The 60,948-nt window shown below is 42.3% G+C and overlaps 2 protein-coding genes across 2 annotated transcripts; one reads left to right on the top strand and one right to left on the bottom strand.

Annotated features, from left to right (window-relative positions):
• Positions 1 to 981: 981 nt before the first annotated feature.
• psph (phosphoserine phosphatase) lies at positions 982 to 21,586 on the top strand. The gene is made up of 6 exons (XM_060905717.1): positions 982 to 1,026; positions 1,408 to 1,560; positions 13,335 to 13,469; positions 13,633 to 13,778; positions 18,691 to 18,839; positions 20,981 to 21,586. The coding sequence occupies exons 2-6, from the start codon at positions 1,421 to 1,423 to the stop codon at positions 21,089 to 21,091; spliced, it is 681 nt and encodes a 226-aa protein (XP_060761700.1). The 5' UTR covers positions 982 to 1,026; positions 1,408 to 1,420; the 3' UTR covers positions 21,092 to 21,586.
• Positions 21,587 to 21,655: 69 nt separating this feature from the next.
• LOC132871509 (protein NipSnap homolog 2-like) lies at positions 21,656 to 37,657 on the bottom strand. The gene is made up of 11 exons (XM_060905716.1): positions 37,539 to 37,657; positions 34,691 to 34,830; positions 33,536 to 33,581; positions 32,994 to 33,088; positions 26,259 to 26,329; positions 25,754 to 25,894; positions 23,060 to 23,091; positions 22,635 to 22,729; positions 22,470 to 22,553; positions 22,289 to 22,368; positions 21,656 to 21,833 (listed from the first exon to the last, which is right to left on the bottom strand). The coding sequence occupies exons 1-10, from the start codon at positions 37,625 to 37,627 to the stop codon at positions 22,304 to 22,306; spliced, it is 858 nt and encodes a 285-aa protein (XP_060761699.1). The 5' UTR covers positions 37,628 to 37,657; the 3' UTR covers positions 21,656 to 21,833; positions 22,289 to 22,303.
• Between the last annotated feature and the right edge of the window lie 23,291 nt (positions 37,658 to 60,948).

The raw sequence follows: 60,948 nt of genomic DNA, 5'->3' as shown, positions 1-60,948 counted from the left end.
ACTACTGGAGCAAATTCACTCATCATATGCAATAAAATGGCATCTTCTTTAGGGTGGGGTGGGTTGGGTGGCTGTGTTTCTGAAACATTTTTTGTCGTCTTTCATCTGTATCACAGATTGTCTTGACTTGTTTGATGCTGTTGTCAACTCAGGGTTCACGTTTTCAAAATAGTTAATAGCCGACACTGGTTAAGATTAAACAGAGGCATTTTGGGTAAAGGTTCGGAGGTGACAACGATTAGGCTCATGCGCTCATTCCTGTTACAATGCATAGCCTATTGTTTTAAAAAAAAAGTTCATCGCATAAAATGATGTTAATATGCAAGCAATGCATTTTCATGGCGTTTTCACAAAGGTGAAATAAATCAGTCGAAATTTAGGCTATTGGCCTATTCCCCATCATCACATCTGTTGTCTGATTTTCTTACTTTAACTGAAGTACATGTAGATAAGAAGAAATACTTGATTATTCTCTGAAATGTTGATAAAAGCACCTGTCTGAGCCGGCGCATGTTTACGTCAAAACGCGTGTGCGTGCACGAGTATCACGGTCACGCGCAAAGTGTCCCGGGAAATCTGGTCACCCTAACACTACACCACTTCGGGCCAGACGTCTCAGAGTTGGAACGGTGTCTCTATCTCGAACGCCCTAGGAGGAGTAGTGGATCCAAAAAAAGTGTCAGAATAAGTAAACTTAAGAAGAACAATAGTGTGCTTGCCAAATAAAAAGTCAGGAAAGGCTTTTCTTGGGGCAGATTTGATCGGATATGATGATTTAACACGCGATGTGCGTGGTAAAATGGCGGCTTCACTCGTCTCTACAGCGCGTATTGGCCAATGAGCTATCCAGATTTTTTTACGTAGCGATCAATCTAAAGAAACGTCATGAACGCTAAGAGACTGACCAATCATTGTGGCTGGTCAATCTGGAGGGCGGAGCCTTGTGAGCCAGAGCTCCTCCCTCTGATTCATTGTGGAGAAAAAGCCCTGTGTGAGTTTGGCTGCAGCGACGGTTGAGCTTCTCCGGTACCGGTTTTTTCTTCTCTAACGTAGTGTACGATAGCCTGTAGTTAAAATTTGCAGTGTATAGGTAAGGAATTTCACAGATATGATAAAAAAAAGTATTAACAGTGCGTTGTAGGATTTATTTGAACTTTATGCCAAATTGCCGGTTAGCTGGCTGAGTGTTCAGAGGCCCCCTGAGATGAGAGAGGGTGATGCAATCATGTGATCAGCAGATAACTGCTCGAGTTTGGTGCAGATTTGAGTTTATTTATCTTCTCAACCGGTTTGCATTGTGGCTGGGTGTCTGCCTCATGTGAAAACCCGCCCGGTTGTGTTCATGTTCGTTTACAAACCCAATCACGAGCGCATAAACAATCAGCCTGCTTCTGTGCCGTTTTGCAGGACCTGGTGCGCGATGACGTCATTGGCGCAGACGAAGGAGGCGTTCCGCGTGGCTGAGGCGGTGTGCTTTGATGTGGACAGCACTGTGATTCGGGAGGAAGGCATCGATGAGCTCGCCAAGTTCTGCGGGGTTGGAGATGCTGTCACTGAAATGTGAGTTGTTTTGCACACACCAGAAGACAAAACGTCGACATTTCAGAAGTGAAGTCACATCATAGCAAGAAGATTCTGCGTTTCCTCCAGGTGCTCTGGTCTTTACCCCTAGTCCACTCTGGTGCTTGAAAGTTTGTGTTGTGAACCCTTTAGAATTTTCTATATTTCTGCATAAATGACCAAAAACATCATCATATTTTCACACAAGTCCTAAAAGTAAATAAAGAGAACTCGGTTAAACAAATGAGACAAATGTTATACTTGGTCATTTATTTATTGAGGAAAATGATCCAATATTACATATCTGTGAGTGGCGAAAGTATGTTGCTTTCAGTATCTGGTGCAGTAATAACTGCAACTAAACGTTGATCAGTCCTGCTTGGAGGAATTTTAGCCCATTCCTCCGTACAGAACAGCTTCAACTCTGGGATGTTGGTGGGTTTCCTCACATGAACTGCTCGCTTCAGGTCCTTCCACAACATTCCGATTGGGTTAAGGTCAAGACTTTGACTTGGCCATTCCAAACCATTAACGTTATTCTTCTTTAACCGTTCTTTGGTAGAACGACTTGTGTGTTTAGGGTCGTTGTCTTGCTGCATGACCCACCTTCTCTTGAGATTCAGTTCATGGACAGATGTCCTGACATTTTCCTTTAGAATTCACTGGTATAATTCAGAATTCATTGTTCCATCAATGATGGCAAGCCATCCTGGCCCAGATGCAGCAAAACGGGCCCAATCCATGATACTACCACCACCATGTTTCACAGATGGGATAAGGTGCTTATGCTGGAATGCAGTGTTTTCCTTTCTCCAAACATAACGCTTCTTGTTTAAGCCAAAAAGTTCTATTTTGGTCTCATCTGTCCACAAAATATTTTTCCAATAGCCTTCTGGCTTGTCCACATGATCTTTAGCAAACTGCAGACGAGCAGCAATGTTCTTTTTGGAGAGCAGTGGCTTTTTCCTTGCAAACCTGCCATGCACACCATTGTTGTTCAGTGTTCTCCTGATGGTGGACTCATGAACATTAGCCAATGTGAGAGACGCCTTCAGTTGCTTAGAAGTTACCCTGGGGTCCTTTGTGACCTCGCCGACTATTACACGCCTTGCTCTCGGAGTGATCTTTGTTGGTCGACCACTCCTGGGGAGGGTAACAATGGTCTTGAATTTCCTCCACTTGTACACAATCTGTCTGACTGTGGATTGTTGGAGTCCAAACTCTTTAGAGATGGTTTTGTAACCTTTTCCAGCCTGATGAGCATCAACAACGCTTTTTCTGAGGTCCTCAGAAATCTCCTTTGTTCGTGCCATGATACACTTCCACAAACATGTGTTGTGAAGATCAGACTTAGATAGATCCCTGTTCTTTAAATAAAACAGGGTGCCCACTCACACCTGATTGAAAACACCTGACTCTAATTTCACCTTCAAATTAACTGCTAATCCGAGAGGTTCACATACTTTTGCCACTCACAGATGTGTAATATTGGATCATTTTCCTCAATAAATAAATGCCCAAGTATAATATTTTTCTCATTTGTTTAACTGGGTTCTCTTTATCTACTTTTAGGACTTGTGTGAAACTCTGATGTTTTGTGTCACATTTATGCAGAAATACATAAAATTCTAAAGGGTTCACAAACTTTCAAGCACCACTGTAGGTGTGAATGGCTGTGTCTGTCTCTGTGTTAGCCCTACAACAGAAAAGCGGTGTAGGATGAATGGGCAAATATTAAATGAGGACACTCGGTAGAGTGCATACCTCCGCCAAGCCACGTATTAGAATATCCAGATGTTTACTATGTTTTTACATGCATATGAGTTTGCATCCAAATCATTCACACAGTGAATTCACTACAGTGGTGCTTGAAAGTTTGTGAACCCTTTAGAATTGTCTATATTTCTGCATAAATATGACCTAAAATATCATCAGATTTTCACACAATTATTCCTTGGCCCATGGCCCACCTTTCCTGCAAACTTCATCAAAATCTGTTCTCTACTTTTTGAGTTACATCGGGAACAGAGAAGAAAACATAACCTCCTCTAACAAAGTTGGATATGTAGTGCAATGATAGTCAAATTTATAACCTGAGGTTCAGTATAAAGCACATAGATTGCATAAACACTCATGACAGCTGAAGAAATCCAGGCATTTTTGCAGAAGTCACCCACTGATGGTACATCTGGCTAGGCTAATTTATCGGAACAAGCATTAAAGCCAACTTACAAAAATCGCTACTCATCCATGTGGATCGGATTTAGATCAAACTCACATACAGTGTTCCTCAGGTAAGTGTGCATAAAAGTTGTCAAGATGGTGGCACCACCTGTCATATTTACGATTTTATGGGCGTCTTGGCCGGTATGAGCTACAGCCTCATTGAGGCTATTTTTATTATGTATTTATTAGTTCAACACACGGAAAGTGGTTAACAAAGTTTGGTTAGCATTTGGTTGTCCCAGACAGTCGGACTACCATTAATGTCGAGCCTTGAATGTAAAATACGTTGTGCAAAACTTCTGTATTGGAATGTCAAGATTTAATTTAAACACGTATTACCACTGTATACAGTCAAATAACTTTTATTAACCCAACGAAACTTGGTGCTCGCAATGCTGCTTTCTGCATGCCAGGTTTACATTTAAAATGAAAGTGGAGCCAGTTACAATGCTTCAGTGGGCTTTTCCTTAACATTTTACTTATTTTAAACACTACGTTGTCCTCGCATGTACACTCATGCAGTATATATTCACTTTTATTTACTTAAATCAATATTTATCTAGGATCATCCAATTTAGCATTGCTGGTTAAAATGGAGTCTTGCACGGGCGATTGCTCTAAGACAGCGAGGGAGGCTCAGCCTCCTCTAAAAATGACGAACATCGTGTAGGATGAATTGCGCTAGGCTTATGTTATAGCCGACCTTATAACATTGCTATTTCAGATCCAGAATCATAGAAATATATGTGCTCAACCCACTACAGTGCGAAATCATTCCCTTATAACTTTAATGTGTGCGTGAGTTTTTCCCCCTCGTGACAGCGCGATGCAGCGCGGCCTCAGTGCACTTCAATGGCATTTGGGAGCTCTGCGCTTTTCAATCTCAAAATGCAAGACGATTATTGGACAAATACTGCGAAAACGCCCGCCCACCGGACTCCCAGCCTCAGTGGACTTCAGTGGCATTTGGGAGCTATGCGCTTTTCAATCTCAAAATGCAAGACGGTTATTGGACAAATACTGCGAAAATGCCCGCCTACGGACTCCCAGCCTCACATGGGAGGGACATGGCAGTTTCCGTGAGGAGACTGGTGATTGGTGAAAGCGGCCGGATATTTTCTTTGACAGCTCGTTTCAACTATAGACAGGCAGCGGTGAATTTCAGTTCAGTCCCATGCGGATTCGCAAGAGATCATTGTAAGAGATGTATTGTAAGAGATCAGCTTACATTTCGATTTCATTCATTACATACGGTTTCTACCAGCTTTTTTAGTTTGTATATATTTTCATTGTAAATAAAGTGTAAATATAGTGTTAAGTTTGCTATCTTAGTTCCAGAAATTTCGTTTATTTGAGTGACTGAACTTGAGGGGGCTAGTCAGCTAGCAAGAAAGCTGCGCACGGATGCCAAGCATTGCTGATTTAATTTTGGCGAAGCCATTTGCCAGTCTTCCTTTCGAGGAAAAAATTAAAATTAAAGAGCAGGGTAGACCAACGCCTCAAATTGACTTGGTGAAAAAGGTAGGGAATAATACTCGTTCCTTTCAGCTCTCCTGGTATGAGAAAGTGAATTGGCTAACAGCAAGTGACCCACATCAACAACAGTAAATAGGCTACTTTAGTAATATGTCATGGATGGACCAAAATACAGAATCTATTTAAAATGTTTATGCTGAGTATATTATATTGGAATATATATTTTTCTGGATATGAATTAAACACAGCTACAATTTGGAAAACATTTTTAAACAAAAACACAGCCGAGAACATTTCACACTACAGACCTGGATTAAAAGTGAAGGGTTATCAAAATTGTCAATAAAACATTTCTCAGTCAAAATAAGTAAAATATAGGGAAAGTGTCATTGAATGAAATGTGTGGCACCCAGCTCTACTGCTGAGGTTCCTGACAAAGAGCTGCTTTCAATAATGATCAATTTTTAAACAACATGCCACAATTTTAAAATATAAAATGTTAAAATATACCCCCCCCCAACACCACCACCATGTATATTGGACAGTAGGCTAATGGGCCAAAAGAACCAGTTATTTCACAGTTTGTGACGCTGCCAACAATCAGCCAGATCAGAGGCAAGAGTATGGGCAAAATTGATGTTTTTTCTTTTAAAATCTGGAAATATCGTAACCGACCAGCCTCCCCTGTTTGAAAGACTACCAGCCGCCACTGGAGTCTTGGTATAATGAATGTAAATATAACCAAAAAACAAGTAAAGACTAGCAAGCCTAATGGCCCATTCCACACACAGTGGTCTTGAGTTGCAAAAAATGAAGTGATTTGTTTGGGGCAAAAAATACTTATTTCTGATATTCTCAGCTTCAGAAAAAACACATTTGCATTGCTTGTGGTGCTGCTGTGCTCTGTCACCAGCTGCTGAAATTGACTACTCCAACCATGAAAAAATTCTCTAAAAACCACCACCACCACCACATGTATTTCAATAAAAAAATCAGTTTATTTTATAAAACTTATTTCTTATTATTCTGATACAGTGTAAACATAATGATAATCTTTTACAGTCTTGGTGACCCTCATGTACCAAGAAATTAAAAAAAAGCAGAGTCCATGTGACACACGTAACACATCACTTAATTTTTTTCATAGAAGGGCACTGAAATCAGATTATTCATATTCAATATTTAAAGCTAGAAAACAGTTATAAACAAAGTTTAAATATAACTGATGCCAAAAGCTTCCAACTTTCAGCGTATTCCATAACTCAAATCCTGTGACGCACGTAACGTTACGTATGTCACAAGGTGTTGTTACGTATGTCACAATTTTTTTTTTTTTTTTTAGGGTAAATCAGCTATAACTGCTGCATTTTATTGACACATTTTCTTCTAAATGCATCCAAGGTTAAATCCGCACAATTCTACTATGGTTTCATTCTAGCCTTTTGGTTGAACATCTTTTAATTTATCGAATCTTCATGTCAAATTCATAGAGGACATTTTCTCCTTCTGCAACACCAAGAAGCTCTACAGGCACAGGTGGATTTATCTGATCAACAGTGGATTCTGGTTTGTAATCAATTGCATCCTCATGAGCAGGCCAATACCATTTGCCTTTTCTGGCACTATTCATGACCGACACTCTCACATCTTCACCTACTACTTGAATTACCTCCCCAGGGAACTTCAAATCATCATACACCACAAGCACCCAGTCACCAACATTCAGATTTACCTTCTTGGGGACAGATTCATACATGTCATAGATCACTCTCTACCCAATGGCTCTGAATCTATTTCTGTGTGCAGAAGCTGACAGGTACCACGAGAACACCTCACCACATGCACTTTGCTTATACCAGGTGCATCTTTGACCCCACTCCAAGGTTTATCCCTTTCTATAACTTCAGAAATTTCAGCCTGTGTCACATGCAGAACGTTCACTTCTTTTAAACACTTTTGCTACCCTAGCAAAATCGGATGAACTCTGGCCTGTTTTTGCTGTAGCACCTTTGCTCATTACCTGTCTTCTAACATTTGATTTTGCAGCTCCACCGATTCCATCAACAACACCTTTACCATGTGAGGTGGCAAAATATTTCCACGGTACTCGACAGTGCTACCTTGCAGCCAGATCAGAGACAAGTTTCACCATGTACTTGTTTTTGAATTCGGATGAAGGCCCATCAGTAAAGATAAGCTCATCACCTTCCTCAATTTTGATACAGTGGAGAAAATAATTATTTGATCCCTTGCTGATTTTGTAAGTTTGTCCACTGACAAAGAAATGAACATTCTATAATTTTAATGGTAGGTTTATTTTAACTGAGAGAGACAAAACATCAAAAAGAAAATCCAGAAAATAACTTCATATAAAAGATATAAACTGATTTGCATTTCTTTGAGTGAAATAAGTATTTGAACCCTCTCGCAAACAAGACTTAGTATTTGGTGGTAAAACCCTTGTTGGTAAGCACAGCGGTCAGACGTTTCTTGTAGTTGATGACCAGGTTTGCGCACGTCAGGAGGAATTTTGGTCCACTCCTCTTTGCAGATCATCTCTAGATCATTAAGGTTTTGAGGCTGTCGCTTCACAACTCAGAGCTTCAGCTCCCTCCATAGGTTTTCTATGGGATTAAGGGCCGGAGACTGGCTAGGCCACTCCATGACCTTCATGTGCTTCTTCTTGAGCCACTCCTTTGTTGCCTTGGCTGTATGTTTTGGGTAATTGTCATGCTGGAAGACCCATCCACGACCCATTTTCAGTGTCCTGGCAGAGGGAAGGAGGTTGTCACTCAGGATTTTACGGTACATGGCCGCGTCCATTCTTCCGTTGATGTGGTGAAGTAGTCCTGTGCCCTTAGCAGAGAAACACCCCCAAAGCATAATGTTTCCACCTCCATGCTTGACAGTGGGGATGGTGTTCTTCGGGTCATAGTCAGCATTTTTCTTCCTCCAAACACGGCGAGTTGAGTTAATGCCAAAGAGCTCAATTTTGGTCTCATCTAACCACAGCACCTTCTCCCAATCACTCTCAGAATCATTCAAGTGTTCATTGGCAAACTTCAGATGGGCCTGCACATGTGCCTTCTTGAGAAGGGGGACCTTGCGGGCACTGCAGGATTTTAATCCATTACGGCGTAATGTGTTACCAATGGTTTTCTTGGTGACTGTGGTCCCAGCTGCCTTAAGATCATTAACAAGCTCCTCCCGTGTAGTTCTAGGTTGATCGCTCACCTTTCTCATGATCATTGATACCCCACGAGGTGAGATCTTGTGTGGGGCCCCAGACCGAGGTCGACTGATGGTCATTTTGTATTTCTTCCATTTTCGAACTACTGCACCAACAGTTGTCTCCTTCTCACCAAGCTTCTTGCTTATGGTTTTGTAGCCCAGTCCAGCCTTGTGCAGCTCTACAATCTTGTCCCTGACATCCTTAGACAGCTCTTTGGTCTTGCCCATGTTGGAGAGGTTGGAGTCTGATTGATCGATTGATTCTGTGGACAGGTGTCTTTATACAGGTGTCAATTTAAGACAGCTGTCTTTAATGCAGGTAACGAGTTGATTCGGAGTGTCTTAACTGGCCTGTGGGAGCCAGAACTCTTAATGGTTGGTAGGGGATCAAATACTTATTTCACTCAACGAAATGCAAATCAATTTATATATTTTATAAAATGTGATTTTCTGGATTTTCTTTTTGATATTCTCTCACTGTTAAAATAAACCTACCCTTAAAATTATCAACTGTTCATATCTTTGCCAGTGGGCAAACTTACAAAATCAGCAAGGGATCAAATAATTATTTCCTCCACTGTAAGTCTGACCAACTGCAGTAGAAATGAGTATACAGCATCTTTTCCTTTGTCCTGGCTGTCAGTGACTATAAGAAAAGATTCGCATGGTTTGAGTTTACTGTAGAGAGCTGCTGTGGATAAATTTACAGATGTGCGCGACCAAAGGGCCGACTGAACCTCATTTTGGTATTCACAACTATATGCCATTGCAAAATCGCATTGGAGAACACGTGCATTTGGGCTGGACTCGGCCCGTTCAGAAGACTCAAACGGAATTGTTTTTACTCCTGAAAGTCAGGCCATGCCTCAAACAATTCTTCCTTGAGTTGACCTACACAACCAGATTTCTGTTCAATTCTCAACCTGCCTGTTTCTGACTTCCCCCACTGTTTCCAGCTCACCAACTTGTCATGTGCCTGATTCAAGACCAAACGACAACCTGGTTTACAGGCATCACAAGTACCTAACCAACATGAAGAGTCCAATTCATCTTCATTACAACAAAGTACAGATGGCCAAAACTGTTCATCATATTTGATATTCAAACCACTGAGTTTCAGTGTGAACTTCTCATCCATTTTACACTTGCACTGGTCAGGACTTTGGTCTTTCAAAAGCAACACGTTTACAGGGCACAAAGAGGCAAACTTGCTAAAACCAACTTTAACATCGGGATAAACATGTTTGAACAGTTCAAATGTTTCTCTTAAATACATGACCAGATAACGCTTTCTGAGTTTCAGCTTCTTCCCACACAGTCATCTCCTGTTTGAGACCCAGAGCTGTATAAACAATGTCTGTTCTAAAGTAAAAGTCTCTGATCAGAACTTTACTCGATCCAGAATTGTAGAAGAAACTGGGCCAACTAATAATCTACAGAAATGATATCATCTCTAGCCGCTTTATCCTTCTACAGGGTCGCAGGCAAGCTGGAGCCTATCCCAGCTGACTACGGGCGAAAGGCGGGGTACACCCTGGACAAGTCGCCAGGTCATCACAGGGCTGACACATAGACACAGACAACCATTCACACTCGCGTTCACACCTACGGTCAATTTAGAGTCACTAGTTAACCTAACCTGCATGTCTTTGGACTGTGGGGGAAACCGGAGCACCCGGAGGAAACCCACGCAGACACGGGGAGAACATGCAAACTCCACACAGAAAGGCCCTCGCCGGCCACGGGGCTCGAACCCGGACCTTCTTGCTGTGAGGCAACAGCGCTAACCACTACACCACCGCGCCGCCCACATACAACATAATGTAAAAATTGCAAAATAATGAAGTGTACATTGCCTGTTTCAGATTTGTGACACACGTAACAATTTTTTGTGACCCACGTAGTGTTACGTTACCACTGAAAGTTGTAAGAGTTTCTGAATAATCTTTTTTTTCGCCGATAATTAGACTCCATATGAACCAAAAAGATCAAATATACAATGACACACTTCACAGAATTTTCACATTTTCTATTATTCTGTCATTTTCATGTTTCGTCTGAATGTGACACACGTAATGCTACTTAACACCGCCCTGTAAATAAATAAGGGTTATGAAATTTTTTTTTTTTCAGTGATCAGTTTGATTAGTACTGAGGTAGCTACATTTCACTACAAAAAAAAAAAAGTGAGAAACCTCTCCGGAGCAAAACTACTGAGAAATAAATTTCAAAAACTGAGTCCCAACTGTGACATGCGTAACGTGGAATGGGCCTAATTCATTCTAAAAGGAAACAAAGTACAGTATCAAAATAGTTTAAAACAGTGTTATATTGCTTAAGATGGCGTTTTAATTTCATCTTAAACTCACATAGCTCCTGTGCATTTCTGATATCGTGAGACAGGGAATTAAATGCCGGTGCGCCATTGCATCTAAAACTACCCTGGTATTTAGTGGTTTTACAAAGAGGTACGTGCGGCAGATCGCGACCCCAGGTATTATAGGTATGAATTTGATGTGCATGCTTAAATTCTGAGAGGAGGTATGATGGTGCCATACTGTGGAAAGATTAGTAAGCTAGCACACATTTGAGATATTCACGGCATGCCTGTCGACTGGGCCAGCCAAGTATTGACTTCAGCTCATCAGGATCAACAAATTGGCCTTTGATGATGCAAGCAGCTCGTCTGTTCAGTTTGTCCAGATAAGCCTTGCTTTCAATACTGCAGCTGTCCCGTACAGGCGAGCAATAGTCAAATAACGGTAAAACCGTGTTGTAGAGGGTTAAACAAACAGCTTTAGGAAGGAACAACGTAACATGCCTAGTCTAGATGATATCTCTTTTTACCAATATAGATAATCAACATGATCTTTCCAGGATAAAGTAAGATCAATGAGGATATAGATGTGAAAGACACACAGTTTGTGTTACAGAACTGTCCAAGACTTTCTGGCATTTGAATTTTGTTGAGCTCACAAATACAACAGGTTTTTAATCGACTCTTCCATTTTATCTGGGAAGTCCAACCCCAATTTAAAAAAAAAAACTGGGACGCTGTGTAAACTATCACATTCTGTTTTTATTTTGCAAATCCCGGAAACCCTGTATTTTAATTGAAAATAGTACAAAGACGACATATCAAATGTTGAAACAAATTTTGTTTTTTGAAAAATATACGCTCATTTTGAATTTGATGTTAGTAACATTTCAAAAAAAGTTGGGACAGGGGCATGTTTACCACTCTGTTGCATCACCTCTACTTTTAACAACATTATGTAAACGTTGGGGAACTGAGGAGACCAATTGCTGTAGTTTTGAAAGAGAAATGTTGTCCCATTCTTGCCTGATATTCAATTTCATTTGCTCAACAATTCGGGGTCTCCTTTGTTGTATTTTGTGCTTCATAATGCGCCAAATGTTTTAAATGGGAGACAGGTCTGGACTGCAGGCAGGCCAGTTTAGCACCCGGACTCTCTTACTACAGAGCCATGCAGTTTTAATATGTGCAGAAAGCAGTTTGGCATTGTCTTGCTGAAAGAAGGAAGGCCTTCCCTGAAAAAGATTTTGTCTGGATGGCAGCATATTGCTCTGAAATGTGTAAATATCATTCAGCATTAATGATGCCTTCCCAGATATACAAGCTACCCATGGCATGTGCACTAATGCATCCTCATACCATCACAGACGCTGGCTTTTGAACTGTGCACTGATAAGCCGGATGGTCCTTCTCCTCTTTAGCCTGGAGGACGTGGTGTCCATGATTTCTAAAAAGAATTTCTAATTTTGATTCGTCAGACCTTGGGACAATTTTCCACTTTGCCTCAGTCCATCGTAAAAGCGTTCGGACCCAGAGAAGGTGGTGGTGTTTCCGGATATTGTTTATATCTGGTTTTAACTTGCATTTGTGGATGCAGTAATGAACTGTTTTCACAGACGATAGTTTTCTGAAGTGTTCCTGAGCCCATATAGTGATTTCCACTACAGACACCTGTCTGCTTTTAATGCAGTGTCTCCTGAGGGCCTGAAGATCACCGGCATCCAGTGTCAGTTTTCAGCCTTGTCTCTTGTATACAGAGATTTCTCCAGATTCTCTGAATCTTTTAATGATCTGTACCATAGATGATGTGATGCCCAAATTATTTGCAATTTTACATTAAGGAACGTTATGCTTAAATTGTTGCACTGTTTGCCCACGCAATCTTTCACAGAGCGGTGAACCCCTCCCCATCTTTACTTCTGAGAGACTCCGCCTCGCCGGGATGCTCTTTTTTTTATACACAATCATGTTACTGATCTGTTGCCGATTTAACCAAATTAGTGTGTGGTGTTTTTAAATAACTTATTTTTTTAAGCATTTACGCAACTTTTTTTCAGTCTTTTATTGCCCCCTCCCAACTTTTCTGAAACATGTTGCTGACATCAAATTCAAAATGAGCATATTTAAAAAAAAAAAAGTCAAATGTTGAAACTGAGAAATATTGTCTTTGTACTATTTTCAATGAAATATAGGGTTTGCATGATTGGCAAATCTTCACATTTCTGTTTTTAATTTCTCACAGTGCCCCAACTTTTTTTTTTTTTTTTTGTAATTGGGGCTGTGTTATCAGTGTAATGCTACTAAATTTGTATATGAAGGTTACAATGGAACTTCTTGTGTTTTATTAGTCATGACTGACTAGCTAATTGTTAGTTCCATGAATGTGTATTTACAGTATTTTTAAAAGCAAATCATACCTGGATTTGCGTATAGTATGTACGGTATGTATTTAATGTAATATTCATTTGCAGACCATGTGGTCAGACATGTGAGTGGCTGCTGATCAGATAATCTTTGTTCCCAGGACTCGCAAGGCCATGGGAGGATCAGTAACATTCAAAACAGCTCTGACGGAACGCCTGTCTATTATCAAGTGCTCACGGGAGCAAGTAAACAAACTGATAACGGACCACCCACCTCAGCTGACTCCAGGTATTAAGTAAGTTGGTGCTGATTTCAGTTTCCTAACATGGCCGCCTTGTTGGACAAATATGTTGGACAACATCGTCTGCATCAAGGATTTCAAACGAAACATTTTTCAACCTGAATAACTGATTGATTTTTATCTGAGCATACTTGGGTGTAAATGTTGCTTTGTACAGGGAACTTGTGGAGAGGTTACATCAGCGCAATGTGAAGGTCTTCCTCATTTCTGGAGGGTTTCGCTGCATTGTGGAGCATGTAGCCACTCAGCTTGGCATTCCTCTTGACCATGTCTATGCCAACCGCTTGAAATTTTACTTCAACGGTAAGAAAAGCACAGCTGTTTTAGAGACAGTCATTACCATCCACTAAATTGCCAGTTTGTAGGTGTAGAATTACTGACCGTCGTCCATATGACATCATGTTGGTCTTGGGTTAAGAAAATCTCCAACCAACAGCAGTTTTGTGGTCAGAAACTGACACTGATGAAAGCGTATGATCAGGATGATTAACACGGTGTACAAGGAAAAAGGTGATATCCCTGTATAAACTGTACACCAACAAGGTAGGTGTAGTAAAAGCGTTTAAAAACCTCAACAATGCTGATGTGTCTTGCACACTCATTCTGCACTACCATGTCAGGGTCACTGTGGTGCAGAGACTGTTCTACCACCCAGTGCACACAATACCTTATAAATTAGTATTCCTATGGTGGTGCCTTTCAGCTGATGAGAAGGGTAGAGTAGGGCTGCCAGATTTTACATGACAATTGTTTTATCCACATTCACTGGATATGAGCAATTGTGTGCTCCGATACTCTAGTAGTAGAGTAGCCAATCAGCTCCTATACCGTGAGCAGAGAAAAACAATGGCAACACGCATTGCTGAATCAACTGAGGACAAAATAAAAACTTTACTCAAACAAAAATACAAAAAAAGCAACAAAATATGGAAAAAGTAATTGGTGGTAAGAACGTATCTTTTAAAAATTTTTTTCAAGAATTATAGCATTTTTTACAATTATTTACTGTCATTTTGCCAGTTTGTTTACATTCTAAACGGAAATTGTTTTGTCTGACGTTTTGTATAAAAAGTTTGTATTTACCAAATTTGCAAAGAATAAAAATGCTCAGTTTTTCAAAATCCAGTGAATGCAGATATATGTATGTTATTTACCAGCTGGGAGGTCCGTATCGTGAAATACCGTGACCGAGGTCTTGAAAGTACTGACTGAGGTCACAGTATTTCGTCATATGGACCGACCTTAAGCTGGTAAATAATATTTATTTTTTTCTTTACCAAATTCTAACAGAAAACAAGAGTGCCCAAAAGGGAAAACCAAGCCGCCATTTTGAATCCTTATTCATGGCTGTAATGCAAATTGCTTCCTCCTCGGTATACAAGTGCACTTCCATGGCAGGAAAAAAAAAAAAACCTACATTTTGCTGCCTATGTAGTCCCCTATTTATACAAATAGGAGTCATTCAGGGTTCAGCCATGTTTTTGCTCGGCTTTAGCAAGTTAGAGGTTTTTAGCTTTCTCCTGAAATGTTTTCTTTTATTTCTTCTTCCTCAGGGTAGTAAAACTCGCTTTCACTGTGAAGACTGTCATTATCACTATCCATGATGTAAAATTAATGCTATTATGCTGAGAAATGCTAGCAAAAATTAAAGATTTTTTATATAAATCTTATAAATGTTGACAAAAAAATGCTACTATGTTTGTCGTTGTGAACGAGCGAGTTGCCAGAGGTCCGTAACTGGGGTCCGTACCGTAGGATACAGACACACTCGCCAGCCAATCAGAGCGCAGGATTTGATGGAAACTGGACCACGAAAAAAATGTTATTCCAATCTCGTTGTACATGGTTTATAGCCGACTTGGTGCTATCAGCTCATGCACAGCTCAATTATCATATGACCTGTACGAACCCCCGTGGGAGAACCGTTGGGAAAAGTCACGTGACTGGGCAGATATGGATTTTTGAATCCGATCCGGAAAAAGCTGTATGCAGCCCCGGAACCATTTCCCTCACTTCCGCCGTTTTCATTTTGCTCGGAATTGTTAGTTTGAAAAATGAGCAACACAACTGAGCACAGTAAAAGTGAATTTTATTATCCAGATGATTTATCAGACACAGACCAACAAGCTGAAACTGTCAAAGAAAATGGGGGAGAAAAAAAAAAAAGTTACTTTCAAATGAAATTCGCTTGCTTATACAAGGACAACAGTAAAGTCCGTTGTATTTTATAGAATTTAAGCTGTTATTTCAAACTTGTGCAAAGGTGATTCAGCAGATAAATGGCTTGCTGTCAATCAAATGAAAATTGGTTTGTTTTTTTACACAGCATTGTTCATTGTTTTCCACTGCGTATGTTAGTTTTAAAAAGGCTATACGGTAAAATGTTTACTGAAGGAGTTAGGTTGGGCCTCGCTGTGCTTGGTCCATACAGCATGAATATTTTCAAGCCAAATGTTTTCCCATCCGGCCTTCCCACTCAGTCAGTAAGTACATATAAACCAGTAATTATATACAGTAGATTTACCTGATAAAATGAACAATTGGTATTAGCACATTAAATTGGTAACTGCATATACCTGGATATATTAAACATTGCCATAGAACAGTGATGCGCCTGATTTGAGACAAACACGAGCACAAGGAAAAATCTCTGAGCACAAATTTGATGAACACATTCATTTGGGCAGTTGTCGGGAAACGTTACTTAGGAAACTTTTTTTTTTTTTTTTTTTTTTAATGGAATAAAAAGCTCATCCCAGCTTGGTTTGACCAGCTGATAAAACACCTTGAGCTGGTTAGTTGGACAGCTGGTATTTTTTCCATTTACTATTACTTGAATAAATTGAGAATAATGGGTCAGATTTTCTAATTCCCTTTTTTTTTTTTTTAAATTCATCTACAAATGTTGCATAATAGGAATAATTCATTACTTTTTTTACAGCATTTTCACAAGTATTAATCTGTTCGATTACATTTAAAACCCCCAATCACCCCATGCGTTGAATAATGCAAAACCTGCTACCTAGTCAGAATCTCACAACTTTATAAAGCATGGTGTGTGTGCTCGCATAGCCATGTAACCATGGTTCTATGAATACTGGATAAAATCATCTGTACAGTGTCTTGCAAAAGTATTTTGTCGCATTACAAGCTGGAATTAAAATGGATTAGCACCATTTGATTTACACAACATGCCTACAACTTTTAAAGGTGCAAATTGTTTTATTGTGTGACAAACAAAGATGGGAAAAAAAACCCACAAATCTGGAGTGTGCATACCGTAGGTATTCAATGCCAATGCACACTCCATAGGCCAAGGGTGCCAAATCGCTTCTTGCATTTATGACTAACATGGGCAGAATTAGTGGGAGAGGTTGAAATATGTATAGTAGATGGTGAAGCCAGTCACTGCCCACTGTGCTTTGTTCCAGCTAAATGTGTGGCTCCACCAGGCAGAAATGGTCAACAGGGAATCAATTTGGTATTCATGAAGAGGTCCACTGGCGCCTTGCCAAACCCTTCCCAGATCTGGGACACCACTGAAGACCATTCTGGGTTTATGCAGTGGCATGATAATGTGTCTGCTGCACCACTGTGCCATCCTAGTATTAGACTAACTGTGGGAAGGGAGGAGCCTTCATACAAGATGGAGAGCACCACTTCACTTTGTACCATATTGGGGATTGATGGACTTAACTCAACATGACACTCACTGATCAATGTATAGATAGTTTTCACTGACGTCACGGCATTCCGGGGAACGCCCTCCAGCCGCCATCTTGTGGGGCTAACAAAACGGACCATCGCTATTACCGGCTACGTTATCTCGGACGAATTTATAAAGTTTTATATAGTCAGTTTTCTAAAATAAAGATCAATGTCGGCAAAATCAAGCAAACGGAAGTATATGGATACATTGGACGACATCTCACGACAACGGTATGCAGCCAAACCGGCCTTAATTGGGGGAAATGACCCCTACGAAGTGGACAAAGATGCATTTTCAAGTGACTATGCAGGGCTGCCATCCATATCGTACCCTGATATTGTGAACTATTTCGTGAATAATAAAAAAGTGCCTACACACTTGATGACCTCAAAGCATACAAGTCGCTGGAGTCATACAATTATTTTGTCTGTGGCTGGGTCCGTGAAGTCCACCATATAAAACCAAGTGACAGTCGTGTCGTAATTACAGCCAAGGTATGTAAACATTGGAATTTTAGAGCTCTCAACACTGCATATAAATGTGTGTGTATAATATCGAGTTGATTTAAGACAAACTTTACATCCATTAGTGGTATTACAGTTAGGCATCCTCCAGAGATTGTTTACACGATGTTTTGGTTTCCAAAAACAAACAAACGATTGTTTAAACAACTTACCACTTATAAAATGATCGGAGCAGACTTTGCGGTGTTTGGAAGGCTGATAATCCTTGCGGTTGATTCTTGCAAGCCATAGATTTCTCCTTTGTATGCTGAGTTTCTTTGTTTGCTCACCTTCGTGCTCCCGTACAGTGGGAATTCCATAAAAGCTCCGCTTGACGTCATCATCTGACCTATTACGACAGCCGTGAATACAACAGGTGTGCACCATTGCTAGCTTTAAATAGCCTGCTTGGGTTCTTTTGAAGACTTTGTACTCGCGCGTTACAACGTGTGCTCAGTCACCCGTACGGTAAGCTTGACCCGCAAGATGGCCGCCACTAGGGAATCCCTGACTCTGTGACGTCATGTGAAAACTATCTAAAGGCATTAACAGGGAAGGAGAATCATTACCAGAATCATCACCATTGTCAATATACCTGAGCACCCCATCCATGTCCCAGCTATAAGGGAAATACTAGATGTTTGTGTATCAAGTGTCACAGATTTTAATAACATGATTTGGCAAATTTTTTTTTGTTACTTAACTTTTTTAATAACTAGTATGACAACAGTTTCCTGTGTTTTAAATGCTTCAAGCCCGTTCATATCTTCTGAAGAGTTTTTGGATTCTCTGACTTATTAATTCATGCCCTGATTCTTCTGGCTTTATTTGTACTAACTTGCCCATAAAACTGATGTGACACTCCCCCCAACTCTTTTCTGCTTAGTTTTTAATGGTCGTCTCGTCTGACACCTTCTTGTTTTTAACATTAAACTATTTTAAACACTTTTTTGCACTGCAAATGCTATCGAGTGATCTCCAACTCGCTATTTAAATTTTGTAGGAGAGTATGCAGGGTTTGATGAGACTCAACCCACAGCGGAATCAGGAGGCAAAGGCAAAGTGATAAGTTTGCTAAAGGAGAAGTACGGCTTCAAAAAAATAGTAATGATTGGAGATGGTGCCACTGACCTAGAATCCTGCCCTCCTGCTGTAAGTGCACATCATATCTTTCCAAAACCTTGGAACTAAAAGGCAGAAGTGTGTTTTCTCTCCCCCAAAATATTAGCTAATATAATAAATGGTATTTACAAGTTACTGAATGCATGTGGTGATTCACACCAGGATATTACTCAGTATCTTACACACACTCTTAACTCCAAGGTATTTAAATATAAAATAAACTTTAAAATGCAGGGTACCTTTGTTTTAGTTGTTAGCAATGCATGGCATATGGAACTGAACACAATTCCTTCTCACACTTGGGGACCCTTCGAGTACCCTACCAGTCAAAAGTTTGGACACTTTTTCTAATTGTGTTTTTTCTTTATTATTGTAAGCAAAATGTTTGAAGAATCGAATATAAAAGTAGCCACGTTTTGCTTTGATGACACTTTGCATGCTATTGGCTTTCTCTCAACACCTGGAATGGCTTTCCAATAGTCTTGGAAGGAATTCCCATATGTTTTGTTGACTGCTTTTCTATCACTCTGCGGTCCAATTCATCCCAAACCATCTCATTTGGGTTTAGGTCGGCTGATTGTAAAGCCCCGGTCATCTGATGCAGCACTCTTTCACTCTCCTCCTTGGTTAAATAACACTTACATAACCTGGAGGTGTGTTTGGGTCCTTGTCCTGTTGAAAAACAAATGATGGTCCCACTAAGTATAAAACAGATGGGATGGCATGTTGTGGTCGTGATGCTGGTTAACTGTGCCTTCAGTTTTGAATAATTTGCTAACCGTGTCACCAGCAAAGCACCCCATACCTCCTCCTCCTTGATTCACGGTGGGAACCACACATGCAGATACCATCCTTTCTGATTTGCCACATCTCACAAAGCCGGGCTGGTAGGAACTAAAAATCTCAAATTGGGACTCCTCAGGCTCTAAAGTACAGATTTCCACTGGTCGGAGTCCATGCCTTGTGTTTCTTGGCCCAAGTCGAGAAAGAAGCAGCACTTCTTATTGGCCTCCCTCAGTCGTGGTTTCTTGGCAGCAATTCAACCGTGAAGGCCTGATTTCATATAATCGCCTCCAAATCAGCTCTTATCAGAGATGCTGTTAATTGGTAATTTCGGAGGCTGGTAACTCGTACACTTTATTCCCTGCAGCAGAGGTAAGTCTTGGGCTTCCTTTCCTGGGACGGTCCTCAGATCCAGTTTCATCCGGTTTGGAGTTCAGCAGTCTGGTGAGCTGGGGGGAAAAGCTGTTACAGAACCTGGTGGTCCTGCATCTAATGCTGCAGAGCCTCTGGAAGGAGGTTCCACAGCATTACGTGCAGGACCACCAGGTTCTGTAACAGCTTTTTCCCCCAGCTCACCAGACTGCTGAACTCCAAACTTCTATTTATAACTTGAACATTCCTAATTCCATTGGTCACTTTATACGATTGCACTTTATAATCTTTTTGCTGCTGTATAATTTAATTTAATACACTTCATATTTATTTCTGTGCTGAGCCAAATTGCAACGAAATTTCGTTCGGCATACACTTGTTGCATACTGAATGACTGAGTCTAATCAGAGCGTTTTAATGGCTTTTGCAACTCCACTTGAAGATGCATCGAGTTCCTGGAGTCATCTGACTAATCAACCTTCACATCTTAAAGTAGTGATGGTCTGTCATTTCCTTTTACTTTAGTTGAGCATAATATGGATTACTACAGTTGTCAAATAGGGCTATTTACTGTTTGATCTCAAACACATTTAAGAAGGCAAGAAATTGCACTAATTTTGACGAGGCCTCACATGTTAACTGAAAAAAACACTCCAGGTGACTACCTCATGAAGCTGGTTAAAATAATGTCAAGTGTGCAAAGTGTCAAGGTATAAAATTTTAGATTCTATTTTACAGAATCCAAAATATTTATTTAAACTTATGTTTATCACAATTCTGTATACGTTCCATACGTTATTTCATAGTGATGTCTTCAGTATTTTTCTATGATGTAGAAAATGATCAAAATACAGGGGGGAAAAAAAAAAACACAAAACTGAGTGTCCAAACTTCTGACTGGTATTGTATATAAATAAAAGAAGAAATGAGTTGTGTTCCACAATTAAAAAAAAAAATGTATTTGCAGAGATTATGTTCATACTTCTGAATGACTATGTACTGCTGTAACATTTCAGAGTGCTTTCATCGGATTCGGTGGCAACGTGGTGCGGCAGCAAGTAAAAGAGAAGTGTTCTTGGTACGTCACAAGTTTCGGAGAGCTGTTAAAAGAGCTCGAGAAGATTTAGTGTTTTTGGATACTGTAGTCTCCCCATTGCCTGCTTTGTGTGCGCCTTTGTGCTGACGCACTTGCACTTTTTTTAATTTTAATGTTTGGATTTTAACATTTCATCATATGAAGCTTTTTAATACACTACAGTGTTTACAAGGTGTAGCAGGCATGTGTTAAAATGCTAATCTTGTGGAAAAACTGATCAAAGCTGTGATGTAGTTTTAATTGCTTAGCATTTTTGATGGTGATGCTTTAGTAGATCTTTAAATTTTTTTTTTTTATAATAATATATACAATGTGTATCTCTCAAGGATACTTTCATTTTGGTACTTACCAGAGAGATTAAAATGGATTCTAATGTACACCTGTAATTGTGTCTTTTTGAGAAAATTATGCATTCGTAAGTTGCGGAACAGTGTATTCTTTATTCTACAGGTTCACATGTATATCTACGGACTGAAAGGTCATGTTATTGTAACGTATTAAATTGCAACTGAAAAAAGCAAGGAAAGACAGTGTATATAATTGAAATTGAGTTCAGAGCTCAATATACAGTAAACAGTAGCCTGCAAAATATAAATAATTGCATCCTTAACATGAAATTTATTTTTTTTAAAATATGGTTTTTAAAACTGGACATGCAGGTTTACTTTCTACATGCCATTGTATTGAAGAATGATCTTTTCCAAACTGGTCCTTATAACCCAAAGTAGTTTAGATCCAGGTGTTTTCTGTTTACACGTCTTCAGATTGTAACTCTGAATGGGGGGAAAAAAGTTTACATTGTACTAATGCGTTTTAAAAAAAAAAAAACCCTGTTAAAGCACATTTAAAGTGCTTTTTTTACACTTTGCACAGTAATGTAATTTGACTTTTTCCTAGTTGGCCAAAAACTATACAAATGAGCAAATACAGCATCACTCTGACTTTAATAATGGAACATTTTAAAAGATTCTCAAACGTAAAGCATCCACTAAATTAGGCCACAATACTAACATCTGATACGTGTAAAGATTTATTGCTCAACAGAAACTTAGTTTGTTAACCAAAGATACTTGCGACATCATAAAATCATTTTTGTCCCTCAAGGAGCACAAAGTTCATATTATTCTTACTTTTTTTTTTTATACATTTAGAATACTTTTAAATGACATCAAAATGTATTAAAAGACGTGGCTATGAGACGTTATACAGTACATAATCATAACCTTACCTTGTAAAGGAAGTATTACTTCAGCGGTGATGTCTTCATTGGAATCATAATCCTAGACTCCATGTGCTGAATCAGGGGCACTTAGAACAGAACAGAACAAGATTTTCAGATATGCAAGTATAGTTACAAAAAGAACAAGATGACGCAATGCGAAATGCTGTACAATACAAGTTAAGTTTACCTGTGTAGTAAACCACTTCATTCCAGCCCTCATGGTGCCACACTGCATTGCGAGTTTCCTCTCTGGATTGCAAGTCTTTATATGCTGACAGACGTGAAAATAAGCACTTATTTTACCTACAGAAATCAAATGTTCTATGCTAGAACTTATAAAAAGTTTACTTACCCCAGAGGTGATGGACCATGTAAAGGCTTCCTATCTGAGAGAAAAATCCTCCCACTGCCTCACGGTTCTGCTGCCGATAGCGAATTGCTCGAGCCCTAAACAAACCCAGCAAGCACATCAAGTGATGTAAAATAACATCTGATGCATGGATTGTTGATTTTTGTGGATTTTTTTTTTGCCGAGTTAAAAAGGTATACACGAGTATGTTGTAATCAATCACAACCAGTATTTAGTTAAAAGCACAATCTTTAATTATAACAACGTAATATTTTTAAAGATTATATTCAGTGTAAATTTTATATGGACACGTATTAACATCCCAGAGAACCTATTGACATGACTGCTTTCTACTGAGATTTATTTTTACACTTGGGAGTTTTAGAAATTAACAGGAATCAAAGAGAATTACAATTAGGTTTTCTTACCAGTAATTCCCCCATTCAATCATGGTTCCTGGCTGCAAAAGGAAGAGATTATGGTACGTTACATGCTGCATTTGCACATTGCAAAATATTGCCATCTGCCTTTCACGACGGGAATGTTGGTTATTAGCTACAGTGGTGCTTGAAAGTTTGTGAACCCTTTAGAATTTTCTATATTTCTGCATAAATGTGACCTAAAACATCATCAGATTTTCACACAAGTCCTAAAAGTAGATAAAGAGAACCCAGTTAAACAAACGAGACAAAAATATTATACTTGCTCATTTATTTATTGAGGAAAATGATCCAATATTACATATGTGAGTGGCAAAAGTATGTGAACCTCTAGGATTAGCAGTTAATTTGAAGGTGAAATTAGAGTCAGGTGTTTTCAATCAATGGGATGACAATCAGGTGTGAGTGGGCACCCTGTTTTATTTAAAGAACAGGGATCTATCAAAGTCTGATCTTCACAACACGTTTGTGGAAATGCATCATGGCACGAACAAAGGAGATTTCTAAGGACCTCAGAAAAAGCGTTGTTGATGCTCATTAGGCTTGAAAAGGTTACAAAACCATCTCTAAAGAGTTTGGACTCCTCCAATCCACAGTCAGACAGATTCTGTACAAATGGAGGAAATTCAAGACCATTGTTACCCTCCCCAGGAGTGGTTGACCAACAAAGATCACTCCAAGAGCAAGGCATGTAATAGTCGGCAAGGTCACAAAGGACCCCAGGGTAACTTCTAAGCAACTGAAGGCCTCTCTCACATTGGCTAATGTTAATGTTCATGAGTCCACCATCAGGAGAACACTGAATAACAATGGTGTGCATGGCAGGGTTGCAAGGAGAAAGCCACTGCTCTCCAAAAAGAACTGCTGCTCGGCTGCAGCTTGCTAAAGATCACGTGGACAAGCCAGAAGGCTACTGGAAAAATGTTTTGTGGAAGGATGAGACCAAAATAGAACTTTTTGGTTTAAATGAGGTGTTATGTTTGGAGAAAGGAATACACCGCATTCCAGCATAAGATCCTTATCCCATCTGTGAAACATGGTGGTGGTAGTAACATGGTTTGGGCCTGTTTTGCTGCATCTGGGCCAGGACGGCTTGCCGTCATTGATGGAACAATGAATTCTGAATTATACTAGTGAATTCTAAAGGAAAATATCAGGACATCTGTCCATGAACTGGTGGGTCATGCAGCAAGACAACGACCCTAAGCACACAAGTCGTTCTACCAAAGAATGGTTAAAGAAGAATAAAAGTTCATGTTTTGGAATGGCCAAGTCAAAGTCCTGACCTTAATCTAATCGAAATGTAGTGGAAGGACCTGAAGCGAGCAGTTCATGTGAGGAAACCCACCAACATCCCAGAGTTGAAGCTGTTCTGTACGGAGGAATGGGCTAAAATTCCTCCAAGCCAGTGTGCAGGACTGATCAACAGTTACCGGAAATGTTTAGTTGCAGTTATTGCTGCACAAGGTCACACCAGATACTGAAAGCAAAGGTTCACATACTTTTGCCACTCACATATGTAATATTGGATCATTTTCCTCAATAAATAAATGAGCAAGTATAATATTTTTGTCTCATTTGTTTAACTGGGTTCTCTTTATTTTTAGGACTTGTGTGAAATTCTGATGATGTTTTAGGTCACCTTTATACAGAAATATAGAAAATTCTAAAGGGTTCACAAACTTTCAAGCACCACTATTTTTGTAGTTCACCGTGAGACCAAACACCGTAATGTGGGTGAGGAAGGTGCACATGCACCAGCTGACCTGCTCCTTTTTGGGGACACATTGGAATAAGTGGTACAAATACTAAGTTTTGAAAGCACCGAGTAAGGCTTTGAATTGGTATCCCTGCCCTTGCAAGGCAAACCTTAAGAAGCATCTCGATTCCAGGCAATGGGAACATGAAAATCAATTTCATTCAGGTCCATGTATATGAACCAGTCCTGTGGCCACACAGCTTGAACTACATGTCATCTGTCACATATGAAAAAGAAAGGTATTCAGGAATCAGTCCTACTTTCGTAATCTTTTTTTCAATGAAAATAAGTTGATCAGACCCTCTTGTCTGAACTTCAGGGTCTAGCTTTTATAATGCACCCCTGTCTAAGAAGAAACAAATGTCTTGGGATAAAGTGATAACTCTGCTGGGGTCTGATATCAGTGAGGCCTTTGTGCACCAAACAGGCTGAGTCTATGGGCCCCAACAGACTCTGTCTGGTACTGTCTAAGGCATGTCAGCCAGTTCCCACACAGAGGGGTCAACACTCACTTTATGGATCCATGGCATGGTGTTCTGAGCGCTGTTGCCCAGTGACATAGCGGCAGCTGTGCAGGTGGTGTGGGACATATTTTTGTGCGCCTTTCAGTGGGACTGTAAGCCGCTGAAGTTACATCCTGACCACTTCTGGTGGACTCCCCCCCCCCCGTTTTGTAATTGTAAAGTGCCCTTGGGTGTGAGAAAGGCGCTATACAAGTTCAACTCATTATTATAACACCTACACATGCAATGCAATATCATGAATCCTCACTTGGTAGTCACGAATCTACAAAAAGATTTCTTAGATCACACCTGGACACAAAAACAGCCTTCCCCATCAACCGAATGGATTCAAGTATTGGTGCAAACAACCTAAAATGAATTGATCTGGTAAAATCCTCAAAACAGAGTTTTGAAACTCACTCTTAATTGATATGATCGAAGTTCATAGATATTTGGTCCCTCACGTGGAACTGGCTCGTTCCAGAAACTAAACTCCAGCAATAGCTGATTGCGGCGAGAGAGCAGCATCTTCCCCCGTTCCGTTCTGTAGTCCAAAAATTCCTGTGAAGTCCAAAAGGACATGGAAATTCAGGGCTCAGTCAAATGCATTGAATAAACTTGAGTAAGTCAGGCATTAAGCAAGCTTAAAGCTGGAAATTAACAAGTCATGGTAATACCCACCAGTTAATTTTAATGTCATAATGGTTATAATAGTTAGAAATGGCATTTCACCATTTGCTTCACACTAAATCATGTGATGACTCTTGGGGGGGGGGGGGGGGGGGGGGGGGGGGACAAAAACCATGAACTTTAGCATTACCACAAAAAGCTAATTATGAAGGAAATAATACACAGCTTTCCTCACACAGCTGGGATGTCATTTAAGCACCTGAAACAAACCAAGACATGACAAAGTGTCATCTACCTTATTATTTTTCAGTTTATTCATGACTTCGGTTAGGGCAGGGTAGCCTCCTCGGTACCTCCACAGATGGACTATACACAAAGATTGAGACAGATAAGTGTGAATCCTCCATAGTAACTATTAATAAACATGCACAGAAATATTTTAGAATGTGTTTACAAAATCGCATTTCAGTAATATTACTGTGAAAGTCACTGTGCTTGAAATGTAGTATAACTGCTGTGATTGCCCTTAGAAACTGTGTATTGTCCCACAAAATCTATAAAAGGTTAGTCCTTGAAAAAAATCTCCCAGCATACTTACCCAACGGGCAAGCAGCACCCAAAACATACTTGCCCGAAAAACAATTCCACTTGCCCAGAGCTTTATTTTATTTTGGAGAGGACAGAATGCAGTTGATTTTTTTTTAATAGGTGAAGAAAACAATTATGATAAATCCACAAAACCGTACCACCAATATATGCAGACACATTCAGAAAGAAAGAAGTTCTAGTAGCAGAGGAACGAATAATTTAGGGTATATTAAGCTGTGGAGAGTTTTGAAGGAGTATGAGAATAATGTTGGAGTTTTGTTTCTGTTATCAAAGGAACACAGTCCTGTGCAAAATGTTACCAGAGTGTAGAAATGAACCTACGGTTCAAGAGAGTTCTACACAAACACACTGAACTTTACAACAACTACACGCATGTGTAATGGAAATAAACTGACGAAAGCAGGAAAAACTATTTTGGATAAAATTGTTACTGTCCGTTATACACTGATCAACCTGTGTGGCTCAGTTGTGCCTTTTGAATCGAGAATAAATGAAGAGGGAACTGAACATTAACCATTACTGAAATTATTACTACAAGAATGATTATAGTTACTATATGACTACAACTGGAACATGCTGATTCTGTTAACATTTGTAATTATTGTACCATCTACTATTAGATAAAATTAAAAAATCTTATAATATTGTTTGAAAGTCTAGAACAAGATATTTTGTTATTTTACAAATAATAACACTTCAGATATTGTTTTAACAATAATAAGTATCACTGTATAAATGATAAAGTGCAAATAGCTCTGTAACTAGATGTCCTGGGGATTGCTGAGACACGGAGGGGTGGGAATAAGATCTAGCCCACAGTTCAGATCAGAGTCCTTTGAGAGTAAATGCTTTGGCTTTTGCAACATTCTGTTCCCAAAAGCTGTCAGGAAAAAATCTTTACAGAAGGATTTCTTGCTTTTGTAGTTTTTTTTTTTTAAAAACTGTTCTTCTGTGTTGGGACTTTTTGGGAAAAAGAAAGTACATTCCAATATGTAGCTAACGCTAGGCCACAAATCTACACCGTCACTCCAGTTGTTTTTGAGGAATTTTGTGCAGATCAGAATTGCTAATAAACTCTAATTTCCGTGTATATCTATCCTTCGCTTCTTTCTGACTAAGATTGTCCAAGTAATCCAGTAGTAGAGTTTTTTTTAGCTGTAGTTTTCTTCGGACAACAGCAACACACGCAGGACATCTCCGCTTGGCTTCAGTATGTGAACAGCCAATCAGCAGGTCCCGTATGCGTTTATGATTTTTATGTCACGATTTATAACCAATGGGAGACGCCCTTTGTCAGCTGTCCACCAATCACAGGCTCCCGTGCCACAATGGCAGTATGTTGATTAAATATTTAGACAATAAAAATTATATCATTATGAAATATATGAAACCATCAAAAGCAATAAACAAATCATAATATATATATTGATTAGAGATAAGGAATAAGGAACATTATTCAGTGATGTCATTTATTAGATTAGATTAAACTTTATTGATCCCTTTCAGAGGGTTCCCTCAGGGAAATTAAGATTCCAGCAGCATCATTACAGATAAACAGAGAAAAGAAATAAAGAAAAACTTCTAGATAAATTAAAATAAATATTTACACATACAAATTATTAACTCGAATTGTGATATAAAAGTTCCAAGTTTGACACCTGCTCGCTTCAACCGCGCTGCTGACATACGATGTCCTTGACCCTTGTTGCCCTCAGCCCATTGGTATAATTACATCATTACGTGGACCCTTCTGAGCTGAGCTTTTCCAGTACACTTGAACACATGCATATGTTGATGAATTATAACCAAAAACAAGGAAATTTGAATGATTTCCTCAATATATATATATTTTTTACTTTTACATATTGTCGTGTTGATGAATAAAACTTAATGCATTTCCCGTGAAATGAGATGAGCTACTTTAGAGTGTCTCCCTGCTCTCATAGTGCAGAGTGAGCATACAGTCAATTTGACGCTTGGTCGCGGAGCTTTAGGACTGGTAATTATTAACACTGGCCACTAGGCGGTGTGTACGACTGGTAACACTAACACTGGTATGGTGGCAGGCACGCACGCACAAGACCGAAACCATCAGAAAACAACTTGATGGGTTTCTTTATGTATCTACACTCGATGCCTATGGCTAAAGGCAGAGCTCCCATCTGTTTCTGGGTTGTAGAATTTTCTTATAGCCAGCCTCTTTTGTTTTATTTATTTACTGGCTAACACTGGCCACTAGGCGGTGTGTATGCCTAAGGCATAGAGTGTGGCTACATAAAGAAACCCATCGAGCTGCTGATGTTTTTGGTCCTGTGCATGCCTCCACATACCAGCGTTAGTAATTGCCAGTCACACACACCGCCTAGTGGCCAACGTTAGTAATTGCCAGTCACACACACCGCCTAGTGGCCAGCGTTAGTAATTGCCAGTCACACACCGCCTAGTGGCCAGTGTTAGTAATTACCAGTCACACACACCGCCTAGTGGCCAGTGTTAGTAATTACCAGTCACACACACCGCCTAGTGGCCAGTGTTAGTAATTACCGGTCACACACACCGCCGAGTGGCCAGTGTTAGTAATTACCAGTCACACACACCGCCTAGTGGCCAGTGTTAGTAATTACCAGTCACACACACCGCCTAGTGGCCAGTGTTAGTAATTGCCAGTCACACACACCGCCGAGTGGCCAGTGTTAGTAATTACCGGTCACACACACCGCCGAGTGGCCAGTGTTAGTAATTACCAGTCACACACACCGCCTAGTGGCCAGTGTTAGTAATTGCCAGTCTCACACACACCGCCTAGTGGTCAGTGTTAGTAATTACCGGTCACACACACCGCCGAGTGGCCAGTGTTAGTAATTACCAGTCACACACACCGCCTAGTGGCCAGTGTTAGTAATTACCAGTCACACACACCGCCTAGTGGCCAGTGTTAGTAATTACCAGTCACACACACCGCCTAGTGGCCAGTGTTAGTAATTGCCAGTCACACACACCGCCGAGTGGCCAGTGTTAGTAATTACCAGTCACACACACCGCCTAGTGGCCAGTGTTAGTAATTGCCAGTCTCACACACACCGCCGAGTGGCCAGTGTTAGTAATTACCAGTCACACACACCGCCTAGTGGCCAGTGTTAGTAATTACCAGTCACACACACCGCCGAGTGGCCAGTGTTAGTAATTACCAGTCACACACCACCTAGTGGCCAGTGTTAGCCGGTAAAGAAATAAAACAAAAGAGGCTGGCTATGATATAAGGCAGCTGGGCCATAGAAGGTTCACGCTGCACGCTGCACACTACACGCGTGTAAAGAAAAGTGGACAAACGTAGCATGACTTGCTCTGGGCCATAGAACGGCGTTCACGTTGCACACTTCACGCGTGAAGCGTGAAATGAACATGCACACTTTTTTCTAGGCGTGAAGATGGAAATTCCAGTCAATGCATGCGGTCACCGCCGCGCCAGCCAATCAGAACGGGTCTAGGGAGATAACTCTATGCTTTCAGGGGAAAACTTCAGAAAAAATATAATTGAATGGTATAATTGAAAAATAGTTCTTCATCGGGACTGTCAAGCAGATTATAGAATGTTCGGTGAAATTCACCACGGGTTTCTCTCAGAAGGAAGTGTTCTCGGCTCCAAATTCTGTTCCTTTTTCTCTTCCTCTGTCTCAGTAAAAGCAGAATGAGGCAATCGTCGTCATCCGAAGAGTCCATATTGTTGGTTACTCGGTCAAAGTAGAACAGACGCAACACGTGAACATCCAAGCATGAAGTTTAATGGCCCAGGGTCCGGTTCTTCACGTGAACATGTAGCGTGCAGCATGCAGCGTGAACCTTCTATGGCCCAGCAGCCTAAGAAAATTCTGCAACCCAGAAACAGATGGGAGCTCCGCTTTTAGGCAGTGCCTAAATCTATATATTAGGATTAATTTTATACAGGAACCAGTCCAGGAAAACAAGATTTTCGATAAATACAGGTGAACTTTGTTTTGATGAGAAGTCAGATGTCACGATGCGTGATTCACTTTGAGAATAACAATAATAACTGAAATATGCTACTGTCGAACTGACAGTTCAGACCTGCATCCCGGAGTGGTTGCCTGTGTCGCTTAGGTTGCCAGCACTAACTTTTGTTGTCCGATCGGACAATTACCATTAAAAGTTTTACTCGTTCTTGCATGTACTTTAGTCATCTCGGATGATCGGACATGTGGTTTTTCGAGCATAGTAGGGAATTTAATTTTTAAATAAAACCCCTCATAAAATATTGGCCCTCTGTGAAACACTTAAGGTTTACCTTGCTGCAAGGGTTTTCAGTTATATTTTCATAGGCAAATTAGTTTTGTGGCCAATCGCTTCGTTACTACAATGTCTATGCTTGAAAGGAAAACCACTGATAAACTGTTTTAAGCATCTACTAGCCTTAATGAAAACATGTAAATAATAATAATAATAATAATAATAATAGGCAAGCCAATGGTGAAGAGTTTGTGTATAATATCAATAATAATATTGTTGCCAGAGAAACAAACTGTAGTGAACACGATTGCTATGAGTGTCGAACAATAGCAGCATCTTAGGGTGAAGACTAGACAATTCAATTATTATAAAATAAACCTTTACAGACAGTGGATATAAAAAGTATACACACCCAGTTAAAATGTAAAAAAAAAAAACAATCAGAAAATCCTGAGACCACAATAAATTTCAAAACTTTTCCCACCTTTAATATAACCTATAACCTGTACAATTCAATTGAAAAACGAACAAATCTGTTCAGGGGAAAAAACATAAAAAATAAAAAACATACAATAAACTGGTTGCATAAGTGTGCACACCCTTAAACTAATACTTAGCTGAAGCACCTTTTGATTTAATTGCAGCATTCAGTCTTTTTGGGTTCACACCTGCCATCAATTAAAATGACTGATTAACTCCAAATAAAGTTCAGACATTTACTCAGTTGCATCCTCCAGCAAAAGCCAGGGTTCACAGAGAGCTTACAAAGCATCAAAGGGATCTCACTGCTGAAAGGTATCAGTCAGGAGAAGGGGACAAAAACATTTCCACGGCATTAGATATACCATGGAGCACAGTGAAGACAGTCATCAAGAAGTGGAGAAAATATAGGACAATGAACTGGACGTCCCTCCAAAATTGATGAAAAGACAAGATGAAAACTGGTCAGGGAGGCTGCCGAGAGGCCTACAGCAACACTGAAGGAGCTGCAGGAATTTCTGGCAAGTACTGGTTGTGTACTACATGTGACAATCTCCCGTATTCTCCATATGTCTGGACTATGAGGTAGGGTAAAAGAAAAACATCCAAGCCCGGCTAAATTTTGCAAAAAAATACATCAACTCTCTCAAAAGCATGTGGGAAAATGTCTGATGAAACCAAGGGTGAACTTTTTGGCCACAATTCCGAAAAGGTATGTTTGCCGCAAAAACAACACTGCGCATCACCAAAAGAACACCATACCCACGGTGAAGCATGGTGGTGGCAGCAGCATGTTTTGGGGTTGTTTTTCTTCAGCTGGAACAGGGGCTTTAGCCAAGGTTTGAGGGAATTATGAACAGTTCTAAATACCAGTCAATTTTGGCCGAAAACCTTCAGGTGTCTGCTAGAAAGCTGAAGATGAAGAGGAATTTCATCTTTCAGCACGACAATGACCCCAAAAAAGTTTTGGAATGGCCCAGCCAGAGCCCAGACCTAAATCCAATTGAAAATCTGTGGGGTGACCTGAAGAGGGCTGTGCACAAGAGATGCCCTCGCAATCTGACAGATTTGGAGCACTTTTGCAAGGAAGAGTGGGCAAATATTGCCATGTCTAGATGTGGCAAGCTGACAGACTCCAACCCAAAAAGACTGAATGCTGTAATTAAATCAAAAGGTGCTTCAACAAAGTATTAGTTTAAGGGTGTGCACACTTATGCAACCAGCTTATTGTACGTTCATTTTTTGTTTTTTCCCCTTAACAGATTTGTTTGTTTTTCAATTGAATTACAGGTTATAGATCACATTAAAGGTGGGAAAAGTTCTGAAATTATTTATCGTGGTCTCATTTTTTTACATCAAAAAACCTATCATTTTAACGGGGTCTGTACACTTTTTATATCCACTGTACATCTTATGTAAGTCACCAATATGTCTACTCCATCAATCTGTATTAGTAAGTCTCAGATATGTAGCAAATCATCTTCAAGGTACAGCCGAGTGCCTAGACTTTATAGTATGCAACTTTGACAAATGATTAAAATGTTTAAAAACATTCAGAGATTTTCACTGAACAGGCTATTTAACAGGACTACACATTGCACATGATCAGTATGGATAGAAACCTAGCCCAGATTAACACATCTTCCTCCCATTTCTGGGGCTTGAAATAACAAGGTGCTTATCTGCAAGGTCCTACCAGCCTGGTCTTGATCTCCGTACCAGGTGTTCCATGTTCCCACCAGCTCACAGGGGTAGTAATTATCCTCATGGATCGAAGGCAACACATCCTCACTGCGGGCCAAAAAGTAGGCATGAAGATAATCAGTTATTTATTGTATTAAACCCTGAATATAGAGCATTAGACAGAACACAACAGGGACAATAAGGGTGATAGCAGCAACACATAGCATTCAAAATTCCAAATCCACTACTGAGACCTGTTTTAATATAATTAATTTTGAGGAAACAATACCATTTTAAAATTAATTTTGTCAAAGTCACCGGCCCTGAAATGCAGCTCAGGAATGGAGTGCAGCAGATTCTCATCTCATCTCATAGGAATAGAACCGAATACGCTTCAGGTTAGAGTTACACGACAGGAGACATATCAGTTCAGTCTCAAGGGTTTCCAACAGGCAATTCTTGATTAAGAAACTGAAAATAGTTCATTGGTTTGTAATTAATCACCAAGAATATTTGAGATATGAAATCAAGAAACAGGAAAAGGTCGGTTCTTACCAGAGTTTGTTATAAGCATCCAGACATTCAGGCTTCACATTGTGAACTAAAATGAAGAAATCGTTAGTTATTAATGACACTGTTAGACATTTCACTGGTTTCTTTTCCACACTAAATTTACTGGCAACATTCTTGCCAGCATTTTACTATAATTAACCCATTACAGTAAGCTTACTGTAATAATTGTTGCAGTAATTTAATGTAATTAGTTTTTCTGGCAAATTACTACAGATATGTATATTTATACTACTATAGAAGTAATTAGGTGGTATGGTGGTGCATTGGTTATCACTGTCGCCTCACAGCAAGAAGGTTCTGGGTTCGAACCTTGGGGCTTTTCTGTGTGGAGTTTGCATGTTGTTCCCCGTGCCTGTGTGGGTTTCCTCCCACAGTCCAAAGACAGGTGGATTAGCTCAACTGGCTACTCTAACTTGCCCATAGGTGTGAATGGTTGTTTGTCTCTGTGACAGACTGGTGAACTGCCCAGGATCACCCAAAGTCAGCTGAGATTGGCTCCAGTTTCCCCCATGACACTGATGGATAAGCAGTATAGAAAATGGATGGATAGATAGATGTACTTACGTTTTACGTTAATAAAGTTTGTGCTGTATTTTGCTAGCTGTTATGTTATGGTTATGTTTACCACATGGTAAACATAACCATGGTTCAAAAAATTATGTTGTCATTGGTTGCTTTGTACCGTATTTCAGTATAGTACTTGTTTCTGATCACAAAATGTAAAAGTATCATGTTACTTGAATCACTGTTAGCTACACTCAGAAATAAAGGTTTTCCTTGCTGCTAATGTCATACCATAAAGTGGACATTTTAATAAATACCTTTCAGCTGTAAAAATGAATAACAAAAAAAAAAAAAAAAAGGACTACCCAAGGTTCACCTTTCAAGCTTTACAATGTGTCCCACAGGCATGTATTCCCCCCAAGTAAAAAATACATGACTACAGGTGCAAAAGATCCTTGGTAGTGCCACCCCGACAATACAGAAAAAATTGGCCTAGTACCTTTATTTCTCAGAGTGTATGTTTAGATCAGATTCAGTCACTTCTGGTTAAGAAGTGAATGCAAGTGAATATTAACAACGACAAGCATGGATGTCTGACATAGTCAAACACTACTGACACACACTATTACTTACATTGAATTTTATAAAGGTTACTTTCTTCTTTCTTAGCCAGCAGGTGAGAGTGAGGGTCTTTTCTTGGGTCCACTTTACGCACAAATAGAGATTTGAACCAGCTTTCCTCTCGATTTCTGTAACTGGATGCTGACAATCCTCTAGAATAAGACATGATTATGTGTTTGTAACGTGTTGTATTGTTAGGCAAGTGCAAGAAACTGTAATTATATCCCTGCTGAAAAATTAAACCTGGTCTGACCAGCGACCAGTTGGAGGTACTGATAGAAAGCAAACGGTGTCTGAATTACCAGAACTAATACTTCACTGCTGTACCACTACTATGTTATAAGACAGGACATTTTTGTTTTCAACAATATCTGAATATCTCAAACATTTATTGATCAATTTAGTCCAGTAATAATGAAACTGGAAGATAATTTAACAGTTGGCGAAGATGGTCGACCAATTTGACCAGCTTGGCCTGTGTTTTGGCAACTGGTAGTTGGTCATTCAACCAACCAACCAATCAAATGAATGAATGAGAAGGGCACTCGGTAGACTGCATACCTCCACCAAGCCACATATTATCAACATCAAGCTCAAATCACTTGAACCTAGGATAATACTAAAGCTGTACACCAAATTTCATTAAAATCCGTTCACTACTTTTTATGTTGGGAAAAGACCAAATATCCGAGCTCTGCAGTCCACATACATGTATGGATTTGCATTGAAATCTAAACAATTGTTCCTTGGTCCATGGCCCACCTTTCCTCAACTTTTCATTAAAATCCATTCACTACTTTCTGAGTTACATTGAAAACAAGCAGGCAAACAAACAAGCAAACAAACACAGGCAAAAACATAACCTCTTCCAACACAGTTGGCGGAGGTACCAAGAAGAGCACTCGGTTGAGTCCATACCTCCACCAAACTACATATTACCAACATCAAAATAAAATCACTTGAATCTAGTATAATACTAAAGCTGTACACCAAATTTAATCAAAATCCATTCACTACTTTTTGAGTTACCTTGGGACCAAAAAAAAAAAAATCCTGGATCTGCATACATATCCAGATTTGCGTCAAAATCTAATCAATTGTTCCTTGGCCCATGGTTCACCTTTCCTCAAAATTTCATCAAAATCTGTTCATTACTTTTTGAGTTACGCTGGGAACAAACAAACAAATGAAGGCAAAAATATAACCTTCCCCAACAAAGTTGGCAGAGGTAATGAATGAATTCATTAATGATGCCAAAATCATGGGAAACACTAAACTGATGTCAGGCCTGAAAAAAGTTTTCCGTGCTACAATTATCAATAGAAGCTCTATTAAAGCTAGACGGCCTTTCGATTTCATAAAATCGTTGAAATTTAGTTCCCTCTGAAATCTGGTTATTGTGACGTATGTTTATTTCTGTAATATCTCACAAAACATCAGGCCATTCTGTGGCTGGGAAGTTATTTAATTTGAGGGGATTCCTGAGCAAATAATATGCATAATTGACTTCGCACAGTCAAGCAGACAGAAGAAATCCGTGTGCGCATGCACAGGTTTACCTCCTTCTAATTTTGGGTTTTATGGCAGCTGACATCCACAGTGTTGCATTACTGCCATCTATAGGTTTACCTTGACCGTGCGCTGACAGTTCCATCATTCTGTTGCTAAACAAACAGCTGATCACACCAATATTTATTAGCTTGGTCCTATGTTTCCTTTCCTTCGTATATAACATGAGTGGTGTAGTGGTTAGCACGGTCGCCTCACAGCAAGAAGGTTCCGGGTTCGAACCCAGTGGCCGGCGAGGGTCTTTCTGTGTGGAGTTTGCATGTTCTCCCCGTGTCTGAGTGGGTTTCCTCCGGGTGCTCCGGTTTCCCCCACAATCCAAAGACATGTAGTTAGGTTGATGTGGGGCAGCCTTGGGCTGAGGTGCCCTTGAGCAAGGTACCTAACCCCTGACTGCTCCCCGGGTGCTCTGGAGGATGAATTTCACTGTGCATGTGACAAATAAGGGTTTCTTCTTCTTAACATAACATCTTTTCTTCTCACTTTCCGTCCCGTGTTCATTCATACGCTCACGTCCTACCCCTGTTTCAAATTTGTATCCCATAATGCCTTGCACAAACGGGGAAAGCCTACCACGTAGCATCTTGAAGCAGAAAAAAAAATAGCGGAGAATTTAGGGCCATGTGGCTCTAAATTCACTAACTGTTCTACTTAAAAGAAATTAATAAAATTGGAAGTCAGCGATTCAAATTCAGCAGCTTTCGGTCCATTAAACAAAAATAATTAGGTGTCGGGAGGGGGAATTCTTTTTATGACCTACACCTGAAAAATCTGAAAGGCAGTCTAGCTTTAATGCAGCAGCAGCAACAACAACAACAACCCTATTTAACATTGTTCAATTTTAATAGCAAACAAGTTATATCAGCAGCTGTAAGTGTTACTGAAAATAACTGCAATCATGTGCCCTCAATCATGCTCAAATCCCCAAACATTAAAAACCTAATCCCAGTATGTTGGTATCACTACATAGTGAATGCACTGCAACAGTATATTGAAGTCTGTGTCCTTCAGCAACACAGTCTGATTTATCCTTTAACAATGGAGAGCTGCACTAATATTGGCTTATGCATGCAGTTTACACTGAGCAGAGTTTATTATAAAAATGAAATGCATTTAAATGTGTTTTATATTGAATGAGTGGATGTGTAAATGTGCTTTACTTTCAATGAACTTGGATACAACTGCATGTGCATTAGGACACAGCCCTTTATCTGATTCACTCATGTCTCTTCCTCTGATAATGACGTCTCATAATGACGCCTACAAAACAGTAATGGAGAAAAAATGTTCAGACCTGATAAGAGGGAATTGCCCTGTCGTCCTGGCTTTGTATTTCGCCGAACGAAGGCCTCTAAAACAGCGCTGCAGAACTCCAGTCGCCATCTTCAATGACAGAAACCCGTTCTGTATTTCAAAAAGGAAATGGTTAATGGTGTAATACGCACTTTGTCCACCAGAGGGCAGTAATGTATTGTTTTGCCCAAAAAATGTCAGTTTTGAAACATCTCATCTCATCTCATTATCTGTAGCCGCTTTATCCTGTTCTACAGGGTCGCAGGCAAGCTGGAGCCTATCCTAGCTGACTACGGGCGAAAGGCGGGGTACACCCTGGACAAGTCGCCAGGTCATCACAGGGCTGACACATAGACACAGACAACCATTCACACCTACGGTCAATTTAGAGTCACCAGTTAACCTAACCTGCATGTCTTTGGACTGTGGGGGAAACCGGAGCACCCGGAGGAAACCCATGCGGACACGGGGAGAACATGCAAACTCCGCACAGAAAGGCCCTCGCCGGCCACGGGGCTCGAACCCGGACCTTCTTGCTGTGAGGCGACAGCACTAACCACTACACCACCGTGCCACCCAGTTTTGAAACATGTAAGATGTAAACATTCAGACTGTTTGGATGAAAATGGAATAATGTATTCATAAGTAGATTTATTTATATCAGTGAGAATAAGCAGGGACGTGTTTAAACAGGGGTTGTCAACCCTACAAACCACAACAAATAGTTTTCAGTTTCATACCTTATCAGGTAGGGGAGAGCGGGGAAACTTGGGACAAGTTTTCAGCTTTTGTAGACTGTGTAAGGGGCGGCACGGTGATGTAGTGGTTAGTACTGTCACCTCACAGCAAGAAGGTCCTGGGTTCGAGGGCCTTTCTGGGTGGAGTTTGCGTGCTGTCCGCGTGGGTTTCCTCTGGGTGCTCCGGTTTCCCCCCCGCAGTCCAAAGGCATGCAGGTTAGGCTAATTGGTGGCTCTAAATTGACCGTAGGTGTGAATATGCTTGGAGAGGAGCTGGGTGCCACCAAGCAATCCAAGCCCAGAGAAAAGACATGAGAGATGAGTGACTATGTCAGCATCTCTCATGCCTCCCTACAACCGCAATGCGGTTATGGGAATGAACAGAACAGAACAGTCAACCCTACAAACCACAACAAATAGTTTTCAGTTTGATACCTTATTAGGTAGGGGAGAGCGGGGAAACTTGGGACAAGTTTTCAGCTTTTGTAGACTGTGTAAGGGGCGGCATGGTGGTGTAGTGGTTAGTACTGTCACCTCACAGCAAGAAGGTCGTGGGTTCGAGGGCCTTTCTGTGTGGAGTTTGCATGCTGTCCGCGTGGGTTTCCTCTGGGTGCTCCGGTTTCCCCCCTGCAGTCCAAAGGCATGCAAGTTAGGATAATTGGTGGCTCTAAATTGACCGTAGGTGTGAATGGTTGTCTGTGTCTATGTGTCAGCCCTACGATGACCTGGCGACTTGTCCAGGGTGTACCCCGCCTCTCACCCATAGTCAGCTGGGATAGGCTCCAGCTTGCCTGCGACCCTGTAGGACAGGACAAGCAGCTACAGATAATGGATGGATAGATTGTGTAAAATTCTTTGTAGGTAGCATTACATTCATATTGCATTAGAGAGTATTTACTATACTCTCTTATCACAACATTAACCGGTGAGTGGCCTAGTGGTTAGCGTATCTGCCTCTCGATCATGAGTTCGACTCATGGTCGGGTTATACCAAAGACAATTCATAAAAATGGTACCTACTGCCATCTAGCAATGGCATGCTGCAATACAGATGTAAGTGAGGAGTCAAATTCTTGTGGTTACCAGAGGACTAGCCCCCCACTGTAACCCTAGCTATGTAAGAGGCGAGAGGCCGAGGGCTACGGAAATGGAGATCAACACCACCCTATGCGCTGCAGGCGTGGGAAGGACTTTGGCTTATCACAACATTAGTTTCTCAGCTTGTAACATATACTGGCCTTCAGTTCAATTTGAAGAACAGAAACAATTTTTCTTTTTTTTTGCAGGGAGACATGGGACACAGTGGGGAGACATGGAATAAAAATTTCAGAGGTGGAAAAACCCGGGTGCAGAAAGTAAAAACCCTGCCACATTTTTGCTCCAGCCAATTCAATGAACCAGCTGATCCTAATTACCACATCCCCTAAGCCAGGTTGATGAGCTAATTGGTGAAATCACCTGTGTTGAGAGCACAAGCAGAAGGAAAACCTAGGCAGGACTTTTACTTTGTCAATCCAGTTTTTCCACCTCTGAAAATTATATATACAATTTTTCTATCGCTGTACCAACATTGTGTGTTCATACACTTCATACGTTACAAGTTTGAATAATAAATGAAAATTAAACATGTAGGCTGAGGTATTTTAATGGCCCTCCTGCTAAAATGCAAAGCATGTGGAGCAAAGGTCCATACTTAAGAGAATATTGTAATGCATTGATCTCATTTTGGATGGCTTTTGTGACCATATTTTATATATATATATATATATATATATATATATATATATATACACACACACATTTTATATATATATATATATATATATATATATATATATATATATATATATATATATACACAACCCCTGGCAAAAAGTATGGAATCACCAGTCTTGGATGAGCACTCATTCACACGTTTTATTCTGTAGAACAAACTCAGATCACAAACATGATACAATAATAAAGTCATTCCAAAGTGCACCTTCTTAACCTTCAGAAACACTAAAATAAATGAAGAAAATACATTGTGATAGTCAGCAAATGTTACTTTTATAGACCAAGCACAGGGAAAAAAAATATGGAATCACTCAATTTTCAGGTAGAAAATAAGGACTCACCCAGTCAATTTCCTTTCCCTAAATTGACACCTGCCTCAGATTAGATCTGCTCGTTAGTCTGCAGTTAGAAACAGTGCAGTTATCACACCTTGGAGGGCTGCTGGACCAAGTGGATTGGCAAGAATCATGGCTCCAACAAGAGAGATGTCTCTTGAAACAAAAGAGAGGATTGTCAAACTTCTTAAAGAAGGTAACTCTTCACACATGGTTGCCAAAGATGTGGGCTGTTCACAGTCAGCTGTATGTAAGATATGGACCAAGTACAAACAGCATGGGAAGGTTTTTAAAGCCAAGCGTACTGGTAGACCAAGGAAGACATCAAAGCGTCAAGACAAAAAACTTAAGGCCATATGTCTTGAAAATCGAAAAAGTACAACAAAACAAATGAAGCATAAATGGGAGGAAGCTGGAGTCAATGTACAAGTATGTGACTGAACCGTAAGAAATCGCCTAAAGGAAATGGGATTTTCATATAGGAAAGCTAAAAGAAAACCATCATTGACACCTAAACAGAAAAGAACAAGACTACAATGGGCTAAGGAGAAGCAATCATGGACTGTGGATGACTGGATAAAAGTTATCTTCAGTGATGAATCACGAATCTGCATTGGACAAGGTGATGATGCTGGAACTTTTGTTTGGTGCCGTTCCAGTGAGATTTATGAAGAGGACTGCCTGAAGAAAACATTCAAATTTCCACAATCCTTGATGATATGGGGCTGCATGTCAGGCAAAGGCACTGGGGAGATGGCTGTGGTTACTTCTTCAATAAATGCACAGGTTTACATTGATATTTTGGACAGTTTTCTTATCCCTTCAGTTGAAAAGATGTTTGGGGATGATGAAATAATTTTCCAAGATGACAATGCATCGTGCCATAGAGCAAAAACTGTGAAAGCATTCCTTGGTGAAAGACACATCCAGTCAATGTCATGGCCTGCAAATAGTCCAGATATCAACACAATAGAAAACTTGTGGTGGAAATTGAAAAAAAATGGTCCACGACAAGGACCTGGCAACTGCAATCAAAGAGATTTGGCACCAGATTGATGAAGAATACTGTTTGTCACTCAAGTCCATGCCTAAGAGACTGCAAGCCGTTATAAAAGCCAGAGGTGGTGCAACTAAGTACTAGTGATGTGTTTTGAATGTTCTTTTGTTTGTCTGTTTTTCATGATTCCATATTTTTTTCCTCAGAATTGAGTGATTCCATATTTTTTCCCTGTGCTTGGTCTATAAAAGTAACATTTACTGACTTCCACAATGCTTTTTCTTCATTTATTTTAGTGTTTCTGAAGGCCAAGAAGGTGCACTTTGGAATGACTTTATTATTGTATCATGTTTGTGATCTGAGTTTGTTCTACAGAATAAAACATGTGAATGAGTGCTCATTCAAGACTGGTGATTCCATACTTTTTGCCAGGGTGTGTGTGTTTTTATATATATATATATATATATATATATATATATATATATATATATATATATATATATATATATATATATATATATATATATATATATATATAATATAAAAATGCGCGCATGCACTGCCTAAAAGCAGAGCTCCCAATGAGTGTAAAATGTGTCTGTGAAGATTCTCAGTCATCCAGGTACATAGTAAACTGTGGGGGTGGTAGAAGAGAGCAACTGGACTTGCTTGAAGATTCTTGAAAATGTTTCACCTCTCATCTGAAAGGCTTCCTCAGTTCTGTCTGACTGAATTCTGATTCTATTATGATCCATGAGATAAATACCTGATACTCCCTATTAGTCTGACAGAACTGAGGAAGCCTTTCACATGAGAGGTGAAACATTTTCAAGAATCTTCAAGCAAGTCCAGTTGCTCTCTTCTACCACCCACAGTGTAAAATGTTTTTAAAAAAAGCAAATTAAAAATAAGCACTGCATAAAAACCCATCTATCTTTAAATAAAGATGCAAATTTTGTTGTCAAGTGTTTATGAGATACATTGCGATCAGGTTCCCTGTAATGTACGTGTACATATGTACAGAAATCATTTGGTCACAAAAGCCATCCAAAATGAGGTTGATGCATTACAATATTCTCTTAAGTATGGAGCTTTGCTCCACGTGCTTTGCATTTTAGCAGGAGCGCCACTAAAATACCTCAGCCTACATGTTTAATTTTCATTTATTATTCAAACTTGTAACATATGAACTGTATGAGCACACAATGTTGGTACAGCAATAGAAAAATTGTCAGTTTACCTAAAGCCTGACTAGACAAAACAGTTCCATTCTTAAGAAGGAACGAAATAAGCTTAATCCCCATACAGGTACACTCCCACATTTTTAACAAAAAAAATGTTAATTTTATATTTGTAAACCACAAGAAAGAAGCCTGTAACATGAACTGTCCCAACTCTCCCCATCTGGCCATTTTGAAAAAAAAAAAACTTAAATATTTTCCCCAGAATTTAAGTTAAATAAATAATACTATATCTGGTAACATACTCTAATTCCTAACAAATCCCAAATTCATCAGCATACATTACACCATAGGATGGAGGTGGAGGCAAAGTCAAAAATACAAGTTTTGGTTGACAAAAATATTGAACTGCACATACCTTACTGCGGTGTCCAGCTTTGTGGTTCCAGAGGAAGTTGGTTACTCAAAGGGGCAACATCTAACTTCTGATGGAATCTAAAACTTGATTGGTTGAAATTAATTTATGAGAATACAAACTGTCCCAAGTCTCACCGCTCTCCCCTATTGTTTTCTTACATTTAAGTATTTTTGTAATCATTCTGTATAGATTGATTCAATGGTGCACAAACAAAGATCAACATTTATTAATTCATTGGTGAATCACTGTGGTGTGTTTACCCTGTACTGTGTGGGAATCTGCATTTTTGAAATATAAGCAGAATGCTCACAAAAGGACATGGAATGTAGGAGCCTATCCCAGCTGACTATGGGCAAGATCATTGCAGGGCTGACACATAGAAACAACCATTCACACTCATGGGCCCTGTACTACGAAGCGGGTTTTCTGGCTTACCAGGGTAACTTCGAGAGTAACTTGATCACGTGCAGCGTAACTTCCCGATTAACCCATACTATGAAAATTGGCTATGTTCAAACCGAGGTATGCTGCCATGGCAACTTGCTGCATCTCAAACCTGCTCGTCTCAGGTTATGTTCTTGGTTAACCCGAGGTTTCCGATTAACCACACCCTTTTTAAACACCACCTCTCCACCGACATTTCCTCTAGAGACAATGCCAGCGTACCTGGATGACCCGTGCGATATCGGAGCGCAGATTAGAGATGGGATTTATGGCTCTTTGATGGGATCCGCATCTTTGTGATCCGTTCTTTGAAAAGAGCCGTTCAAAAGACTGGCTCATTTGGCTCTTTTTAAATATTTATTCAGTTTTAAGAAGACAGCGTCTAAAGAAGCCAGATCCCTCTGCTTAGACAGTGACATCAATATTTCTGGACATACCTTTTATATAAAGCAACCTAGACTTACATTATTGTAACCCCTAAACGCTCATAAATAACCATTAAAAAACAATGAGGGCTTCAATGAATGTCCATGCAGAACGGCTTTTCTGTAAAAAAAAAAAAAAAAAAAGAACCCACTCAAGAACATAGTTATCAAGAACGCAAGAATATTTTATAGAAAAACACTTGTTTTACAAAAACATTTAAGTCTGAGATACAAAATAGATACAACTACAATAAATATAACACAAGAACTAGTTATCACACAAGAACATTTTAATAGAAAAAAACAAACTTTCTATATTAAATATTGAAATTGTAACAAAAATAGATACAACTAAACAGTCAGATAAATAGATAAAGTTATAACAAGAACACAAGATTATTTCAATAGGAAAAAACAAACTAATGCAAAAAATATATTAGAAAAATAGATACAACTAGACAAACAGATAAATAAATAAAATACACAAAAATAGAACAAACAAAATGACGATAGAATAAATTAAATGAACGTCCGTGCAAAGTAGTTTTCCCACAATATTATCATTAATATCACACAACAACATTATAAACTATATACAAAACAATTTGAACTATTAGGCAAACAGATAAAACTTGAATAAATAAAAGGCAAATGAATGCTTGCTTGCACGCGCGCACACACACCATTATGAATGATGTTTTTATATTTCATTTTCACCTGTTGCCAGGTGCGTTTGGCACTGCTGTTGCCTCTGAAATGTTCACAGGACATACACCAACTTAGTCAAAGGGACTGAACAGTCAGTCATCCTAATTCATGTGACTCTGTGCACATATCAGCTTAAGTAGGCTACTCCATGAATTTACCATACCAAATTTTATTCAGGATTTTTCGGACATTAAACAAGCTATATATGACTGGGGCCACGTCGAAGGACCATTTTCTGTGACTTGTGATTGATCATGAAGCTTTCTCTCATCCTATACTTCTGTTCTGGAACATGTAGAGGGGCGAATGTAGGGGAGACCGGGTATGGTTGTAACACATTTTTCTTCAGCACATAAAACTCTCATTTCTTTTTAAACTACAGTTGTAGAACTTTTAGGCAAAGTACCCACATTTGTCTACTGCAGTTTGCAACCATTTAAATCTCCTCAACTACATCACAAAATTTGTCTGATTATGTCAAATACAGAGTGTACCTTTGTTACAACCTACCCACTACTGGGGTAGGTTGCAACACGTATTGGGGTAGGTTGTAACAGGTAGTTAAAACACAGAAAAAAAACAACAGAAGTCCATTTCATATGCCGATTTATTGCATGAACATGGAAAATAGATTCACCAACTATGTTGTATGACATACAATCCACTCTCCATATTGAAAATTAAGATCATATTAATGTTATAAACAAAATATAAAAAGCATAATGTTTACACTGTGTATGTGTGTGCGTGTATTTATTGAAAAGTCACACACACAAAGATGAACTGAATGAGCATGTCTTTTAAGGGTAACATGGCAGATGCCATGGTTTCTTGCCACTGCCCTTACAGATGTACCTTTCCTAATCTCTTCTGCTGCTCTTTTTAGTAGTTTAGCATCCACTCCACGAGGTGTTTTCCTCACCCATGTTCTAGGCATTCTGCAGAATTATCAAAATCACAAAAAAATCTTTTTTGTATGTAAGGGGATGGTTGTAACACTTTCAAAAAACTTGTTACAACCTACCCCACCACTGTCATCCATTGCTTAGCTAGCTGTATTAGCATGGTGCTTTGACATTAGCAGGGGATAAGTACACCATTCTTTACCTTAGAGACTGTAGTTTGACCTGATATAACTCATACAACGTTACCTACAATGTGTAAAGCACTAGGAAAAAAATAATATAAAAAAAGTTACTTTCTTACCTCAGACTTTGTTTTTTTCACTTCTCTCCGTGAGAACTTGCGCCAACGATTTCCAAATGTCCATGCGTGGTCGAAAAGGAACTATGAAGAGATTCTAATTGCCACATGACTTGTACCTTATCCCTGATTGGTGGAATTAGTGGCATTACAACTCCCCCTGTGTTACAACCATACCCGGTTTCCCCTACTTGCGCATTTACCTGATCGGCAATTCGTTGCCAACATGCTTGCCGCTCCTTATTGGCAGCCGCTGTGTTAGATTTTGCTCTTAATGTTGTTTTGAACTCCTCGTAGCTTTGCATTATGACAGCGCATTCTTCCTCCGTGAAGCACGGCGACCGTGCCATTGTGAACAGTGGTGAATTTGCGCTGATAACCTCCCCTTTAACGTGAACGTGCATTAACCCTGATTAGGTTAAACCAGGTTCAACAAATCAACTTCATAACTGGCGTCGTAGTACCGTTTAACCCCAAACAAGATAACCAGGTTTTGTCAACCCCAGTTTAGCGGGGGAACCCTGGGTTACTTCTGGGTAGATCAACCTCCGTTCGTAGTACAGGGCCCTGGTCAAGTTAGAGCCACCAATTAGCCTAACCTGCATGTTTTTGGGGAAAACCAGAACACCTAGAGGAAACCCACACAGACACAGGGAGAACATGCAAACTCCACACAGAAAGGCCCCTGTTAGGCACTAGGCTCGAACCAAGAACCTTCTTGCTGTGAGGTGATAGTGCTAACCACTACACCACTGTGCCACCCCAACAGGGAATGATATTTATTATATTCAGGCCTATGTTTATTGACCACTAGGTGTCAGTACATGTATCAATTATACAGGATTGCATAATTACATAATGTATTATTATACATCATAATGCATAATAAGCTGGATACTTTCCATAGAGCCATGGAATATGTACATTACATTACATGGCATTTAGCAGACGCTCTTATCCAGAGCGGCGTACAACGAGTGCAAAAGTCAGGTACACAAAGTGCTGAACTTCTAGACAAGAAAGTTCTAGTGCCAACTGAACAAGTGACAGCAATACCTAGTGTAATATGTTGTTCAAATCCCAATACTCAAACAGCCAAGGAAACAAACCAACCGTATAAAATATAACTAAATAAAGAACTCAAAACAGCTAACCCCAGACTAGACCGTACACAGCCTGGGTTGGTCAAGACCGAAACACAGTTACACAGTGGGCAGGGGAGAAGTGCAGCCTGAAGAGGTGGGTCTTCAGTTTGCGCTTGAAGATGGTCAGGGAGTCGGCAGTTCTGACAACCTCAGTGGGAAGGCCATCGTTAGAATGTAATTGAAAGACTGGAAGAAGTTAGTTTCAGTTGACAACATCAGGCTCACAAAACATCTGCAAAGCACCATAAAGACTGAAACTCAACAAAATCAAATGCCAGTTTGTAGTTCAGGAGGTCTTATTCTTTGGAGACAGACTATCTGATCAGACCAAGAAATATTTGGTACCACACTGAACACGAGTAGTCCAGCTGACAAGAAAGGAGCACTGCTCATTATGGGTATAGTCAATTTCAATGGAAAGTTTATTCCTAATATCTTATCTAAAATATCTTACATGTGAGCAACTGTTCAAGACAAATGAGTTTGCATGAGACAGCCAAATGAGACAGCCATGTAAGAAGTTGTGCAACTTCCTTCTGGTGCAATCAAGCAGATCAAGTTACCAACAGATGGATCTAAAGATGGGTTAGGTGCTCTTTTGCTTAAAGCTGAAGGAGACTATTGGAAACTGTTTAGACAACCTTTATTGTCATTCAGTATGCAACAAGTGTACACCAAATGAAATTTTGTTGCAAATTGGCTCAGCACAGAAATAAATATGAAGAGTATTAAATTAAATTATGCAGCAGCAGGAATATTATAAAGTGCAATAGTATAAAGTGACCTGTGGAATTTGGAATGTTCAAGTTCTCATCTCATCTCATTATCTCTAGCCGCTTTATCCTGTTCTACAGGGTCGCAGGCAAGCTGGAGCCTATCCCAGCTGACTATGGGCGAAAGGCGGGGTACACCCTGGACAAGTCGCCAGGTCATCAGAGGGCTGACACATAGACACAGACAACCATTCACACTCACATCTACGGTCAATTTAGAGTCACCAGTTAACCTAACCTGCATGTCTTTGGACTGTGGGGGAAACCGGAGCACCCGGAGGAAACCCACGTGGACACGGGGAGAACATGCAAACTCCACACAGAAAGGCCCTCGCTGGCCATGGGGCTCAAACCCGGACCTTCTTGCTGTGAGGCAACAGTGCTAACCACTACACCACCGTGCCGCCGAATGTTCAAGATAATATATAGATTTAGGCACTGTCTAAAAGCGGAGCTCCCATCTGTTTCTGGGTTGTAGAATTTTCTTATATCATAGCCAGTCTCTTTTGTTTTATTTCTTTACTGGCTAGCACTGGTCACTAGGCGGTGTGTATTACTGATAATTACTAACGCTGGCCACTAGGCAGTGTGTCTCATCTCATCTCATCTCATCTCATCTCATCTCATTATCTCTAGCTGCTTTATCCTTCTACAGGGTCGCAGGCAAGCTGGAGCCTATCCCAGCTGACTACGGGAGAAAGGCGGGGTACACCCTGGACAAGTTGCCAGGTCATCACAGGGCTGACACATAGACACAGACAACCATTCACACTCACATTCACACCTACGGTCAATTTAGAGTCACAAGTTAACCTAACCTGCATGTCTTTGGACTGTGGGGGAAACCGGAGCACCCGGAGGAAACCCACGCAGACACGGGGAGAACATGCAAACTCCGCACAGAAAGGCCCTCACCGGCCATGGGGCTCGAACCCAGGACCTTCTTGCTGTGAGGCAACAGTGCTAACCACTACACCACCGTGCCGCCGAATGTTCAAGATAATATATAGATTTAGGCACTGTCTAAAAGCGGAGCTCCCATCTGTTTCTGGGTTGTAGAATTTTCTTATATCATAGCCAGTCTCTTTTGTTTTATTTCTTTACTGGCTAGCACTGGCCACTAGGTGGTGTGTATTACTGATAATTACTAACGCTGGCCACTAGGCGGTGTGTCTCATCTCATCTCATCTCATTATCTCTAGCCGCTTTATCCTTCTACAGGGTCACAGGCAAGCTGGAGCCTATCCCAGCTGACTACGGGCGAAAGACGGGGTACACCCTGGACAAGTCGCCAGGTCATCACAGGGCTGACACATAGACACAGACAACCATTCACACCTACGGTCAATTTAGAGTCACCAGTTAACCTAACCTGCATGTCTTTGGACTGTGGGGGAAACTGGAGCACCCAGAGGAAACCCACGCGGACATGGGGAGAACATGCAAACTCCACACAAAAAGGCCCTCACCGGCCCCGGGGCTCGAACCCAGGACCTTCTTGCTGTGAGGCGACAGCGCTAACCACTACACCACCGTGCCGCCCCTAGGCGGTGTGTATGACTGGTAATTACTAACCCTGGCCACGAGGCAGTGTGTATGACTGGTAATTACTAACATTGGCCACTAGGCGGTGTGTATGACTGGTAATTACTAACACTGATCACTAGGCGGTGTGTATGACTGGTAATTACTTACACTGGCCACTAGGCAGTGTGTATGACTGGTAATTACTAACACTGACCACTAGGCGGTGTGTATGACTGGTGGAACACGGACACAGACAAACCACAAAAAATCGACTCGATGGGTTTACCATTTTTTCTTAGGTATGGTGCTCCACTGGAGCTCCGCTATAAATAGAAGTTTAGAGTTTGGGTTTGGAGTTCAGCAGTCTGATGGCCTGGGGGAAAAAGCTGTTACAGAACCTGGTGGTCCTGCACCTAATGCTGCGGAACCTCTTTCCAGAGGCCAGAGGGGAGAACAGTCCATAATGAGGATGTGAGGGGTCATTGATTGTTTCTGGCTTGAGGCATGCAGCGCCTTGGTGCAATATCCTGAATGGAGGGAAGAGAAGTCCCAATGATTTTCTCTGCTGTCCTCACCACTCTCCTCACATTCTTCCAGTCAGAGGCACTGCAGCCTCCACACCATACAGAGATGCAGCTGGTTAGAACGCTCTCTATGGTGCTTCTGTAAAATGTAGTGAGGATGGGCAGGGGCAGGTGGCCTCTTCTCATCCTACGCAGGAAGTGCAGACGTTGCTGTGCCTTCTTGACCAGTGATGCGGTGTTCACAGACCAGGTGAAGTTGTCTGTGAACACTCTCACTACGTTCACACTGCAGGCTGAAGTGACTCAAATCCGATTTTTTCGCCCATATGTGACCTGTATCCGATCTTTTATTGACAATATGAACGACACCGATCCGATTTTTTCAAATCCGACCCAGGCCGTTTGGATATGTGGTCCTAATTCCAATTCCTATCCGATCTTTTCATATGCGACTTCAGTCTGAACCGCCAGGTCGCATTCATCCGACTTACACGTCATCAACAAGCCACAAACGTCACTATTCTGCGCTGAAGTAGGCGGCGGATCTCTCAAAAAAAGTTACAACAACATGGCTTTGATGTTCCTTTGAACGGAGGTTGCAGTCACTACCCCGCAGAACGCCTGAGCCAAAACCCTTGCCCTCTTCCTTCTCAACCTCCTCCTTAACATCAGGCTATTGTGCATGTTCTGGCTCCGTCGCAACAACAACTGCATCATCGCCAGGTACTCCATGCTGGCTACTGTCATACACAGAAAACTTTAGGTTACTTCCGTAAACACTGGCCATGCTCACTGCGTGTGACGTCGTCGTATCCTGCAATGCGCATGCGGAACACTTTTAGGTCGCTTTTCGTTCATACTGAGGATCACATACAAGTTGCATATATTTGTTAATGTGAACGACCTCACAAAAAAATCGGATTTCACAAAAAAATCGGAATTGAGCATTAAGCCTTGCAGTGTGAACGTAGTGTCTGTGACATCCAGTGCAGGTGGGCAGGCCATAAATATATGAAATTTCTTAAGCCCAAATACCAACTCAAGGCAGTCTTGTCTATTTGAACATATCTACATTTTGTTTTGGTCATGGTTTGGTCATGGTCATGGTTTATTTTTGGAGTTCAGCAGTCTGATGGCCTGGGGGAAAAAGCTGTTACAGAACCTGGTGGTCCTGCACCTAATGCTGCTGAACCTCTTTCCAGAGGCCAGAGGGGAGAACAGTCCATAATGAGGGTGTGAGGGGTCACTGATTATGTTTCTGGCACCTAACCCATCTTTAGACTCATCTGTTGATAACTTGATCTGCTTGATTGCACCAGAAGTGAGTTGCACAACTTCTTACATGGCTGTCTCATTTGGCTGTCTCATGCAAACTCATTTGTCTTGAACAGTTGCTCACACGTAAGATATTTTAGATAAGATATTAGGAATAAACTTTCCATTGAAACTGATCATACCCATAATGAGCAGTGCTCCTTTCTTGTCAGCTGGACTACTTGTGTTCAGTATGGTACCAAGTATCTCTTGGTCTGATCAGAGAGTCTGTCTCCAAAGAATAAGACCTCCTGAACTACAAACTGGCATTTGATTTTGTTGAGTTTCAGTCTTTATGGTGCTTTGCATTCCCATTTAGAACCATGACCAAAACAAAATGTAGATATGTTCAAATGGACAAGAGTGCCTTGAGTTGGTATTTGGGCTTAAGAAATTTCATATATTTATGGCCTGCCCACCTGCACTGGATGTCACAGAGTATTCAGCACTTAAAGGTAAAAAAAAATGCAGAGGTGTAGGTTTGACTTTAACTTAATATACTGTACACACCTGGAAAATACTAAGTCAAGGCAGAGCTCAGCCCTCAAGCACCAGAAGGAAGTTGCGCAAGTTCTCATCTCACCTCATTATCTCTAGCCGCTTTATCCTGTTCTACAGGGTCACAGGCAAGCTGGAGCCTATCCCAGCTGACTACGGGCGAAAGGCGGGGTACACCCTGGACAAGTCGCCAGGTCATCACAGGGCTGACACATAGACACAGACAACCATTCACACTCACATTCACACCTACGGTCAATTTAGAGTCACCAGTTAACCTAACCTGCATGTCTTTGGACTGTGGGGGAAACCGGAGCACCCGGAGGAAACCCACGCGGACACGGGGAGAACATGCAAACTCCACACAGAAAGGCCCTCGCTGGCCACGGGGCTCGAACCCAGGACCTTCTTGCTGTGAGGCGACAGCGCTAACCACTACACCACCATGCCGCCCTGCGCAAGTTCTGTAGAAGAAAAAGTGAAAATTCAATTGTATACTCTCAAAAAATAAAGTACATTATTGTACCTTTAGGATTACAATGGCTTGTCACTGGGGCAGTTCCCTCTAAAGTACTTATTTTACCCTTTATATACTGCTTGGGAACATACACATCACATCACACACATCACATTATCTCTAGCCGCTTTATCCTTCTACAGGGTCGCAGGCAAGCTGGAGCCTATCCCAGCTGACTACGGGCGAAAGGCGGGGTACACCCTGGACAAGTCGCCAGGTCATCACAGGGCTGACACATAGACACAGACAACCATTCACACTCACATTCACACCTACGGTCAATTTAGAGTCACCAGTTAACCTAACCTGCATGTCTTTGGACTGTGGGGGAAACCGGAGCACCCGGAGGAAACCCACGCGGACACGGGGAGAACATGCAAACTCCACACAGAAAGGCCCTCGCTGGCCACGGGGCTCGAACCCAGGACCTTCTTGCTGTGAGGCGACAGCGCTAACCACTACACCACCATGCCGCCCTGCGCAAGTTCTGTAGAAGAAAAAGTGAAAATTCAATTGTATACTCTCAAAAAATAAAGTACATTATTGTACCTTTAGGATTACAATGGCTTGTCACTGGGGCAGTTCCCTCTAAAGTACTTATTTTACCCTTTATATACTGCTTGGGAACATACACTACCGTTCAAAAGTTTCAAAAGTTTGTACCCTAGGGGGTACATTAGTGTAGATTGTACCCTTTCCTGTGTCTGCAGCACGGGCGATTGCTCTAAGACAACGAGGGAGGCTCAGCCTCCTCTAAAAATGATGAACATCGTGTAGGATGAATTGCGCTAGGCTTATGTTATAGCTGACCTTATAACATTGCTATTTCAGATCCAGAATCATAAAAATATATGTGCTCAACCCACTACAGTGCAAAATCATTCCGTTATAACTTTAATGTGTGCGTGAGTTTTTCCCCCTCGTGACAGCGCGATGCAGTGCAGCCTCAGTGCACTTCAATGGCATTTGGGAGCTATGCGCTTTTCAATATCAAAATGCAAGACGATTATTGGACAAATACTGTGAAAACGCCCGCCCACGGAGTCTCACGGACTCCCAGCCTTAGTGCACTTCAATGGCATTTGGGAGCTATGCGCTTTTCAGTCTCAAAATGCAAGACGGTTATTGGACAAATACTGCGAAAACGCCCGCCTACGGACTCCCAGCCTCACATGGGAGGGACATGGCAGTTTCCGTGAGGAGACTGGTGATTGGTGAAAGCGGCCAGATATTTTCTTTAATTGACAGCTCGTTTCAAATATAGACAGGCAGCGGTGAATTTCAGTTCAGTCCCATGCGGATTCTCAAGTGCTGTGGTGTATTGTAAGAGATCAGCTTACATTTCGATTTCATTCATTACATACGGTTTCTACCAGCTTTTTTAGTTTGTATATATTTTAATTGTAAATAAAGTGTAAATATAGTGTTGTCAAGTTTGCTATCTTAGTTCCAGAAATTTCGTTTATTTGAGTGACTGAACTTGAACTTGAGGGGGCTAGTCAGCTAGCAAGAAAGCTGCGCACGGATGCCAAGCATTGCTGATTTAATTTTGGCGAAGCCATTTGCCAGTCTTCCTTTCGAGGAAAAAATTAAAATTAAAGAGCAGGGTAGACCAATGCCTCAAATTGACTTGGTGAAAAAGGTAGGGAATAATACTCGTTCCTTTCAGCTCTCCTGGTACGAGAAAGTGAATTGGCTAACAGCAAGTGACCCACATCAACAACAGTAAATAGGCTACTTAAGTAATATGTCATGGGTGGACCAAAAATATAGAATCTATTTAAAATGTTTATGCTGAGTATATTATATTGGAATATATATTTTTCTGGATATGAATTAAACACAGCTACAGTTTGGAAAGCATTTTTAAACAAAAACACAGCCGAGAACATTTCACACTACAGACCTGGATTAAAAGTGAAGGGTTATCAAAATTGTCAATAAAACATTTCTCAGTCAAAATAAGTAAAATATAGGGAAAGTGTCATTGAATGAAATGTGTGGCACCCAGCTCTACTGCTGAGGTTCCTGACAAAGAGCTGCTTTCAATAATGATCAACTTTTAAACAACATGCCACAATTTTAAAATATAAAATGTTAAAATATACCCCCCCAACACCACCATCATGTATATTGGACAGTAGGCTAATGGGCCAAAAGAACCTGTTATTTCACAGTTTGTGACCCTGCCAACAATCAGCCAGATCAGAGGCAAGAGTATGGACAAAATTGATGTTTTTTCTTTTAAAATCTGGAAATATCGTAACCGACCAGCCTCCCCTGTTTGAAAGACTACCAGCCGCCACTGGTCTGCAGTGTGTGTGTGTGTGTGTGTGTGTGTGTGTGTGTACATGCAGAATTTTCATATGTCTGCAACAAAATGCACAGTGATGGCAGGTCACTATTATTGTGTGTGTGTGTGTGTGTCTGTTGCTAGGACAACTATCATGATTAATGTCATTTTTGTACTGATCTAAAGGTTCTGAGTAAGATTCTAGCCATAAGTTCTGAAGAGTTTTGTTTCAATTAGGGGGCGCTATGGGCCATGCCCGGGGCCAAACGTCTGTGGCTGAGAAGCGGTTACAATGACTGATGTGTGTATCAAATTTCATGAGTTTTCATGCATGGGAAATGCCTCAAAATAGGCCAAACACAACAGAAAAAAAAAATAATCCTTCGAAAAACAATAAGGTCTTCGCACCGAACGGTGCTCGGGCCCTAATAATCTCGTCTCGTCTTCTTCCACTAATCTGGGACCGGGTCGCGGAGGCAGCAGTCTAAGCATGGAAGCCCAAACTTCCCTTTCCCCAGACACCTCGGCCAGCTCCTCGGGAAGAACACCGAGGCGTTCCCAGGCCAGCCGAAAGACATAGTCCCTCCAGCGTGTCCTGGGTCTTCCCCGGGGCCTCCTCCCGGGGGGACATGCCTGGAACACCTCCCCAGGGAGGCGTCCAGGAGGCATCCGAAAAAGATGCCTGAGCCACCTCAGCTGATTCCTCTCGATGTGGAGGAGCAGCGGCTCTACTCCGAGCTCCTCCCAAGTGACTGTGGTTCTCACCCTATCTCTAAGGGAGCGCCCAGCCACCCTGCGAAGGAAACTCATTTTGGCCGCTTGTGTCCGCGATCTTGTTCTTTCTGTCACTACCCAAAGCTCATGACCATAGGTGAGAGTCGGAACGTAGATCGACCGGTAAATTGAGAGCTTCGCCTTTTGGCTCAGCTCCTTCTTCACCACGACGGACCGGTAAAGCGACCGCATCACTGCGGAGGCTGCACCGATCCGCCTGTCGATCTCACGCTCCATCCTTCCCTCACTCGTGAACAAGATCCCGAGATACTTAAACTCCTCCACTTGAAGCAGGACTTCTCCACCAACCTGGATCCAGCGTTGGATCCAGCGGATCCAACTCACCACCAGGTGGTGATCAGTTGACAGCTCAGCCCCTCTCTTCACCTGAGTGTCCAAGACATAGGGCCGGAGATCAGATGAAATGACTACAAAGTCGATCATCGACCTCCGACCTAAGGTGTCCTGGTGCCATGTGCACTTATGGACACCCCTATGCTCGAACATGGTGTTTGTTATGGACAAACTGTGACTAGCACAGAAGTCCAATAACAAAACACCACTCGGGTTCAGATCGGGGAGGTCGTTCCTCCCAACCACGCCCCTCCAGGTGTCACTGTCGTCGCCCACGTGAGCATTGAAGTCCCCCAGTAGCACAATGGAGTCCCCAGTCTGAGCACCTCTCAGTACCTCTCCCAGGGACTCCAAGAAGGCCGGATACTCTATACTGCTATTTGGCCCTGTGGCAGCGGGGGCGTGGTCAAGTGCCGGTCTGTGACAGGAGGGCAGAGCCGGGGAAGGCGAGTGGCAGAATCGCTACACCTGATGGTAATTAACCTGTGTTTTGTGTGTTTTCCCAGTAACTGCTCCCTATTTAAGGAGGCAGAGGGAGAGCAGAGGGGAGCGCATCCCGGGACAAGAACCCAGAGTGTGTGTGTGTGTGTGTGTTACGCCGCATGCTAGGAATTGGCGATTTAAAACTGAAAAGTTGGGAAATAAAAAGCCTTTTCTGCATCTAAAGCGTTGTCCTGCCGTCCTCTGTGCTCCACCCACACTTCGTAAGCGCTACAGTGGTGCCGAAACCCGGGAGTAAGGTGGAGCACCAACCTTGCAGCCCCATGGAATCCTCCCCATTCGCAGACTTGGTCCACGCCCTCGCCACGGCTCAGCAAAGCCAGCACCAGGCACTCGTCACGCTCCGAAAGGAGCAGGAGCGACGCTTTGAAGCCCTGGTGCTGGCCCAGCAGGAAGATCGTGAGGCGTTCCGGCATCTCCTTGTGTCGGCGGGGTCCACCAGTGCCCCGGCCGCGGGCCCGTCTCCTCTCACCATGACCAAGATGGGCCCGCAGGACGACCCCGAGGCATTTCTCGCCTTGTTCGAGCAGGTTGCTGAAGCCTCGGGGTGGCCGATGGAGCAGCGCACGGCGCACCTCCTCCCCCTCCTGACGGGAGAGGCGCAGCTGGCCGCACTACAGCTCCCCGCCGACCGCCGGCTGGCCTACGCGGACCTTCGCCGGGCCGTCCTCCAGCGCGTGGGGCGCACGCCCGAACAATAGCGCCAGCGCTTCTGCGCGCTGCAGTTGGAGGAAGTCGGCCGGCCGTTCGCATTCGGCCAGCAGCTCCGGGACGCCTGCTGGCGGTGGCTGAGGGCCAACGATCGCGACGCCGAGGGAATCATCGATCAGGTGGTGCTGGAGCAATTCATTGCCCGCTTACCAGCCGGAACCGCAGAGTGGGTCCAGTGCCACCGCCCGGCGTCGCTGGATCAGGCTGTAGGACTGGCGGAGGATCATTTGGCGGCTGTTCCGGCGGCAGGACGGCCGATGACGTCGTCTCTTCTCTCCTCTTCTCTCTCTCTTTCTCCCCCCCTTCTGTGTCCCGTCCTTGCCCCATTCCCCCACCACGGAGGAGGGGGCCGGCTCCACCCCAGCCGGCCCGCCGCACCCGTGGTGCCCTCCCGTTTCTCCCTTCTGTGTCTGTCTCTCCCCCCCCCCCTCAGGTGAGTGAGCCCCAGAGCACAGCTGCAGAGGGAAGGCCCGGGCCGGTTTGCTGGCGCTGTGGTGAACCGGGCCACCTGCAACAACAGTGCGCAGCAATGGAGGTGGGCACGGTGGTGCGGATCCCCGACGCGCCAGAAGCTGCCCTCGATCGGGCCGGAGCGTATCGCATACCGGTGAGTGTACAAGGGGCTACATATCAGGCGTTGGTGGATTCTGGTTGCAATCAGACCTCGATCCGCCCAAGCCTGGTGCAAGACGAGGCATTGGGGGGAGCACAGGGGGTGAAGGTGCTGTGTGTGCACGGGGATGTTCACAGATACCCTTTGGTGTCGGTCTACATATATTTCAGAGGGGAAAAATCTATAGTGAAGGCGGCGGTTAATCCTCACCTTACCCACTCTTTAATTTTGGGGACTGATTGGCCGGGATTTCAGGGTTTAATGACGCGCCTAGTAAAGAGTGGGTCCTGCCATTTGACAGGGGGAGGTCCCAGTGTCGCTTTGGCTGGAGCTGCGGTCGCAGAGCCGTCTACGTCATCTCCGCGACAGAGCGAGGAGCCGCCGGCTCCTCCTCTTTCTGTTGGGGAATCCCTCACAGATTTCCCATTGGAACAATCGCGAGACGAGACTCTGCGACACGCGTTTGACCAAGTGAGAGTAATCGATGGTCAAACGCTCCAGCCGAACGCCACCCCGTCCTTCCCCTATTTTTCCATTATGAAGGATAGATTATACCGTGTGACGCAGGACACTCAGACGAAAGAGCGAGTCACACAGTTATTAATTCCAAAGAGCCGCCGGGAATTGGTATTTCAGGTGGCTCACTTTAATCCCATGGCTGGACACCTAGGGCAGGATAAGACACTAGCCCGGATAATGTCCCGATTCTATTGGCCGGGGATTCGCGGCGACATCCGTAAGTGGTGTACGGCGTGACGCGAATGCCAGTTAGTAAATCCAGCGGCCATTCCAAAAGCGCCCTTGCGCCCCCTACCATTAATCGAGACCCCGTTCGAAAGAATTGGGATGGATCTCGTCGGGCCATTAGATCGGTCAACACGAGGGTACCGCTTTATATTGGTTCTGGTGGACTATGCAACGTGATACCCGGAAGCGGTGTCTCTTCGCAATATCTCAGCACGCAGTATTGCAGAGGCCCTCTTCCACATCATCTCCCGGGTTGGAATCCCAAAAGAGATTCTGATTGACCAAGGCACCTTGTTTATGTCACGAACACTGAGCGAACTGTATGGGCTACTGGGTATTAAGCCGATCCGCACCAGCGTTTATTACCCACAAACGGACGGTTTAGTTGAACGGTTCAATCGCACCCTCAAGAATATAATCAAAAAATTTGTAAGTGAGGACGCACGTAACTGGGATAAATGGCTCGAACCCTTGTTATTTGCAGTGCGAGAGGTCCCCCAAGCCTCCACGGGGTTCTCCCCGTTTGAATTATTATATGGGCGTAAGCCGCGCGGCATCTTAGATGTACTGCGGGAAAATTGGGAGGAGGGACCTTCACAGAGTAAAAATGAAATTCAGTACGTTATGGACCTGCGTGCAAAACTCCACACGCTCACCCACCTAACTCAGGAGAATTTGCGGCAGGCCCAGGAACGGCAAGCCCGCCTGTACAACAAGGGCACGCGCCTTAGAGAGTTCACTCCGGGAGATAAGGTACTCGTCCTGTTGCCCACGTCGAGCTCCAAATTAATCGCCAAGTGGCAAGGACCCTTTGAGGTCACACGGCGAGTCGGGGACGTCGACTATGAGGTAAGGCGAACGGACAGGGAGGGGGCACTACAGATCTACCACCTCAATCTTCTTAAACTCTGGAACGAGGAGGTCTTCATGGCGTTGGTGTCGGTAGTTCCGGAGAAGGCGGAGCTGGGGCTGGAGGTTCAAAAAGAGACATTGGCATCACGTACCTCTCCGGTCCCCTGTGGAGACCACCTCTCCCCGACCCAACTCACGGAGGTCGCCCAGTTGCAGGCCGAGTTTTCGGATGTGTTCTCGCCCCTGCCCGGTCGCACTAACCTCATAGAACACCACATAGAGACGCCCCCGGGGGTGGTAGTGCGTAGCCGCCCTTATAGGCTACCCGAACACAAAAAAAAGGTGGTTCGGGAAGAACTTCAGGCCATGCTCGAAATGGGCATCGTCGAGGAGTCCCACAGTGACTGGAGCAGCCCGGTGGTCTTGGTACCTAAGGCCGACGGGTCGGTCCGGTTCTGTATGGACTATAGAAAAGTCAACGTGGTGTCTAAATTCGACGCGTACCCAATGCCTCGTATTGATGAGCTGCTCGATCGACTAGGCACGGCTCGCTTTTACTCGACACTGGATTTGACGAAGGGATATTGGCAGATCCCCTTGACTCCATTATCCCGGGAGAAAACGGCCTTTTCCACACCGTTCGGCTTACACCAATTCGTCACACTTCCGTTTGGGCTGTTTGGGGCGCCCGCTACATTTCAGCGGCTGATGGACAGGGTCCTCCGGCCCCACGCCACCTATGCGGCCGCTTATCTGGACGATATTATCATTTATAGTAATGACTGGCAGCGGCACCTGCAACACCTGAGGGCCGTCCTTAGGTCGCTGAGGCGGGCGGGTCTCACTGCCAACCCGAAGAAGTGTGCGATTGGGCGGGTGGAAGTACGGTATCTGGGCTTCCACTTGGGCAACGGGCAGGTGCGTCCCCAAATTAATAAGACAGCAGCGATTGTGGCCTGCCCGAGGCCCAAGACCAAAAAGGGGGTGAGACAGTTCCTGGGGCTGGCTGGCTACTATCGCAGGTTTATACCTAATTATTCGGACGTCACCAGCCCGCTGACTGACCTCACTAAAAAGGGGGCGCCAGATCCGGTCTAGTGGACGGAGTAGTGCCAGCGGGCTTTCTCTGAGGTAAAGGCTGCACTGTGTGGGGGGCCGCTTTTACACTCCCCTGACTTCTCTCTCCCTTTTTTGTTACAGACGGATGCGTCGGACAGAGGGCTGGGGGCCGTTTTGTCCCAGCAGGTGGAGGGGGAGGATCGCCCTGTCCTGTACATTAGTCGAAAGCTGTCGGTGCGTGAGGGGCTACAGCACGATTGAAAAGGAATGCCTGGCGATCAAGTGGGCGGTCCTCGCCCTCCGTTACTACCTGCTGGGGCGCCCTTTCACCCTCTGTTCGGACCACGCGCCCCTCCAGTGGCTCCACCACATGAAGGATGCCAACGCGCGGATCACCCGTTGGTATCTGGCACTCCAACCCTTCAACTTCAAGGTGGTCCACAGGCCGGGGGCGCAGATGGTCGTGGCGGACTTCCTCTCCCGTCAAGGGGGGGGGGAGTCAGCTGCGGGCCGGACGGGCGCCCGGCCTGAGTCGGGCGGTGGGGGTATGTGGCAGCGGGGGCGTGGTCATGCGCCGGTCTGTGACAGCAGGGCAGAGCCGGGGAAGGTGAGTGGCAGAATCGCTACACCTGACGGTAATTAACCTGTGTTTTGTGTGTTTTCCCAGTAACCGCTCCCTATTTAAGGAGGCAGAGGGAGAGCAGAGGGGAGCGCATCCCGGGACAAGAACCCAGAGTGTGTGTGTGTGTGTTACGCCGCATGCTAGGAATTGGCGATTTAAAACTGAAAAGTTGGGAAATAAAAAGCCTTTTCTGCATCTAAAGCGTTGTCCTGCCGTCCTCTGTGCTCCACCCACACTTCGTAAGCGCTACAGGCCCGTAGGCACAAACAACAGCAAGAGCCCTCTCCCCAATCCGAAGGCGCAGAGAGGCGACCCTCTCGTTCACTGGGGTAAACTCCAACACATTGTTGCCAAGAACAAACT

The sequence above is a fragment of the Neoarius graeffei genome, chromosome 23 (assembly GCF_027579695.1).
Source record: "Neoarius graeffei isolate fNeoGra1 chromosome 23, fNeoGra1.pri, whole genome shotgun sequence".
Taxonomy (NCBI): Eukaryota; Metazoa; Chordata; class Actinopteri; order Siluriformes; family Ariidae; genus Neoarius; species Neoarius graeffei.
The sequence above is the reverse complement of the archived record's forward strand: the minus strand, read 5'-3'. Positions and strand labels throughout refer to the sequence as shown.

What these genes read in the sequence shown, in the direction of transcription:
- psph (XM_060905717.1), top strand. Translation starts at nt 1,421, where the DNA reads ATGACGTCATTGGCGCAGACGAAGGAGGCGTTCCGCGTGGCTGAGGCG. An exon ending in GGAGATGCTGTCACTGAAAT is followed by an intron (nt 1,561 to 13,334) that starts GTGAGTTGTTTT and finishes CTTTGTTCCCAG; the next exon opens with GACTCGCAAGGCCATGGGAG. An exon ending in CAGCTGACTCCAGGTATTAA is followed by an intron (nt 13,470 to 13,632) that starts GTAAGTTGGTGC and finishes TGCTTTGTACAG; the next exon opens with GGAACTTGTGGAGAGGTTAC.
- LOC132871509 (XM_060905716.1), bottom strand. Translation starts at nt 37,627, where the DNA reads ATGGCGACTGGAGTTCTGCAGCGCTGTTTTAGAGGCCTTCGTTCGGCG. An exon ending in GGGCAATTCCCTCTTATCAG is followed by an intron (nt 34,831 to 37,538) that starts GTCTGAACATTT and finishes GTCTTATTCTAG; the next exon opens with AGGATTGTCAGCATCCAGTT. An exon ending in ATAAACTGAAAAATAATAAG is followed by an intron (nt 25,895 to 26,258) that starts GTAGATGACACT and finishes TGGACTTCACAG; the next exon opens with GAATTTTTGGACTACAGAAC.